The 70,618-nt window shown below is 44.3% G+C and overlaps 2 protein-coding genes, 1 non-coding gene and 1 pseudogene across 9 annotated transcripts in view; 1 reads left to right on the forward strand and 3 right to left on the reverse strand.

Moving 5' to 3' along the window:
* The first annotated feature begins 4,969 nt into the window (after positions 1 to 4,969).
* On the forward strand, positions 4,970 to 35,946 carry GABBR1 (gamma-aminobutyric acid type B receptor subunit 1). Of its 6 annotated transcripts, XM_053601588.1 has the most exons (23): positions 4,970 to 5,293; positions 5,749 to 5,842; positions 6,509 to 6,712; positions 7,472 to 7,657; positions 8,980 to 9,000; positions 10,440 to 10,600; positions 14,213 to 14,347; positions 14,989 to 15,159; positions 16,241 to 16,342; positions 16,631 to 16,696; positions 17,175 to 17,366; positions 24,404 to 24,646; positions 25,278 to 25,341; positions 27,507 to 27,584; positions 28,983 to 29,133; positions 29,586 to 29,718; positions 31,037 to 31,153; positions 31,250 to 31,357; positions 31,778 to 31,871; positions 32,605 to 32,732; positions 33,303 to 33,431; positions 33,617 to 33,760; positions 34,453 to 35,946. In XM_053601588.1, exons 2-23 carry the CDS (start codon positions 5,749 to 5,751, stop codon positions 34,624 to 34,626), a joined length of 2,895 nt encoding a protein of 964 aa, XP_053457563.1. In that variant the 5' UTR covers positions 4,970 to 5,293; the 3' UTR covers positions 34,627 to 35,946. The 6 variants fall into 6 exon arrangements, with proteins under 6 accessions (XP_053457563.1, XP_053457567.1, XP_053457566.1 ...); XM_053601592.1 differs by lacking the exon at positions 7,472 to 7,657; XM_053601591.1 differs by lacking the exon at positions 31,037 to 31,153 and having other exon boundaries at positions 5,030 to 5,293.
* An 18,057-nt stretch (positions 35,947 to 54,003) lies between these two features.
* On the reverse strand, positions 54,004 to 54,075 carry LOC128595202 (small nucleolar RNA SNORD45). Its single transcript, XR_008382851.1, has one exon. It is a non-coding gene; the product is annotated as a small nucleolar RNA SNORD45 (small nucleolar RNA).
* Positions 54,076 to 62,828: 8,753 nt separating this feature from the next.
* On the reverse strand, positions 62,829 to 63,879 carry LOC128594192 (olfactory receptor 2H2). The gene has a single exon (XM_053602777.1). It carries the CDS (start codon positions 63,842 to 63,844, stop codon positions 62,894 to 62,896), a length of 951 nt encoding a protein of 316 aa, XP_053458752.1. The 5' UTR covers positions 63,845 to 63,879; the 3' UTR covers positions 62,829 to 62,893.
* Positions 63,880 to 69,059: 5,180 nt separating this feature from the next.
* LOC128594529 (cyclin-G1-like) overlaps positions 69,060 to 70,618 on the reverse strand; it is a 3,067-nt pseudogene continuing 1,508 nt past the window's right edge. Inside the window, exon 1 of the transcript XR_008382587.1 lies at positions 69,060 to 70,618. This exon is cut by the window's right edge and continues 1,508 nt beyond it. The product of XR_008382587.1 is annotated as a cyclin-G1-like (transcript).

The following is a 70,618-nucleotide window of genomic DNA, read 5'->3' on the forward strand; positions in this document are numbered from 1 at the left end:
TTCTTTTTTTTTTTTTTTTTTGAGATTCACTTTATCACCCTTGGTAGAGTGCGGTGGCATCTTGGCTTACAGCAACCTCAAACTCATGGATTCAAGGGATCCTCTTGCCTAACACCTGGCTATTTTTTTTAAGAGATGGAGTCTCGTTCTTGCTCAGGCTGCTCTTGAACTCATGAGCTGAGGCAATTTGTACCTGCCTCAGCCTCCCAAGTACTGGGATTACAGGTTATGAGCCACTGTGCCTGGCCCATGAACAAAATTTCTAATCTGCTGCCTCAGATTTGTTTATTTGACTCCTAAAACATCTATTTATAAACATCTTATATTTGTTTATTTTTTATCTGTTTGTTTATTTTATTTTATTTTTTTTAGAGACAGAGTTTCACTTTATTGCCCTCAGGAGAGTTCCATGGCGTCACAGCTCACAGCAACCTCCAACTCCTGGGCTTAGGGGATTCTGTTGCCTCAGCCTCCCGAGTAGCTGGGACTACAGGTGCCTGCCACAATGCCCGGCTATTTTTTTTGTTGCAGTTTGGCTGGAGCCAGGTTCGAACCTACCACCCTTAATATATGGGGCTGGCACCCTACCCACTGAGCCACAGGCACCACCCTATTTGTTTGTTTTTTGAGATAGATTCTCACTTTGTCACCCTGCGGTAGCGTGCTGTAGCACTGTAGCTCACAGCAACCTCAAACTCTTGGGCCCAAGGGATTATCTTGCCTCATGTTTGTTTGTTTTGAGACAGAGTTTCACTCTTGCCCCAAGCTAGAGTGCCATGAGGTCATAGCTCATAGCAACTTCAAATTCCTGGACTCATGGCTCAGCTCCTATAGTACAGTGGTTATAGCGCTGGCCACGTACACAGAGGCTGGCAAGTTTGAACCCAGCCTGAGTCAGCTAAACAACAATGACAACTGCAACAAAAATATAGTTGGGAATTGTATTAGGCTCCTGTAGTCCCAGTGACTTGGGGGGCTGAGACAAGAAAATCACTTAAGCCCAAGAGTTTGAGGTTGCTGTGAGCTATGATGATGACACTGCTCTCTACCCAGGGTGACATAGTGAGGCTCTCTCAAAAATAAAAAATAAAAAAAATAAAAAAAATGAAAAAAAGGAATAGAGGCCCAGGGAGCTTGTTTGCTCCATCAACCATGTGAGGACATAGCTAGATATAGCTAGAAGGCATCATCTACGAGGAAGTGGGCCCTTAGGAGACACTGCATCTGTTGGTATCTTAATCTTGGATTTTCTCTCTTCCAGAATGGTCAGCAATAAATTTTCTGTTGCTGGTGAGTTATCCAGTTGAGACATTTGTTATAGCAGCTGAAGAAAAAAAAGAAAGAAAAGAAAAATTAAGACAACAACCAAACTAGAATTGTGTATAAGGCGCAACTGAGGTGATTTGTTAAAGAAAGACTTTCTCTCACCCCCTTACTTTCTTCTGACCCAATGATTCTGAGTACCTACATCTCTCAAGAAAGGAATAAAGAGAACACACACATGAAAAATGAGGATAGGATCAAACAAGAATGTTTAAGTCTGGGGCCAGGCACAGTGGCTCATGCCTGTAATCCTAGCACTCTGGGAGGTCTAGTTTGGTGGATTGCTTGAGCTCAGGAGTTTGAGACCAGTTTGAGCAAAAGCCAAGACCCTATCTCCAAAAATAGCTGGGCACTGTGCTGGGTGCCTGTAGTCCCAGTACTTGGAAGATTGAGGCAAGAGTTTGAGGTTGCTGTGAGCTATGATGCCACAGCATTCTACCAGGGTGACAAAGTGAGACTGTCTCAAGAAACCAACCAACCAACCAACCAACAAGAACAACAACAACAACAACAACAAAAAGAGGTAATGTTTTAGTGATATTAAAGTATGGCAAACCCTCGTTAAAAAGTCAGAGTAAAGCCTAAAGTGTAAATAACTTCACATTTGAATTTTAAGCCATTTCCTCGTACATATTTCTAAACAGCAAGAACTGTGTAGGTTAAAAAACCTTTCTAAAGACAAGTCTTTCACCCTAACATAAGACGACGAGGATATGCTCTGTTCACTTGCCAACTACTACTACTTCAGGTGACCTGAAGGTGACTTCAGGTGGGAGAGAATGCCTTGGGTTGGAGTTGGGTAAGAGGAGTGCCACAAAACTAGTCTCTGAATGCAATGTAAAGAATTTGGCAACAGGCTAACGGACTTAAGTACACATATCAGCTCAGTCAATTTTATAGTTGTGTGACCTCTGATTTGCTTTCTACTTTCTCTAAATCACAGTTTATTCACCTCTAGTCTAAGGACTTGAGTATCTATATCTAATTTTGCAAGGCTAAAATTAGATACCCCTGAAGAGCACCTAGTACCTAGCAGATCATCTACAATTCGAGTTACTTTGGTTTATGTGTTTCCAGGGCTTTCGCAGTGTTATCTTTTGGGCTATATGTTCTCAGGGGTGGGCAGAAGATGAGGTAAAAGAGAGGAAAGAGAGTGGAAAGAAAGTATGAGAAATAAAGTGAATAGGAAGCTGGGTCATTGTTAGGTAATCAGAGCAAGAGTGCCACCATCGCCAAGAAAAACAGTCAAAAATTACATCAGCAGTGCGGCAATGAAAATCACTGAGAAAACTTCCTCTTTTCCAGGGGGATTCCTTTCTTCCATACCTCTCATTTAGAGGACTTTAGGGAAGTCGGAGACAAGTTGCTGGAATGAAAGACTAGATAAGGTTCTTTTTAATATATTTTTATTTTAGAGACAGGGTCTCACTGTGTTGCCCAGGAGTGCGGCAGTACAATCATGGCTTACTGCAACCTGGAACTCCTGACCTCAAGCAATCCTCCTGCTTTGGCCTTCTAAGTAGCACATGCCTATAGTCCCTGGCTAATTTTTTATTTTTATTTGTTGTGGAGATGGGGTCTTGCTATGTTGCCCAGGCTGGTCTCAAACATCAAGTGATCCTCCTGCCTTGGCCTCCCACAGTGCTGGATTATAGGCACGAGCCACCAGGCTCAGCCTAGATATGGTTCTTGAGAGTGTACCTGCTCTCATATATCCCCCTACAAAAGGATCCTGCTTGGTTTGGGACCTCTGTTCTCTGAGCACACAGCTTTGCCAGGGCTATACAGGAGCACAGAGAGGTGTCTTACAGAACAGCTACACCAGCCTATAGATCTGTCACAGAGTCAGCAAACTTCTTTCTCATGCACTTTGGGAAACTCATTCTCATGACATTCTTCCTGGTGTTAATAACTCTATTTTAGGTGATACCCACATTTCTGAGAGGACAGGCCACTAGAAGAGGAGTGGGTGTCATTTTGAGTGGTTAGAAATCCTGCCCTACTCTCTTCTCTCTCTCTTCTGTTCACTGTCCAGCCCTGTAGTTCTCTATCACTCTCTAGGGAACGTTTTGAAAATTTGTGGGTTTTCTTTCTGTAATTACAAGGATGGAAGGGGGCACTACTAGCACTTATGGATAGGGCAGGGGTTTCAGATATTCTTCAAAGCACAGCCAGCACACTGAAGAATTGTTCCTCATCCAGATTCTCAAAAGTCCCCTAGGATATTCATGTACGTAAAACCTGTGTTTAATTATCTGAGCCAAGAACTTAATACAGTTCAAAAAAATGGTTTTAATATACAATGAACTTTCTAAGAATACAATTACAGTTCTGTGTAAATTTAGGGAAGATAGACTTTGCTACCAAAAATTGGTTAGCATTTTGTTAAATCATTTCATTGATGGCAATGTGCTGCAAGTAGTTGAGTCACTAACTCAGCACCTGGATAAGGCTGTGTTGGTAGTAGTTCCATCCTCGAGATTTTCTTGATAGGTGTAAAAAGCATCTGTCTACCTCATTAAGACTTCTAGTGTAGTTGGGCCTGGAAGTCACACATTAAAATTTTGTTTATGTTATTTTATCACAAATTTTCTTCTATTTTCTTTTGTATTACAGAGAAGTGTTATGATTTCTTTTAAAGTTATGTATGTAGGTTATATCATTGATGAATTTTAATTCAGGATAGTAGAGGAGTCATCACAAAATATTTCTTAAACAAGGGTGAAGGTTGAGAACCTCAGCTCTAGTCAGTCTCACAGTATTTTCCTACCTTTTATCCAGGAACACCCAGAAAGCTGCTTTTTCTTTTTTTCTCCCCAAGAAGGAGCCCCTTGTTTCCTCTCCAGCCCAAGCTCAGTCCCAGAAACAACATCAAACAACACACAGACCCCATCGATGTCAGACATGTCCATGAGCGTCTGAAGCTCTCAAAAGACCTACATTTCCCTGTCCTTAGAGCTTCCAGTTCGTCCTCAGTCAAAAAACATTGTTTTCTAAGGCCTGCTGAAGTACACAAGATAAAGCTGGCTGTTCTTTTCTTTCTCTTGCTATTTCCCACCCTTCCTACCTCCGTTTCTCTCCTTGATGACCCTCTCCTGGTCTTTTGCTTCCAGTCCACTGTGCACGTTCCCTGGCGAGTACCAACGCTACTGGACCATGGAACCACTCTGACCTCCCAGCTCTCTTCACCCAAGTCTTCTCGCATTTAGGCACCTCTCAGCATCCCCGCCTCCACCCCCGCGACTCTCCGCTCTCCTCCTGACCCTGGATTCCTCTTTCCCACCGTTCTCAGTTCTCATGGCCCCTGGCCTCTGTCTCTCCTCTCACCCGATTCCAGGGCTGCCTTCTCTTTGTGCAACCGGCTTACTCCACCTTCATCCCGGATTCCCTGTCTTAGAGCCAGTTTTTGCCTTAGGCTCAGGTCCCCTCACCCCCACCCCAGTTTCCAGTTGTCTCGGTCGTAGGTCCCTCTGCGGTGATCGGTCTCCGCCCGTGTGTGCGTGGGTCTCACCTCTGCCCAGCTCCTCTCCGCCGCCCGCCCGCCCGCCCCCCCACCCCAGCGCTGTGGGCGGTCCAGGGCGGGGCCGGGATCCGGGGCGGCTCCCGGGGCTCGGGTTGTGGGAGGCGCCCTCTCCCTGGTCTCCCCCTCTCTTCCCCCCCGCCCTATCTTCCCCTGCACCCTCCTTCTTCCCTCCGCCCCGGAGCTTTCCCCGGTCCCGGCGCCGCCTCCTTCCCTGCCGGCTCTTCGCTCCCGTGGCAGCCGCTGCCCCGGGGAAGGAGAGACAGGGGTGGGGTTTGGGGGAAGCGAGAGAGGAGGGGAGAGACCCTGGCCGGGTTGGAGCCCGGATTCGAGGGGAGGAGGGACCGGAGGGGAAAGGTGGAGGAGAAAGGAGGGGGGAGCGGGGAGGAGCGGCCGGGCCTGGGGCCTTGAGGCCCGGGGAGAGCCGGGGAGCTGGGCCGGCGCGCCGAGGTAAGAGCCAGGGCCCCGGGAAGCAGGGCTTGGAGAAGGGCACGCGGGGGAGGGCTGGCGGGCGCAGGGCCAAGCCGGGGGGACCGGGGCTGGGGGAAAGGAGGAACGGCGGGGATGGAGTTGGGGAGCCTTGAGGCGGCCGATCCCGGGAGCGTGGGTAAGCCGAGCTCCGGCGAGCCGCGGGGGCCGGGGGAGAGGAGGTGGTGAGAGGTGGAGTCCCGGGAGGGTGGGGGGCCGAGGGAGGCTGGAGGAGGGTGGGGACAGGCTTTCTCTCCTCCTTTCCCCCTCCACCCCGCGTGGGGCTCCGCCCCCGCCTCCTCCGCTGGGCGCTCTCCTGGTCCCCAAGCTCAGCTGGGTCGGAGTCTGCGAGGCGACAGGAGCTCGGCCGGGCCGCCTCCGGGTCCGGGCCGTGCCGGCGGAGCTCGGTCGGGTCCTCACGGCCGCCTCTCACTCAGATGCTGCTGCTGCCGCCGCTGCTGTTGCTGGCGCCACTCTTCCTCCGCCTCCCGGGCGCGGGCGGGGCGCAGACCCCCAACGCCACTTCAGAAGGTGCACCCTTCTCCGACGACTCCTGTCCCTTCTCCACTCCTCTCCCCGCATCTCCTCATTTCTGGTCCTCATCACTATCTCTTCAGCCCTACATGGCATCCCCGTCTGGGAACCCCTTGTGCTCGGCTTCACTTTACTACTCCTGACCTCCTTCTGTCACCCCACATTACTAGCCATTTTTCTGCTCACGTTACACTAATACTAAGCAACCTTTCTGTGCATTATTTTCTCGGGCCCAATCTCCTTTCCTGGTTCCACATTACTACCTCAATTCCTCCCTTTTCTTGGTCCCACTTTGTTGTGCAGATGGTCTTAAAGCTCTCCCCCCATCCAGATACAACTCCAATATCCTCATTTAGCCCTCCACTGTTGGACCAAGCTCCGCCCACATATTATACTCGTCACAATTTTTTGATTACTTTTCTTTGCACCCTTCCCTCCCCATTTGTGAGTTCTCTCATCAGCTTTAGCCCTGGCCCTTTACTCTCTGTCCCTTAGCTCTAGGTTCTGTACCTGTCCCCATTTCCACTGGCTAGCGGCCCATCCCTTCTCCTCTCTCCCCAGCCTGCCCATTGACCACGCCCTATTCTCTTCAGACTCCTACAGCGGATTCTTTTTCCTCTTTTCCACCATGCTTGTATGTTTTCCTCTCTGCTCACCCCTCAGGTTGCCAGATCATACACCCGCCCTGGGAAGGGGGCATCAGGTACCGGGGCCTGACTCGGGACCAGGTGAAGGCTATCAACTTCCTGCCTGTGGACTATGAAATTGAGTATGTGTGCCGGGGGGAGCGAGAGGTGGTGGGGCCCAAGGTCCGCAAGTGCCTGGCCAACGGCTCCTGGACAGATATGGACACGCCCAGCCGTTGTGGTGAGTAGCCTCGGGAAGCCCCTCCCCTCCACAGGACCATTCCTTTTCCTGCCTCAAACTTAACATTACTGCTTGCAGAGTCAGCACTTTAAATCCAGTGTAATGAAATTCACCAATACATTTGTTGAATGACTACTATGTAAGAGGGATTTTGTGTGTGCAGTTAGAGGTAATAGAACTAGCAGCCTGCATGTTTCATTTTATCCTCCTTTCATTAGACCATTCATCATTGGATAAAATAACTTTGATTATTCATCTTGTGAGCTGTTCTCTTTGAGGATCATTAATGGCAGATTATGTCAAAAAAATTCTAAAATTATTTCATTACATTTTTGAATACTTCTGTCTCTAACCCAGAGACGGTATGCCCAAGAAACAAAACCAATTTAATATTGATATAAGCCAAATATAATAAGAAAAGCAAATTTGATCGTGCCTACAAAGTTATATACATCTACACATTTCAAAGCCAGAGAACCGCCCACTGTAGCTGGCTTTGATGAGATCACATTTTGTGTGCTTATAGCCCCATCTTGGGTTCCTACAATGGAAATGTTTTTTCTTTTTTCCTTTTGGGAATATGTGGATGCTTGCAGAGATAAGGGAGGAGTGGAAGGTAGGGAGACAAATCCTTTTTACACAAGATTTTCTGTAGCGCAGGATGCTTATGGTTCCACACCCAGCTTGATCCCCTTGCTCTATAAGGAGAAGGTGCCTTCTCCAACTTGCCTCTCTTCTTATTGTCCTATCTTTCCACAGTCCGAATCTGCTCCAAGTCTTATTTGACCCTGGAAAATGGGAAGGTTTTCCTGACGGGTGGGGACCTCCCAGCTCTGGACGGAGCCCGGGTGGATTTCCGGTGTGACCCTGACTTCCATCTGGTGGGCAGCTCCCGGAGCGTCTGTAGTCAGGGCCAGTGGAGCACCCCCAAGCCCCACTGCCAGGGTGAGGGGAACAGCTGCCTGCATGCAGCTGATGAGGATGCTTGTGTGAGGATGGGAGTGGGATGGGCAGGGATGGTGGGAAAAGATGGGGTGCTATAAAAATGGGGGAGGGCCTTGAAAAGGTGGAGGTGATAGCCCAATCCTTCCTTCCATCTATGTGTCTCAAACTTCTTCATGCAGTTCTCAGTATCCACTTTGTGCACATTGGGGGTTTCCTTCTTTTACCTTTTTTTTCATATCTTCTCCTTGTCCCCAATTCTTAGGCCTTACATTTTCTCTTTTCTTTTATGAAACTGCTTATGGTTTAGGTACTCCAATTTTCTGTAGATTCATTCCCTTTCTTTAAACTTAGAACTTTCAAGAATCGATCCCTTACCATTTGTTACATAAGTGATTTATTATAAAGCCTCACAAATAAATCATATATTGTATTTAGAAAAACTGATAAAGAGGAGATCTGAGAGTGGAACCATATCAGGGCAAAAAGACTTAAAATTGGGGGTAGAATTATCAGAACATCAAGGACAACCCAGAGTGGGGTGGGAGAACTGTCCTTTTCGACAATCTTTATCATTCCCTAAGGGAATTGGTGTTGTGTCTGTCTACCATTTTTTTTGCTATCTAGTTCTGCAAAATTTCCCCTTTTCTGGTCACCCAAACTCTCCCTCTACAGTCTTCTCTCCTGGGATGCAGGCATCCCATTCCCGTGCCTCACAATTCCTCTACCCTTGCAGCCTCTTTCAAGATCTTTTGGCCTGAATTTCCTCATGTAACTCAATTATTTTACTTCTAGTTTAATATACCATTTAGTATACCATTCTGGGAATTGGGAGTCCAATACAGGGCAGGATTTACTATGAAGCTGATGAAACTAAAGCTTCAAGGTTCCTTACCTATACGGCCCTCTTCCTGTGCTCTAATAACGTATAGGGCTCTAATGATTTGTTCATACAGTAATAGATTTTGGTAATAATTGCAAAAGTAAGATTTTTCAACAGCAATTGCATGTGTAATTTTTTTCTTAAAGAAGGACTCCTCCCAATTTTATAATATTTAGGCACCACAAAATTAGGTTTGACCCTGACTTTGCTGTTGGCACTCCTGCCTCAAATTCTGTTGTTCTATAAAAAATGAAAAAAGAAAATCAAGTCCTGCCCCCCAACCCTACCTTGGTCTTATCCTCAGAACCCTGCCCTCAGAAACGCAGTTTTCTGCTCTCCCCGTCTTCAGCATGGACAGGTGTGGGAGGGGGCTGGGGATCAGGCCAGGGAAGCTGGGCGCCAGTGGTAACTCTTCTCTGATCCCCGTCTTTCCTGCTGCCAGTGAATCGAACGCCACACTCAGGTGAGATGAGACACCCTTATCGCGTGTGCACTGCAATCTCCTTCCCCTTCACTCTGCACCCTCCACCCTCAGAAATTCTGCCCTTAGGTTATAAGATGTTGTCCTTTACCCACTTTCCACCACTCACCCCGGTTTGCGACCGTCCCCTTTTCTCCCTATTTTCCTGCCTCCAGTCTCGGTTTTCTGCGGGGCTGCGGTCCCTCCCTTGTCCCTGCTTGGCTGCACTACCCTGGTTGCCACCTCCTCTCGGACTTGGCCTCGCGTCTAAAAAGGCAGAGCCCCAGCAGGGGGCGGCAGCGTGCTGGGAGACCCTGAGTCTCTATCGCGTCTTGCCCTGCTGGGTTCCTTCCGACCTTCTCTGGAACCTTTGCCAGCCTGCCCCCTCCTAGGATTTCACCTAGCTGGCTCCGTCAGCTCATCCCACTCATCTCAGCCCTGGCAAGCCTCTCTTCAGCTCTTCCGCACATCCTTTCTTTCCTTATATCCCCTCCCATCTGTCTCAGTTCCTCCCATCTCCCTCTCCCAAGACTTGTCTACCCAGCCGCACGTTCCCTTCCACCTCTCCTTCACTTCCCTGTACACCAATCTCACCTTCCATCTATACCTAGCTCTCTCTCCAAAACGGTTTCCACACCTCCGTCTTACCCTCAGTCCTCCTCTCCGTTTATTCATACTCCTATTTCAGACCGCAGGCGCCAGCCCCTTTCTGTCGCGCCCCACTCTCATCCGCCCCTTCTCGGTCCCTCTCTCTTCAGACCTTCAGCCTCCCGCGGCTCCCTCCGCCCACCTGCTCTCCAGGCACGCCCCATCCTCTCTTTTCGCCTCTCTTCGTTTCCCCTTAAGTGGGACCCCTCCCTTTCTCCTTCCTCCCCTCCACTAGGTTGCGTCTTCTTTCCCCCGCCCCTCCCTTCTGACTGAGGTTCCCACCTCGGCTCGCGCTTCCATCCCCGCCCCCTTCCTCCCTCCCCCATCTCCTGCCCGCCCCCCGCCCCCCACTGCCGCTCGCCGCCCGTGACGTCAGAGCCCCCTCCCAGCCCAGCATCTCCCTCCTCCTCCCCTCAGTCGGTCAGTCAGTCCGCGAGGAGAGTCCGCGGTGGCGGTGGCGGTGGCGGGAGCGAGCCGCGGGGGCCGTAGGAAGCCAACCTTCCCTGCTTCTCCGGGGCCCTAGCCCCCTCCTCCCCACAGAACCAGGGATGGAGGCGCCTCCCCGACGCCCCCTCAGCAGCCCTCCCCAGGAAAAGTGTCCCCCCTGAGCTCCTTCCCCTCCCCGAGCAACTACCCCTGCCCCCACGCCATGGGTCCGGGGGCCCCCTCTCCCCGGGTGGGGTGGCCACTGCCGTTTTTGGTGGTGATGGCGGCAGGGGTGGCTCCGATGTGGGCCTCTCACTCCCCTCATCTCCCGCGGCCTCACCCGCGGGTCCCCCCGCACCCCTCCTCAGAACGGCGCGCAGTGTACATCGGGGCGCTGTTTCCCATGAGTGGGGGCTGGCCAGGGGGCCAGGCCTGCCAGCCCGCGGTGGAGATGGCGCTGGAGGACGTGAATAGCCGCAGGGACATCCTGCCGGACTATGAGCTCAAGCTCATCCACCACGACAGCAAGGTAGTCCTGGACTTGGGAGTGGGTGGGAGATGGAGGTTTTGCCGGGGAAAGGGGCCAGCTAGCTATGTGCGCCTCAGTCTGAGTCGCCTCTGGGATTGCAAAGTAGACCCCTCTCACGTGTGGTCTAGTAGGAGAGAGGCTGGGGTGCCGGAGCTTGGGGAGAGTCGCCAGACTGGAGGTTCAAGATGAGGGTCTATAGATTCAAGATGGTTTAATCACACTGCTAGGCAGACCCTTCTGCCCCACTGCAGGAGACTCACGGAAGTGCCTGGGGGTTGGGGAAACCAGTGGATCCTGATTCTCCATCCTCGGGGGGAGTAAACTAACCCTGGGATGGGTTGGGGGTGGTGGTGGAGGGATTGTCAGAAATGGGGAACTAGATCTAGATCAGGGTTTACATTTACCGTGGAAACAAGGTAAATCTTGGTGTAGGTTGGGGCTGGAAGGAATAGGGAAAGAATGAGGAAAATTTTGAGGGACTTGAGAACTGTAGTTTATTTATCACAACAAACACCAAGGTAGCTGTGAGCCCTTCCCAACAACTCTTTCTCATGCCTCAATTCCCAGCCCTGCTGAGGATTCCTGGACTGTGGGGATATATGGCATGTGGTGTTTGATGTCCAAGAGGTAGGCAGAAGCACTGGAACAGGAGTTCGATTAGGAGTCCACACCAGAGCTCCCACAATAGCATGGGATGGAGAAGAGTCAGGATATAGGGAGAAGAAAGAACAGAACAGAATGGCAGTGGCGGGGACAAGGAGGAAGGGTGGGGATAGTGAGAGATGCTGGTGCATCCTGGGGAACTTGGGTCCTGACTTTACATTCCCTCACAGCACTATGGCCTCTAGGATGTGAGAAGGGAATGGGATGTAGGGTTAGGGAAGGGAGGAGGTGGGAAGGTAAAAAAAACTTAGGTCAAGGGGTATTAGGGAACATTTATAATGAGATTCCTTTCCTACCCCTTTCCTCTACAGAATAATTGGGGCCATGGGGAAGAATGTGACACAGGAGGGAAAAAAAGGACATTTGGGACCTCAAATTTATCTTTTCTGACATGTGGCTCTAGAGGTTTAATCAATTGGGCTAGGGTGAAATAAGAGTTCAGAAGGTTCAGTACAGATCTGGTGATCTTGTACCCCAGTTTAGAATTTAGATTCTTTAGAACATTAATATATACTTCGAAAGTATGTTATGGAGGGGGCAGAAGTGGGCCTGAAGGCAGGGTGCTTGGAGAGGACAGCTCAAAAATGTCAGGAGTTTGGAGCAGAGAACCTCAAATCCCTTCTGACTGTTATCATCTCAGTGGTTCTCAGACTTCAGTGTACATAAGAATCACCAGAGAGAATTTGTTTAAAATAGATTCTAACTCCTTGCTCAGGGATGAATCTTAAGTATTTGCATTTTTACCAACAGGAATCTTGTCCTGGTAGATGCCTGAGCTGTAGCTAACCCTAGGATACCTATGGGAAGAGCAACAGGATACAGGAAAATAATTAGGTGTTAGGGTAGAGAAGGCAGGAAGAGGAATAGAGGGTCAGATCTGGTGGAGGGATTAAGCTTGGGACAGCAAGAGAGACCATTGGCTATGTGGGGTGGGAATGGGGGAGAGAGGGAGGAATGGGTGTAGGCTTTATGATAGGGGATCACAGCGAGAGAGGGGAGGCCTGGCTGTGAGCTCAAACTCATCACAAGTTGATTCCCTCAGGTTTGGGGGAACAGATGGGGGTCCTAGGAGAAGGGAGCTGGAGAAGATAGCAGAGGCAGCAAGAGGGTGGGGCGGGAGGGCAGAGGAACTGGGATGTGTCAACTGGAACTGTCAGTTTCCTGCCTGTGAATCCAGATCCTTGTAAAAGCAAAGGAGAGGGAGGAGAACAGAGGAAGTTCACTGGGAGGGGGTGAGAATCACATGGTGGAGGGAACCGCAGTGGAGAACAGGGTGTGGAAGATGGAAAGGATTGTAAGAAAAGGTGGAGAAGAAATGAGGAAATAAAAGAAGAGATGTTGGGTGGCATACTTTGTGCTGTTTTTATATGTCCTTATTGTTCCTGTTAACCTTTTCTGTAGATGAGAAGTGGAGAGGGTCTTGGGGGGCCTTTAGAAGTTGGGAGCAGGATCTGGAGTAATTGATGCTGGGAGAGTGCAGGAAGGTGGGACCTGAGAAGGGTAAAGATGTACAAAGAGGTACAAGTGGGAGGGATAAAGAGAAAACCTTCAGAATGTTGTTGAGCACTGCCCTTGGCAGGGGGTGAGGGTAGGGTGGGCAGCAGAGTTCAGAGTGAGTGTTGGTTCTGCTAGCTTCCCTGCTCTCCCTTCTCCAACTTCCCACAGTGTCCCAAATGTCAGGCCTCAGTGGGAGGTAAGCAAGCTCTGGGGGTTTTCTTTATTTCCTTTCTATCTGCTCCCGCCCCTATGTTATGCTCCCCAGTCCCCTGTGCCTCCTGTGTGTCCCCTCTGCCCTGACTCCCCACTGGCTGCCATTTCTTCTTCACTTGCTTTGGGGCTCCAGCAGCTTCTGAAATGTCACATATCAGCAGGAGGGGAACAGGCAGTGGGAGACCCATGGCTGGCTCTTGCCCCATTTCCCTCCTCCTCTCTTTCCTTCCTCGTTAGCTTTTTTCATTGTTTACTTTCCCCAGCTCAAGCCTCTTTTTCAGGCATCCCTAAAATCATCTGGTTTCTTGGGAGTTCCATTTTATTCATTCTCCTTTTTCATTCCTCTTCCTACATTCTCCCCACTTAAGCCTGAGAGTCTTTTTTTCTAATGGACCTGTCAAATGTCAGCACCCAGCAGGCGGGAATGGATCACTAAGCAGGGACCCCCTAGTGGTCTTGTACCTGTTCTCTCTTGTTTACTTATCCATAGCCCAGAAAAGAGAAGAGGAAACAAATGGAAGGTGGAGAGAGGGAGTTAGCAGAGGTGTGGGAGGAATTTTCATAATATGGCTTTGAGCAAGCTGTCTGGGGATAGGGGGAGAGTTTACTCATATTCTTATAGACTCTTTTCTACCCACAGATGCATAGACACATGGGTAAAGGGTTGGGGACAGAGTAAGGGGGGGCTTGGGACTGTCTGAGGATGAGCAGTTAGTACCTAAGGAGGGGTGTGCAGAAGAGGATATGAATAAAGTGCCAGATGGAAGACAGAGAAGGGAGTTTAATGAAAGAGAAGAAAAAAAAGTCACTTGACAGGAAGAGATGTCAGGAAGGAGAAGAAAATGGTAATAATAATTAAAGTGAGTAATTGGCTTGGAGCCTGTAGCTCAGAGCCTAGGGTGCCAGCCACATACACCGAACCTGGCGGGTTTGAATCTAGCCTGGGCCTGCCAAACAACAATGACAACTACAACCAAAAAATAGCCGGGCCTTGTGGTCCCAGCTACTGAGGCAAGAGAATCGCTTAAGCCCAAGAGTTTGAGGTTGCTGTGAACTGTGATGTCATGGCACTCTACCTAGGGTGACATAGTGTGACTCTGTCTCAAAAAAAAAAAAAAGAAGAAGAAAGTGGGTAACTGAGAAAGGAAGTAGTTTGTCTGAGAAAGATAAAAGAATGAGAATTGCAGGCAGGGGAGGGGCCCTAGGAGAGCCAACCCTCATCCTTTTTCTCCCATTCAGTGTGATCCAGGTCAAGCCACCAAGTACCTGTATGAGTTGCTCTACAATGACCCTATCAAGATCATCCTCATGCCTGGCTGCAGCTCTGTCTCTACGCTGGTGGCTGAAGCTGCAAGGATGTGGAACCTCATTGTGGTAAGCAGGGCTGTGGGGGTCAGAAGATGGGGTCATTTCCTTTAGGGTTCTGTAGAAGAAAGGGAGATTGGGATTAAGACGACTGTGAAAGATCTGTTTCCAAGATTCAGAGTCCTCTGCAGTCCTGAGCTGGTTGGCATCCTAGCTACAGTGGTCTGAGCAGCTGACCTGGTTCTTTAGAAGGAGTTGGAATTAGATCAGTGAAAGAATGTCCTGGTTGCAAGGAGTGTGTGGGCTTTTTTTTTTTTTTTGACAGTCTCACTCTGTCACCCAGGCTAGAGTGCCATGGCCTCAGCCTACCTGACAGCAATCTCAAATTCCTTGCCTCAAGAGATCCTACTTGCCTTCCAAGTAACTGGGACTACAGGCACCCACCAGAACAACTGGCTATTTTTTTCTGTTTTTAGTAGAGATGGGGTCTCACTGTGCTCAGGCTGTCTCAAGTTCCTGAGTTCAAGTGGACCGTCCACCTTGGCCTCTTAGAGGTGTGTGGACCTTTGAGAATCACTTTTCCTGGGGCAGATGAAAGATGGGGAAATTTGGAGGAGTAGCAGAGAGAAACCCAGAGGCACAGAGAGGGATAAAGGATCAGTGGAGTCCACGATGAACAGATCCTGTTGTGCTGTCCCTACCCCTCCCAGCTTTCCTATGGCTCGAGCTCACCAGCACTGTCAAACCGGCAGCGTTTTCCCACATTCTTCCGAACGCATCCATCAGCCACACTCCATAACCCTACCCGTGTGAAACTCTTTGAAAAGTGGGGCTGGAAGAAGATTGCCACCATCCAGCAGACCACTGAAGTCTTCACTTCGGTGAGGAGGGACTGGGCAAAGGGCAGTGGGGGGCATCTGCTCAAACTCCTGTGGAGGAAGATGTGACATGGATTCATTTTGGGGAGAAGATCTTGGTTCTTTATCAAAAGAGAACACATTGCAAGGAGGTTAAATGCATGTTATTTCTGTAGCTAGGAGAATGAATTAGTTGAGTTTTTGAGATCTTCTTTTTGAGTTTGTGATTTTTCCATTTGATTCTCTGTTCCTTAGATGAATAACCCCCCAAATGACTCAGTTCTGGTAAAGTAGGTTCAATCTGAAGTTGACGCAGGAGAAGGGAGGGAATATGAGATAGGAATCCAGGAAGGCAGCAGATTCCAGAGGCACTCAGGTGGGGCGGTGGGTGGGTGTGAATGGGAATAGAGGGCATGGAACTAGTGGCTATGGGGGCAGAGACAGAAAGGAGGGAGAGAGGGGGTGTTAAGGGAAGAGAGGGACAGACAGATAAACTACAGGGATCTGGTAGTTGACACTGAGAGAGATATGGCAACAGATAAGGAGAGGTTGAAGGAGGGGAGGGAGATTTGTATTGGTGGAGGAAATCTGGCAGAGGAAACCCATGGCTCTCTATCTGAAGAAGGCAATCTGTTCCCTGCCTTTTATTCTGTTCTGTAGGTCCTCTATCGACTGTTATGTTCAGTGGCCCTTTAATCCTCCCCTATTTTCTCTCAGTAATTCAGACCATTTTCTCTGATCCTTTTGTCTCTTGGGGTTGATATTGATATTATCCTCTTGGGGTTCGTATTCTGTCTACACCAGTCTCTGTCTTGTCTTTTCCTGGTCCCTCTATGTTTTCCTTTCTCCCGTTTTTGCTGTCAGCGATAGGAATGGGGTGAATGGGACACAGACCCACAGGAGGGGCTCACCATGTACCTTTCCACTTGTAAGCCATGTCCTCAGATTCAATATTCTTTCCTTCCAATTCTCCTCATGGGGAGAAGCTGTTAAAGGAAGGTTCAGAATGGATAATCCTATGTTCTGAGTATTGCTGTATAATCTCTGATCTTTACTCCATCATGCACTCTATGTTTTTCCTATTAATTTTTCATTCCTACACAAGACTCTGGACGACCTGGAGGAACGAGTGAAGGAGGCTGGAATTGAGATTACTTTCCGCCAGAGTTTCTTCTCAGATCCAGCTGTACCTGTCAAAAACCTTAAGGTGGGTTATCTGGGCATGATGGGCTATTTGCAGAGGGACTAGGTAGAAGGACTGTGGGTGGCTGGAGAGGAGAGCCAGGTGGGAGGAAGTTTTGATTCTGTGAAGCAGTAGCATATCTGGGGCAAGTTTTCCTCCATCTTCTGGTTGACATTTATCCATTATGCATTGAACACTATCTTTCACTAAGCACTTTGGGATGGGTAATCAAAGCTGTGACCATACCTGGCTGAGCCCCTCATGAATTCTCAGGTGTCCCTCAGGAGCTCTGTTTCTCTCTCTATTCTGTAGCGCCAGGATGCTCGAATCATCGTGGGACTTTTTTATGAGACTGAAGCCCGGAAAGTCTTTTGTGAGGTGGGATTGAAATCTGAACAGGGAGGGGAACTGGGTAGGCACTATACCTTGGTTTCCTCCTTGGATCTCCTCTCTCCATCTCTGTTCTAGCTGATAACAAATCATCTGAGGTGATGATTAATATGATGTCCCTGTCTGTTGGCTCTGATTCCATCCTCTGTCTGCACACACGCACATGCAGACACACACACACACAATACTTTCTCAGATTTTATTTTCCTACTGCTTGGTGTTTCCTGAAGAGCCTTTGAATTCTGTCTTTCCTGACTGGCTGGAAAAGCCACTCAGAAATAGAGGGGCTGGGGAGGAGCATAGAAGGAGGAATTGTTGAGCTTTTCCTATTTCTCCTAAGACTTGTAGATTTCTCTTTTTAGTTCTGCTGCTCTTTCCTGATTCCCAAGATGCTGAATAGTGTCAAGTGAGATAAGACAAAAAAACAAAACAGAACAAAAACTCAGGCTTCCTTCTCTGTATTTAGGTGTACAAGGAGCGTCTCTTTGGGAAGAAGTATGTCTGGTTCCTCATCGGGTGGTATGCTGACAATTGGTTCAAGATCTATGACCCATCTATCAACTGCACAGTGGATGAGATGACCCAGGCAGTGGAGGGACACATTACCACTGAGATTGTCATGCTGAACCCTGCCAACACCCGCAGCATTTCCAACATGGTGAGAGTATGGAGGCTTAGAGGCTGGCATCTGGGAGAGTGGAAGGGTTCCAAAGAACCTCTTAGGAGCGGGGAGGGGAGAAAGTATAGAGTTTGGATATATAGGAGGGGAAGGGGCTGTGCCCACCCTGAACTTGTTTGCATCATGTTTCCTGTGGATTCTACCTCTGCTCTGACTTATTGGGAGAGGGAGAGATGATAGAGTGATATGTTCAGTAGGTTCCTGATGAGTGGAAGGGCTGTTACCATGGAGACAAGGAGCAGTTGATGAGAAGTCAAATGAGGAAGAAGTGTTAATGATAACACGGATGCTGTGTATACAAGCATACCTTTACAGGGGCACCAATCCTGGATAGAAATATATTTTATTTTTTTAGTGACTTATGTTAGCAGTTCAGAGTTGCTTAATATTCACTCATGACTGATATGTAATTAGTTTGGATCCTGATGCTTTTTTTACTGATTCCTTTTTTAGAATTTTAGATGTGGAAGGGACTTTGAAATCATTTAGCCCTAGAGAACTGGTTAATAACAGACTCAGAGCTAGAAGGTGCATTCTGATTTGGGAGGGCTGGGGTGGCCTTGCAGATGAGGGACACAAGTAAATATGGGTGTGAATGTGGAGGAAGAGGTTCCTTTCTTGCTTAGCACTGCACCTTAAAGAGTTCAGAGATTTTGACTGAACTTGATAGGGGAACCTATGTGTCTGCTTATTACATCAAGAGTATACCTGTTTTGGTCTCGGTGCCTGTGGCTCAAGCGGCTAAGGTGCCAGCCACATACACCTGAGCTGGTGGGTTTGAATCCAGCCCGGGCCTGCCAAACAATGATGGCTGCAACCAAAAAAAAAAAAAAAATTAGCTGGGCGTTGTGGCGGGCGCCTGTAATCCCAGCTATTTGGGAGGCAGGAGAATCACTTGAGCCCAGGAGTTGGAGGTTGTTGTGAGCTGTGATGCCACGGTACTCTACCCAGGGTGACAGCTTGAGGCTCTGTCTCAAAAAAAAAAAAGAGTATACCTGTTTTGGAGAGCATGCTAGTGGTGAGTTGATGGTTGTAAAGCCTCCAAATAGCTTATTGAAAAATGTCTTAAAGATATGATTTTAGTAATCCTAATAGGAATACTTTGTTGTTTTTAATTTTTTTTTTCTTTTTCAGATTAATTTGAGGGTGCAAGTATTAGGTTATAATGTTTGCGTTTATTAGGTTTAGTCCTTGTTGTAGTTGTGTCCCACCCTTAATAGGAATACTTTGATGTAGATTTATCATTTATATTTTATTTTATTTTTTATTTATTTATTTTTTTTTTTGTAGAGACAGAGTCTCACTTTATCGCCCTCGGTAGAGTGCCTTGGTGTCACACAGCTCATGGCAACCTCCAGCTCTGGGCTTAGGTGATTCTCTTGCCTCAGCCTCCTGAGTAGCTGGGAGTACAGGCACCCACCACAACGCCTGGCTATTTTTTGTTGCTATTTGGCCGGGGCTGAGTTTTGAACCTGCCACCTTTGGTATATGGGACCAGAGCCCTACCCACTGAGCCACAGGCACTGCCCATCATTTATATTTTATAGACTCAGAGAAGTTTCATGTCTCAGATCATGCAGCTACGAGTGGTCCAGCTGGAACTGAATCCTGGCTAAATATAATTCCAGACCACTCTGTCTCATCACTTTTCAGGGAAAACTGTGAAGCCTGACTAAAAAGTTTATACTTTTATCTAATACAGTGGTTCTCAACCTTCCTAATGCTGCGACCCTTTAATATAGTTCCTCATGTTGTGGTGACCCCCAACGATTAAATTATTTTCCTTGCTACTTCATAACTGTAATTTTGCTACTGTTATGAATTGTAATGTAAATATCTGATATGCAGGAAACCTCCAAAGAGGTTGTGACCCACAGGTTGAGACCGCTGAAATACTATGTAGCCGATAGCAGTTTCTGAGCAAAGGAGAACTCAGATTCAGTAAGTTGGTTCTGGTGGTGGATTGTGATGAAGATCAGTTGCCATGTGGACTCTAATTATAGATGCTATCCTGGGACATTCTGAGGAGAGTCTATGTTTAAGGTCTCTTAGCTGAGCAATATAAAGAAAAACTTCTGGAAAGTCACTTCCTTGTAGAATACCTGTGACATGAGTCATTCTTAATTGGGAAAGTAATGGAGTGGGCTGCTGAAGCCAGAAAGGCTTATTAATGTCCTGAGTGGGGAGCTGCCAGTTGTGGCTTTTGTCCCATAGCAATGAATTGGAGGAGCCCAAAAGAAATCAGGGAGTTTGTTAGGAATATAGAAGGACACCTGAGTTCTGGAGCAGGGTAACTTGATTTGGATGGTTTCTGTTTGGCTCTTGGTCTCTACAGAAAGATAGTGTCTGCCATCAAGGCCATAGGGCTTCTAGTGACACCAGCCTAAAGTGCCAGGTGGAGAAGCTAAGATTTTCCAATAGAGGATAGCGCAGCCTTAACAATTATCTAGGAAAGACATTATAAATGAATCAAGCAGCACCAAGAGAAGTGGATCAAAGCAGGCGTTGGATCTAGAGTGCCAGAGCCACGGAGACTTAGAAAAGAAGCAAAGTTGCTTTCACTCTCTGAGGCCTTATGTTTAGATCAATAGTTCTGAAACTTTAGCTGTCATCAGAACTATCTGGAAAGTTAGTATCAGTCCTTCTTTTGGAAGTTCTGATTCAGTAGGTCTGGGCTGGGACCTGAGAATTTATATTTCTAGCAAGTTCCTGGGGGTGCTGATACTATTGGTCTAGGGAATCACACTTTGGGAACTATTAGGGCAGTGGTTTTCAACCAGAGGCCGCAATGTCTGGAGACATTTTTGGTTGTCACAACTGGGAGTGGGAGTATGGGGAGAGATGGAAGCTCCTGATATCTAATGGGTAGAGACTAGTGATGCTTGTAAATATCCTACAATACACAGGATAGCCCCTGATAGCAAAGAGCTATTCTGCCCAAAATGTCAATAATGCAGAGGTTGAGAAACTCTGGTTTGGAGAAAAAAATCGTTAGGGGCTGTATGTGGAGATCAAGAGTGAGCAAGAGTGGTTTTGGAGAACAATAGTGTGGGCTAGAGGGGGAGGTGAGAGGTGGCATATCTGAAGATACCGTTGTGTATAACTCCTGATTGGACTGGACCTGGGCCCAGTACAAACTGAAAAGCTCAGGATGTACATTTTGGATCACAGTTCAACCCAGTTTTACATATTAGCCAGACAGGGATGTTGAAATATTAGGATCATACGTTTGCAGTTGGTTAATTCTCTAATTTTTGTGGGTTATGGGATTTTTGTTGTTGTTCAGTTTTCCTTAACTTGCATAATCAAATTTCTCTTTGAAAATTTGTTTTTTTCATAATTTTGGCCCCAGGGTAGCAGTGGTGTCCCTAGTGGCTTGGTGTTTTAGTGGTAGTGACCTGGAGTGAGCAGAGAGTTTAAGGATCTGGGCAGGGGATGGCAGCAGCATGCCGAGCAGATGAATCCTTTCCCTTCTGGGTGATTTTTTTTTTTTTTTTTTGAGACAGAGTCTCACTATGTCACCCTGGGTAGAGTGCCGTGGCATCACAGCTCACAGCAACCTCCAACTCTTGGGCTTAAGCGATTTTCTTGACTCAGCCTTCCAAGTAGCTGGGACTACAGGCACCTGCCACAATGCCCAGCTATCTGGGTGATTTTTTTATGCACTGTTTACTTTGTACTGAAGATTGGAAAAACCTAGAAGCCAAAGAAATACTCAGAAAGTCTTAGTCTGGCTGCTGGTTGTGCGGGTGCTCTTGTTTGAAGAGCTGTTTGAATCCCAGCTCTGCTACTCACTAGAAGTATAACTTTATGCAGTTATGTAACTCTTCTGTGCCTCAATTTCCTTAGCTCTAAAGTGAGAATAATAATATGTAGCAATACCTCGTTGGATTGTCTGAGGATTAAATAAGTTGATGTACATACCTTTAAAAGTACCTGATGTATAGTAAGCAATATAAATGTTAGCCCTTATCATCATCATCATCATCATTATTCTGATAGGGAAGGGTGGTATTAATGAAACATTTCTTTCTTCTTTTTTTTTTTTAGAGACAGAGTCTCACTTTGTCACCCTTGGTAGAGTGCTGTGGTGTCACGGCTCACAGCAACCTCCAGCTCTTGGGCTTAGGCGATTCTCTTGCCTCAATCTCCCAAATAGCTGGGACTACAGGCGCCTGCCACAATGCCCGGCTATTTTTGTTGCAGTTGCCACTGCTGTTTTAGCTGGCTGGGGCCGGGTTCGACCCCACCACCCTCGGTATATGAGCCTGGCACCCTACCCCCTGAGCCACAGGTGCTCCCCTCCCCCCCACTTTTTAGACGAAGTCTTACTTTGTTGCCCTCGATAGAGTGCTGTGGGATCAGTTCACAGCAACCTCAAACTCTTGGACTTAAGTGATTCTCTTGCCTTAGCCTCCCAAGTAGCTGGGACTACAGGCACCCACCACACTGCCTGGCTATTTTTTTGAGATGCGGGTCTCACTCTTGCTCAGGCTGGTCTCGAAAGAGTGAACTCAGGCAATCTACCTATCTCGGCTTCAAGTCCTGGGATTATAGGTGTGAACCGTGCCTGGCCATAATGAAATATTTAAATAAAAGAATTAAGAGGATTTGGTGAATTGAAAAAGTCGAATGTTATGATCACAGAGTTTTAATCTCATGTACCAGGAAGTATTGAGGAGTGAGGAAAAATTGAAGTTTGTCTTGGATATTTCAGTTTGAGATTATTGATCATATAGTTACGAATACCTTAGAATCAGTCAGAGATGCAGATTTGGAATATTGGGCTAAAAGTATAGATCTGAACATCAGATAACAGAGATGAAGTTGGGATAAGGAAATTTACAAAGAGAAAATTACTTACTTTATACCCAGCATGTTATGCATGTTCTTATTTCATCCTTATACTAACTCTTTCAGGCAGTAGTATTCCTATTTTTGTTTGAGATTTCATAGCAGGTAAATGGATTTATTAAAATTGGAATTTATCCATCTATCTGTTTATGCATCTATCTGTTTACGTTTTATTAAAAAGACCATTTTTTTAGAGCAATTTTAGGTTCATAGCAAAATTGAGATGAAGGTACAGAGATACCCTATATACCTCACATGAACAGCCTTCCCCATTAACAATATCCCCCCAGGAGTGGTATATTGGTTACAATTGATGAGCCTACACTGGATACCTCAGAATCACTGAAAGTCTATAGTTTACCTTAGAGTTCAGTCTTTGTATTGTATATTCTATAGGTTTGGACAAAGATATACTGACATGTATCTACCATCATACAGAGTATTTTCATTGCCCTATGCAATGGATATGTATTGTTTGTTCATTGTGAGCTGGGCATAGTACTAGATGCTAACAATTAAAGGAGGAGTGGAACTTATTCCTGCCCTCAAGGGTAGTAGAGCCCAGCTCTGTGTATCTTCACAGCCCATGCTGTTTCTACCATGCCATACCACCTATGCTTTTTACATATCCCACTCCCCCATCTCTATAGAAGCTTGAATAGAGAGAAAAGTGAACAAGGGGCTCAGCGCCTATAGCTCAGCAGCTAGGGCGCCAGCCACATATACCAGAGCTGGAGGGTTCAAATCCAGCCTGGGCCTGCCAAACAACAATGACAACTACAACAACAAAATAGCCAGGCATTGTGGTGGGCACCTGTAGTCCCAGTTACTTGGGAGACTGAGGCGAGAGAATCACTTAAGTCTAAGAGTTGGAGGTTGCTATGAGCTGTGATGCCAAGGCACTCTACCCAGGGCGACATAGTGAGACTCTGTCTCAAAAAAAAAAAAAAAAAAAAAAAAGTGGACAGGGCATGGGGAACAAAGATAATTACTCAGTCTTTATTCATCTACTTTCATGAGAGTGTGTGTATTAATACATCCCAAACTGAAACCATTATTTGCGTAGTGCCCCTGTGTATTATTTGTGCTTTGCCAGGTAGTTGCTGAGTCTTGTATGATTTCTGGGAGGTGAGGGAGGAAAGATATGATTTTCTCCATTATGTAGAAGGAAGTTCCAAGAGGTTAAGTAATTTACTTACAGTTAATTAGCCAACAAAGGTTACTGCAAGGTATATAAAGTTAAGTCTTTTGACGCATTTCATGAAGGAGGTAAAGGAACCATCTTTTTTTTTTTTAGTAGAGTGCCGTGGTGTCATCATAGCTAACAGTAACCTTAAACTCTGGGGCTCGGGAGATCCTTTTGCCTCAGTTTTTCTATTTTTAGTAAAGATGGGATCTTGCTCTCGCTGCTGAGCTCAAGCAATCTGCTTGCCTTGATTTCCCAGAGTGCTAGGATTATAGGCATGAACCATTATGCCAGGCTGGAAGCATCATTTCTTTTTCACTTTCTTGGAAAAAGAAGGTTGAGTGTTAGGAGGGGTGTGAGCAGGATTAAATAATGGACTTCAAAAATACAAAGACTATTTTCGTAGTTCTCAGTCTTCTGAAAACCCTCCAAGAGGCAGTGAAGTAAAAACACAAGAGAATGACAGGAAATTAGCACACATATGAAGAACCTTTCCAGTTGACAAGCAGAACGAGAAAAGGCTGTGCTGTCACCTTTTCTAGGATCTTTCAGAATTGCAGGAGCTGTTAGATCCTAGATCAACTCTATTGAGGAAATCTGAAGGATGAGAGAAAATCAGCATTGCAGCTCTTCCCTGGAATATCCATGTCTCTTCTTACTCTGTCTCTACTTTCTGTTCTTTGCCATTCATTATCTGGAGTGTTTATTCATCAAACTTCTCTGTAGTTCTGAGTTAGCAGTTGTACTCACTAAGACCATTGGACCCAGTTAATCCCTGCTATTGTCGAGTAGCTTCTGATCTAAGGCAGACGCATGGGTATAATTAAAGATTTTGAATGTACATATGTTCAATCTGACGATACGAACACATAACCATCCATTCAAGTTGAAGTGTTTGAGCCAGAATTGGATTGCAACCCCCCACCCCCGCACCCACGCACATTACAATTCTTTCTTCATGTTCTTCCCTTTCAAGACATCCCAGGAATTTGTGGAGAAACTAACCAAGCGACTGAAAAGACACCCCGAGGAGACAGGAGGCTTCCAGGAGGCACCGCTGGCCTACGATGCCATCTGGGCCTTAGCGCTGGCCCTGAACAAGACATCTGGAGGTGGTGGCCGTTCTGGTGTGCGCCTGGAGGACTTCAACTACAACAACCAGACCATTACCGACCAAATCTACCGGGCAATGAACTCCTCGTCCTTTGAGGGTGTCTCTGTGAGTTACAGCAACTTCCTTCACACTCTCCCATCTTGCCATCAAGGAAACCCCCCTCAGAGCTGCCTTCTCCTACAACATGCATTCTGTCTTTCTGTGTTACTTCTCTGCAGTAATCACTGTCAGACCAGGGGAGTAAAGATGCCTAAACCAGAAAAACCCATTAAAGACTACAAGGAAAAAAATTGATGTATTCTATTTCTTTCAACCCCTCCTCTCATTTCTTTTCAAACCAGTTTAGGTATTTATAAATCAGGTGAGAATCATAAGATTTTAAAAGATGAAGCAGCCTGAAAGGTTATCTCCTTATTCCTTTAAAAGTGGGAAAATTAGTGCCCAGAGGGATTTGGTGACTTGCTCAGGCCACACAGCAGAAGCCAGGTCTGCTGGTGCTTTATCTGGGAATTTTTCCCATTCAAATCTCATGGTGAAGGTTCTCCAAAGAATATTATTTCTAAAATCTAGGGTATGGGCATCTGGGGTATGTCCTATATGCAGGCAAATGCCATAAATAGCATTCATTCAGAGGCTCAATTACATCAAGCACAGAAGGATTCAAAGAGTCCCTGATGTTCTCTTTCACTTTTGCTTTTGTCCCCTTTGCCTTCCTCCACATGTTTTTCTCCCTCAGGGCCATGTGGTGTTTGATGCCAGCGGCTCTCGGATGGCATGGACGCTTATTGAACAGCTGCAGGGTGAGTAAAGTGGCAAGAGGGGATGAGAGGTTGGGGGGCAGGCTGGGGGTAGTAGGCTAGGACATCACCTGAGGGAGGACACTCAAGACAGCACAAATTGCCTTGGTACCTCCCCAACCCTTCCTCTTTTAACTGTGTTCATTATGCTTTTAAAGAATAATAATAAAAAGCTTAGACATAGGTGGGTCTCTTTGAGTCACACTGTTATATTCTTGAAAAGGGGAATGCAGATTAGAAACAGCCACTTTCTCAGTGGCTTCTATTTCCATTTCAGAAATTTCTCTTTGATGGCTTGGTTGAGGAGTTGATGACCTGTCAGACTCAAGGAAAGCTAAATCTAGGAAACTTGCAATTTTTTTTTTTTTTTTGAGACAGAGTCTCATTTGGTCACCCTTGGTAGAGTGCCATGGTGTTTTAGCTCTCAGCAACCTCAAACTCTTGGGTTCAAGTGATCCTCTTGCCTCAGCCTCCCAAGTAGCTGGGATTATAGGCGCCTGCCACAATGCCTGGCTATTTTTTAGAGATGGGGTCTTGCTCTTGCTCAGGCTTGTCTCAAATCTGTGAGCTCAGGCAATCAACCTGTCTTGGCCTCCCAAGTGCTGGTGTTACAGGCCTGAGCCCCCATGCCTGGCGAAACTTGAAAAAAAATGTTTTTTCTAGTTTGTCTTTTTTTTTTTTTATTGTTGGGGATTCATTGAGGGTACAAGAAACCAGGTTACACTGATTGCATTTGTTAGATAAAGTCTGTCTTACAATCGTCTTGACCCCAAAAGGTGTGAAACACACAAAGGCCCCACCTCCTCCCTCCTTCTCTCTCTCTGTTCTTCCTTTCCCTACCCCTCTCTCTGCTCTTGAAACTTGAAATTTTTTAAAGGGACTCCATTGAATTTCCTTGGCATGTAAACTATTATTTCTAATTTATTTGTAATATGTAGAGTTTGGCTTTTCTAGATTGTATATATTTTTAAACATTTCTTTTTTCTTTTTAAGAGACAGAGTTTCACTTTGTTGCCCTCGGTAGAGTGCAATGGCGTCACAGCTCACAGCAGCCTCCAGCTCCTGGGCTTAGGCGATTCTCTTGCCTCAGCCTCCTGAGTAGCTGGGACTATAGGCTAAACATTTTTTGAGACAGGGTTTTGCTCTGTTACCCAGGTTAAGGTGCAGGGTGCAATCATAGCTCATTGCAGCTTTGAATTCTTGGGCTCAAGTGATCCTCCTGCCTTAGCCTCCTAAGTAGCTGGGACTACAGCTGTGCACTACCACACCCAGCAATTTTTTTAATTTTTTGTTAATATAGACTCTTGCTATGTTGCCCATATTGGTCTTGAACTCCTTGGCTCAAACAGTCTTCCTACCTTGGCCTCCCGAAGTGCTGGGATTATAGGTATAGCCTACCATTTGTGGTCTAGATTGTATTTTTTTTTTTTTTTATAATTTTGCACACTTATGCATTTGCCAAATTTCCATGAGTTAATTTTTCAACTCTACCCCACTTAGCATTTTCTGGCATGTTGGCCACCTGTGAAAAGTTTCTTTCTTTCCCTCTCCCCACCTCCCACATCCTCTCAGCTCTTCTTTGTTTCCAGGACAAGAGGAAATGGACTTCAGCCATGGTGAAAGGGGTGTGAGTTGGCTTTTGAAGGAAAAGTTAGGGTAACTGGGACAGTTCTAGAACAGAAAAGTTAGAAGTGACTGAATTTTACTAGAGGTTCTTTAAGAGGCAGATGTAACTTATCCAAGGAATTAGAACCCAAGCCAATGGAAGAGACATTTCTAAAATTAAAATGAAAGCCGCTGGGAAAACAGATCTTGTCCATCATGAGAGGGAGAATAAGCAGAAACATGTAAAGCTTAAGAAGCCAGAATCAAAGTGAGAGACATCTTGCTGAAAGAGGTGCGAGGAAGTGGAATAAGGTGGCAGACATACTGTGCAGCTTCTCACTGAAGAGTTTTAAACATATATTCTTATTTACTTGAGTTGTCTTGGGAACTGCCTTATATGGCTTTTGAGTCAGTTCACTGATTCAAGAGACCCCTATGCCCTTCCAAGCATCCCTTTGGGGCTCAAGTGAAGATGAAATCAGATACAACTATGGAAAGCAACTCTAGAGAAGTGAAAAGTTGAAAATGGCTACCCGAGGTCACTCCTATTGTCATGTGTCCAGGTGGCAGCTACAAGAAGATTGGCTACTATGACAGCACCAAGGATGATCTTTCCTGGTCCAAAACGGACAAGTGGATTGGTAAGTGGATCTTGTTTGTATTTGCCTTCAGCCTCTCTCAACAATAAAGGAAAGGAGTCGTGTATTTGAAAGAGGGTGCAGTGGTGGGGGCCCTGAGGTTGGAGTTTGGCCAGGAGCTGGGCCAGGGGAAAGATTTAAGAGAGAGTGAATACAATTCCAAGATGTGGGTAGGGGAGACGGTATGTTTGGAGAGGGAATAGGTGGTGGGCAGTACTATTTTTAATAGTACATTGCTGCAATAACTGGGGATTAGAGGCAGGGGGTGGGCAGAGGCGGGAAGTGGAAACTCCTTTCGGGTTTCCCAGATGTCCTGGTGCCTTGCTATATCTGAACCAGCTACTTCAAGCCTAGAGCTACGTCTTTGTCTGTCACTGTCAGGCAACATTTGCTTAAACTATAGAGGAGGGTGTAAAACCTCGTATAATTGTCATTTGCTAAAACGTACCTTATAAAGAGGAAACATAAGCAATTATTCTTTGTGTACTTGGTGGCCTGAATGATAAGAAATGGGAGAGAATTTGAAGGTGGGCAAAAGGAAGGACCTACTGATAAAAGAAAGGATCGGCTCCTTTGAGGGTGGAGGGGAGGCCCAGCCGTTGAAGACAGCTGCCATCTGCCCTGCCCAACGGATATCTAGTCATTCCCAGCACTGCTGGAGTTTTGCAATTTTTTTTTATAATTTGAATTTAGGACAGTGTTCTGTACTGCTATAAATGCTGCCGCATGGCCTAAATTACCCTTTTTTTTTTAACTAAGCAAATTGAAATTAGGTTTTTTTGTGAACTTGGACAAATTTGAACTTCTGCTTAATAATAACTGAAAAACACCTTTAGGAATATCATCCTGCCAGAGTTAAAATCTCAGAATAGTTTTTTTTTTTTTCAGAGTAGTGCTTTTTATTTTTTGGGTTTTCTTGCCTAAAGTTAGGAGGCCATACAGGTATTTTGAGGCCCTCTTTAACTTTATGATTCTATAATTTTTTTTTTAAGCTTCTGGTTTGAGTTGTAAGAGACCTCATAAAATTTTTTTCTCAGCTGTCTCTTTCTTTCCCCTGCCCATTTTCCTTTTCCATAAGAAAGATAGAAAAACAAAAACCAAACAATTAAAATAAAGTAAATTAAACTTTGGGGGTATGCCTAATCATTTCTCAATCTCTGGAGAGAACCTTCAATACATCTTCTCATCTCATTTCTGATCACCTCCTAAGGGCCCCACTGTCAACAGAGCTTTCTACCCATAGCAACCCCTGTTGGGTATAGTTAGGGCCACCTTGTCCTGAGCCAGACTGAATGCCTATCAGCAACCTAGTCCTTCACCCTTTTCTCCCATCCCACTTTCATTCCTTTGTCCTCCTTCCTTTCCCTTGTCCCCTCCCTCTTCCTCCCCTATGCCATACAGGAGGGTCCCCCCCAGCTGACCAGACCCTGGTCATCAAGACATTCCGCTTCCTGTCACAGAAACTCTTTATCTCCGTTTCGGTTCTCTCCAGCCTGGGCATTGTCCTAGCTGTTGTCTGTCTGTCCTTTAACATCTACAACTCACATGTCCGGTAAGTTTCTCTTCTGACATTTTCCTTGTTCTCTCTCGCCTGTCTAAAATAATGATTACCGTCTTTGAGGGGAGCAAGAATAAAACCTATGTGACTCCTCAGACCATGTTTCATGGAGGTTTTCATTCTGACTTAGTGGGAATGAAAAAGGGGAAACTAGACATAACCCCCATCCCTACTCCAAAGCAGTAACTAGCAGAAAAGAGAAATCAACTTTCAACAGTCCAGTTGGTGCCCTGTGCCGGGGGAAGTCTCTGCCACTCTAGCTCCAGCTTCCTGATGGAGGTGCTTTGCTGCCAAGGTTCTGCTGCCTGCTTCAACCCTGTCTTCCTTTCGTCCTAGGTCCCCAAAGGAGGGGTCATGCCATTGCATAGCATTTAGAAAACTAAACCTCCCTGGAGAAGAGGGGTAATTCTCTCTCTCCCTCTCCCACCCTTCTGCCTCTGCCCTAGTTATATCCAGAACTCACAGCCCAACCTGAACAACCTGACTGCCGTGGGCTGCTCACTGGCACTTGCTGCTGTTTTCCCCCTCGGCCTGGATGGTTACCACATTGGGAGAAACCAGTTCCCTTTCGTCTGCCAGGTGAGGAGGTGGTGGGCAAATACCTTGCAGGATGTGGCTCTCCCACCCTCCCCCTTGGAGCCCCTTCCACAATGTGTGATTCTCACCTTTTCCTGCCTCTTGTCCCTGTTACTTCCTCCTCGCATCACCCTTATGCTTTCTGGCTCTGTCCCTTTTTTCTGTGCCCCTAGATCTTTTTTCATTCTGTGTTTACTTGTCAGTTCCAGCGTTGCCATGGCATGCCTTGCTGGGAAGAGAAGGGAGGCAATGAAGACAAAGGAAGGGGTCTCCCCAAAGAACCCGGAACAATGGGGGGCTTGTCTGTGGTGTGGGAGCTGAGAACCAGAACTGTAGGCTTCCCATGGGAGCCTCAGTGGGGGTTTGGAAGGATGAAGGCAGAGATCTAAACAGGCAGCAGAGTGAATTGGGGGAAGAGACACTGCCACAGAGGGAGGAGGGCCTCCAAGGCTCTTGGTACATGGAAAGTTCTGGGGCTGTGGGGGAAAAGCTGGCTTCAGCAGTGATATTTGAGAGGTTCTTTATTAAGCTAATGGGAAACGTCCTCTTCTTTTCCTGATTCTGCCTATCCGTACTCTCTCTTTCTCTGCCCTGTGCTGTCCTGATCATGTATCTATGCATGTGGCATTTGCACACACATGGCATTTGCACACACACACACACACACACACACACACACACACATACAGTTCTTCAGGAATTATGGGGGTGAGGGGGCTGGTGGGAGAAGCCAACAATTAGCTGTAGTGCACTAGAAGAGGAACCTGAGTAGGGGTCTGCACAAAGTGCTGTGGGAGCAAAGAAGGGAACAGCATGGTTGGGCAGACCTCATAGAAGAGGTAGCATTTGAATGTTGAAGGATGCATGGGAGAAATAGAGGAAGGCTACTCCAGGAGTATGGGGAGCAATCATGGAGCTAGAGAGAAAGTGAATAGTTCAGTGTGGCTGGAGCATAGGGTGAATGAGGGCCTGGGAGATGAGCCTGGACAGATGGCTGGGACCATATTGTGAGGGTTCTGTGTCACACTGGAGGTGTTCGACTCATAGGCACTGGGTAGTGATCAGAGGTTTTTGGCCACTAAAACCAGGCAATTTTAGCAAGTTGAACCTGGTGTTATAGAAGTAGAGGATGGATAGAAAGAATTGTTGAAGGTGGGGAGATCATCTCTTCCCTGTCCTCCCCAACCCACTCACTTTACCCTCCATTGGCTGTGTCCTGCTTTGTCACCTGCCCCCTGCCCACACTCTCTCCTAGGTCTCTGCCCATCCAGTTCCACCCACTGTCCTACCTATTCTGCCTATGCTCTCTCTCCTCTTCTAGGCCCGCCTCTGGCTTCTGGGCCTGGGCTTTAGTCTGGGTTATGGCTCCATGTTCACCAAGATCTGGTGGGTCCACACGGTCTTCACAAAGAAGGAGGAAAAGAAGGAGTGGAGGAAGGTCAGCTGTTTCCTAGTCCTTATGGCTTAGCTCCTTGGCTCTTGGGGCTTAGAAGATTTTTCTCTGACATGCCTGTGTCCCCTATGTGCTTGCTAGACCCTTGAGCCCTGGAAGCTGTATGCCACGGTGGGCCTACTGGTGGGCATGGATGTCCTCACTCTTGCTATCTGGCAGATTGTGGATCCTTTGCACCGGACCATTGAGGTACTCCTTATAGGAGGCTCTGGGGTCAGGCTGAGTGGGGCTCACTGGCCATGAAGGCCCTGGAGAATGTGTGTGGTCTTGAGGGATACAACTGTTTGGTGAAAGAGTGTCTCTGGCCTTCTGCATATTGGAAATGTGTTCTTCCTAGAGGGAGCCCCACCAGAGGCCTCTGGATTCATCTGAAGAAGGGAAGTGGTGGGGATCTGAGAAGAGTGTATAGAATTTTCAGGCATTGGGAAAGTGGGGAACAAGCACTTCTGAGGTGTTCAGGAAAATATTTCCAGGCCTAGAGTGAGATTTGTCATTGAGGGTTTCCTAGGGAAGAGGTGGCAGGGTAGGTGGGAGTCAGGGACTGAGCAGAGTTGGGGAGGGAAAGGGTGGTTGGCAACCATCTGTCCTGTGGCCCCATTTCTCACTTAGACGTTTGCCAAGGAGGAACCAAAGGAAGATATTGACGTCTCTATCCTGCCCCAGCTGGAGCACTGCAGCTCCAAGAAGATGAACACATGGCTTGGTGTGTGGGACATGGAAAAAGGAGGACATTGGTGTGGCAAAGGCAGGAGGGGTGGGCAAGGGCAGTAGTTCTGGGGGAAGAAGCATCATTGGGAGAGGAGGCAGAGAGTTCCCAATGTCCCAGTTGGAACGTTTCCCTCTTTATTTTTGCAGTAATATGCTTTTAGACTGGAGGTGAGTTGGTCTTTCACTATGAGGAGCTTAGGGTTGAAAGTTGAGATGAAGAAGAATTTGTGATTAGCAAAGGGACAAGTGGGGATGGCCCCATCTCTAGACTTGATGGCATTTGTGTCTGATCAGCTCCCTAGATTAAAATAGGGGCTGTAAGGTCATGGGTTTAGGTCCCTCTTGGCCTTATTAGCATTTCTCTGATTTGTGGTCACAAATGGTACACCTTCCCACCTAGGGAGTAAGAGATGAGGCACTGTGTGGCCCAGATGGCCCATTTCCAGCTGTTCAACAGGCTGTAGCCTGACTGATAGCTGCTCATGATTGTCATCTTCCTGTGTGACTCCTAGGAGGAAGCAGTAGTGTTTGGGCAAATTGTGTAGACATAGCGGGTAGGGGACAAAGGGCTAGGTGTGGTAGATCAGAGGGGCAGGCTTTGAGAAATCTTTCTCCATTATGCAGCTAGGATATGGAGGAGCAGTAGATGAAGGGCAGAGAGAGGATGAGGATTGTGTGGGGAGCATGGAGGTCCTTGTTGCCCAGGTGACCCTTTCCTGCCATCCTAGGAATTTTCTATGGTTACAAGGGGCTGCTGCTGCTGCTAGGAATCTTTCTTGCTTACGAGACCAAGAGTGTGTCCACCGAGAAGATCAATGACCACCGAGCTGTGGGCATGGCCATCTACAATGTGGCGGTGAGCACCAACCCCATGGCATTGATCCGTGGGCTGACCACTGCAATCCAGATGTGGTAGACAGGGAAAGCTCAGGCCCTAGATCTGAGATCAGTCACATGGAAGTCTTAGTTTGTTAAATGCCTCATATTTATAAAGTACTTTATAAAGTAAGTATAAACATCATGTTATTCATCTTCTTACAACTAATGAAGTAGGTATTGGTACCCACACTTTATAGTGAGGAAACAAAACAAAGAAGTCAAATTACTGGTTTATGGGCTAGACTCTGACTTGTGATTTTCTGCCATTTCTTCCCTTTTGATTTTTGAAAACCTGGAATGTATGCATAAGATATCCTGGGCATCCCTGCCCTGAGGGAGAGTTGACCTAGAGCTGGGATCTGGGATCTGCTGAGCAGTTTTGGGATTTTTCTCAATCTGGATTTCAGGACAATCCTGAATTTGGATTCTTTTCAAATGGATAGTTCACCAGGACTCTGTCCTCATAAGCTCTCTCTGGGAGAAGAAAACCCTGGATCTTGTCTGAGCCTATAGATCTGAGGCTCCCTAACCTGTTCCATCCCTCTAGGTCCTGTGCCTCATCACCGCCCCGGTCACCATGATTCTGTCCAGCCAGCAGGATGCAGCCTTCGCCTTTGCCTCTCTTGCTATAGTTTTCTCCTCCTACATTACTCTGGTTGTGCTCTTTGTGCCCAAGGTGAGGTCCCAGGGCCCTACCATGCCATCCTCCCAGGACTCTGTTCCCTTGCCCTTCCCCACCCACCTCCTTTCACTCCTTCCTTTGTTTTGGGTTCAGCTTGTCCTTCCAACTCCAACCCTCCATCAGCTAAGCTCTGGCATAGTCCCTGCTTGACCACTGCATGCCTATGCCTTTGCCCCCAGATGCGCAGACTGATCACCCGAGGGGAATGGCAGTCTGAGGCGCAGGACACCATGAAGACAGGGTCATCCACCAACAACAATGAGGAGGAGAAGTCCCGGCTGCTGGAGAAGGAGAACCGTGAACTGGAGAAGATCATTGCTGAGGTGTGGGCTGATGGAGAGGTGATGGGGTAGAGGGGCCCGTGTCTAGGTCAGGTTATCTGAAGTTAGTTGCTTTTGATTTATGGAAGGAGGGTCTCAGGATTGTGAAGGGAAATGGGGTTGAGCATGATTCAGTCTCAGGCAAATTCTAGTGTTTGCCTGGACAGGTGGAAGGGGCTCTGGAGTGGGAGCTGCAAAGTTGACTTGACCTCCTGGAAGTAAGTGGGTGGTCATTGACTGTGGGTGGCATTTGGGGAGGCAGCCAACACTCACAGCAGCTAGATGTCACGTGTACCCCCAGCAAAGGGGATCTGGGCAGCCACGCACAGTGTCCACTGTGCCCCAGGCTGTAGTTAGGGGCTGGTACAATGCCAGAGAGGGGCCATGTTCCAAATGGGTTGGCATAAATTTCTGTGTGATTCACTCGGAGATGTGTGTGTACTGATTTTTCTCTCCTTCCTCATTTTCTCCTTTTGTTTTAAAATTCCCTCTTATTTCCCTGATTTCTTTTCTTCTTTTGATGCTCTCATTATGTTCCTTGGCTTTCCTTGTTGTGTCCTGATTCCTCATTTAAATTCCTTGTCACTTACCCTTGTGTCCCTCTCCATTTTTATGTGCCCTTTCTCTATTTCCCTCCTCCCTACCCTTTTACAACCTATCCTTCTCCTGCTCTGCAATTGTGTTTCTTCCTCCAGAAAGAGGAGCGTGTCTCTGAACTGCGCCATCAGCTCCAGTCTCGGCAGCAGCTCCGCTCTCGGCGACACCCTCCAACACCCCCAGAGCCCTCTGGGGGCCTGCCCAGGGGGCCCCCCGAGCCCCCCGACCGGCTTAGCTGTGATGGGAGTCGAGTCCACTTGCTTTATAAGTGAGGGGAGTGTGAGGGAGGAGAGGCCCGTCTAGTGGGGTGGGGAAAGGGAGATGATGAATGGGGGACTCAGGGGAAGCAGGGGCCCATATCCCCATTTGGGAATAACATGCTGTCCAATCTCATCTCTTGTAAATACATGTCCCTCTGTGAGTCCTGGGCTCATTTGGGTCTCTAATACCTCTGGAAAACAGACCTTTTTCTCTCTACCCATTCATGTAATTTTATATCACTACTTCCTAATTTAGTTTGTCCCTGCTTGGAGCAGCTCACTCACTGCCTCCTCAGCTGCGCTCTGCATCTTCCTCCTCTCCTGTCTAGTTCTAACGCCTCTGTCTGGTTCCCACGGCAACCCCTGCAGCTCCTCTGCCTTTGCAGCTCAGCTTTCCCCCCCAGCAGGGGTCTCCCTATAAGTGCTCTTCCCACCCAGCAGGGGCCTTTCCTTTTCTCTCTGCCATAATCTCTTTTCTTCTCACTTGCCTTTCCACACAGTCCCATGTTTTGTGTTTTGTTCCCCTTGAATTTGGTTTCTTCTGGGGACTCATTCTTCTCCCCAAGGCTCACTTGCTCCTTGCCTCTGCTCTGTGTGTGCCCACACTTCTCAACACACGTGCATCCTCCCCTCCCTGGCTTGTCTCCACTACACATGCTCATGTGCACACATGCTTTTCCTATGTGCTTTCTTCTTGCTTTGGTCACATGTGCTCTGGTGCACAGCCTGCTCTCATAGCTACATGTGCTCCTCTCATGGTCATGGGTTGGTCCTTATGTGTGTTTGGGTAGGCGTGTGCAATTTGTCTAGCCTGCTGAGTCATATCTTTCCTACCTGCACACATCCATGTTTATCCGTGTATTTTCCCTGTGGTACCCTCAATGTACTTTGCGTACCTTCTTCACCTTGCACCTTAAAATCATTGTATTCCTCCAGTAGAGCCACATGCACTCATCCTGCACATTGTTATGCACTTTTCCCCAATTCATGCTTGGTGGACACAGCCACGCCCTCCCCTCCTCACAGAATCTCAGTTTCTGCTCAAACTCCCTGTTCTCCATTGCACTCATGTATCACCCTTAGTCTACACTCATATCATCTTCTCCCAAGATTGCTCCCCTTCATTTTGTGTTTTTTTCAGGGGAATTAAGGGAAAAGAAATGGGGGCAGGTTTGGAGAGCTGCTTCCAGTGGATAGTTGGTGACCAAAGGAAGGCACCCCTAACTCTTGGGATGGACAGATGGACCTATGGGGCGGAAGGTGGCGTCCCTTTCACACTGTGGTGTCTTTTGGGGAAGGATCTCCCCATTCTCAATAAACCAGTAAACAGTGTGACTCAGCACCTCGCCCTCCTTACTGTGAACAGAGGGGGCTTCAATCCAAGGAGGGAGGCTGGGGTGGGCAGAGGAGGGGATGGCTCCAGGTTAATGAAAAGGTATTATAGCAGAGAAGTGGAAAGAGGTGTTTTATGGATCCATTGAAGGCTCAGCGGGACAGCATTAAGGCTTAGATTAGTGAGTGATAACAGTGGTTAAAAGTATGAGCATCAGATCCTACCACATGCAAAAAAGTTCCTTAATCTCTCTTCTTTATGGCCTCATCTGTGAAGATGGAAATAATAATAGTAGTAGTAATAACAATTGCAATGCATTTCTCCATAGGGTGGGTGCAAGGACTAGATGGATTATGCATTCGGGCACTTAAAATGGTGCTCAGCCTGTGGTATGCTAATATGTTAGGTGAAATGTTAGCCTGGTCACTGTTGTTTAATGAGTTCCGTGACAGTGGTGGGCATTTACTGGGAGCCTGGAGCAAATGGCTGAACAGATGTGAGGACTCTTCCTCTCTAGAAGTAAGAACAATAAAAAAATGAGGCCTTCTAGAAGACAGTACGTGAGGTGGCCCCCTAGTGCTTCCAACCTTAAAAATCTTTACCTAAGGAACTCTGAGCATCTTGGAAAGAATTTGCTATTAAAATGGAAGAAAGTTTTGAATGGCCAAGGGCAAAAAAACTTGCCTGGAACTTTTATATTTTTTCATGTTGTCTTAAAGAAGTGCTTTGTTGGCTCTGCGCCTGTGGCTCAAGTGGCTAAGGTGCCAGCCACATACACCTGAGCTGGTGGGTTCAAATCCAGTCCAGGCCCGCCAAACAACAATCACGGCTGCAACCAAAAAATAGCTGGGCATTGTGGCAGGCGCGTGTAGTCCCAGCTACTTGGGAAGCGGAGGCAGGAGACTCGCTTGAGCCCAGGAGTTGGAGGTTGCTGTGAGCTGTGATGCCATGGCACTCTACCCAGGGTGACAGCTTGAGGCTCTGTCTCAAAAAAAAAAAAAAAAAAAAAAAGAAGTGTTTTCACTTTTGCACTGATTTTTTTTTTGAGATAGAGTCTTACTTTGTATAGAGATGATAGAGTGTAGCTCACAGCAACCTCCAGCTCTTGGGCTCAAGCAATTCTCTTGCCTCAGCCTTCCAAGTAGCTGGGATGACAGGCATCTGCCCCAATGCCTGGCTATGTTTAGAGGCAGAGGTCTTGCTCTTGCTCAGAGCTGGTCTTGAACCTGTGAGCTCAGGGCAATCCACCTGCCTCAGCCTCCCAGAGTACTAGGATTACAGGTGTGAGCCACTATGCCCAGCCTTTGGCACTGATTTCTAAAGTGATTTTCACATTTTTGCAGAAGAGCTGCAAGGATTGGGTGGGCTCTATTATTCATTGCTCTATTTAAGAGCCAATTTCTGGCTCAGCCCCCATAGCTCAGTGGCTAGGGTGCCAGCCACATGTACTGGAGCTGGCAGGTTTGAACTCAGCCCAGGCCTGGCAAACAACAATGACAACTACAACCAAAAAAAAAAGCTGGGCATTGTGGTGGGCACCTGTAGTTCCAGCTACTTGGGAGGCTGTGGCAGGAGAATGGCTTAAGTCCAAGAGTTAAAGAGGTTCATGTGAGCTGTGATGCCACGGTACACTACTGAGGGCAACATAGTGAGCCTCTGTCTCAAAAAAAAAAGCCACTTTCTGAACTACTGGAGTGTGGGTAGGCTAAATCTTAGACCAGCCCTTGAAAAACATTCCACAGTGATTATCTACCTTTGACCAATTAGATTTAATTCAAGTTTCCCTTCTTCCCACAGTGGAATATTCTGAAGGAGAAGGGAAGAAACCTATGGAGTACGTAAGCCTGCAATGTGGAAAATGAACAGTTGGCTCCAGAAACAGCAGCTGGAGCTATATTCCAGCACCTAGTAGAGATCCAAGTTAGCACCTCAAACTTGGGTTGCCCTTAGGTGGGATGTAAATTATAAACAAAGGGTCGGAAGTTCCGCTGTGGCCCAGGGTGAGCCAGACACTCTTTGATAGTAAGAGTGAGGAAAGCAAGCAATGGTAGGGCTAGCTGGGGTGTGCCATACAAAGGGTGCCAAGGGCATGTGTTTCTGGGCAGTGAGGCCACCACTCAGCTGTTCTGGGAGGACTTGCTCCCTCCACACCTGTAGGCAGGCTTTGCATCTCCATCTTTGCCTTAGTCAGGGTGGCATTCACCCTCAGGCTTGACTTTGGAACATCAGGCCTCAGTGTCTTCTGCTTTTCCCTGAATTGGGAAACTCAAACTCTTGGGCATAAGTGATTCCCTTGCTTTAGCCTCCCCAGTAGCTGGGACTACAGGTGCCCACCCCAATGCCTGGCTATTTTTTTTTTTGTCATTGTTTAGCAGGCCCAGGCTGGGTTCAAACTTGTCAGCCCCGGTGTATGTGGCCAGCACCCTAACCACTGAGCTACAGGCACTGAGCCAGTGGTAGGCACTTTTGATGGATTTTATGAGATGTGCCTTCTTTAGATGGGAAGATATCCAGTAAGCAACTGACCAAATGAATAAAGGAGATAATTTTAAGAGATCAATCAGGAGAGCTGGGCATCTCACAGGCATTAGCTCTGGTACTTAGCATAGTCCTGAAAGGGAGGGGGTTGTGTGCTCATTGTCTAGCAGGGAGGCTGCTGCTCAGGAAGAGGAAGAGTCCTGTCCAATGTCACAGTACTAAGGAGTAAAGTAGCATTCAAACTGTGTGGGGGGCTCAACAGCCATAGCTCAGCAGCTAGGGCACCAGCCACATACACTCAAGCTGGCAGGTTCAAACCCAGCTCAGGCCTGCCAAACAACAATCACAACTGCAACCCCCCCCCAAAAAAAAAAATAAAACAAAAACTTAGCTGGGCGTTGTGACAGGCACCTGTAGTCCCAGCTACTTGGGAGGCTGAGGCAAGAGAATTGCTTGAGCTCAAGAGTTGGAGGTTGCTGTGAGCTATGACACCATGGCACTCTACTAAGGGTGACAAAGTGAGACTGTCTCAAAACAAAGAAACAAAGAAACAAACTGTGTGTGGTATCTATTGCCAAATAATCTACCACCATAAAAGGCTTAAAGCAATAATAATTATCTCTCGCAGTTTCTGTGAGTCAGTAATTCAGACAGAGTATAGTGTGGGGAATTTGTTTCTTTTTTTTTTTTTTTGTAGAGACAGAGTCTCACTTTATGGCCCTCGGTAGAGTGCCGTGGCCTCACACAGCTCACAGCAACCTCCAACTCCTGGGCTTAAGCGATTCTCTTGCCTCAGCCTCCCGAGTAGCTGGGACTACAGGTGCCTGCCGCAACACCCGGCTATTTTTTGGTTGCAGTTTGGCTGGGGCCGGGTTTGAACCCGCCACCCTCCGTATATGGGGCCGGCGCCTTACTGACTGAGCCACAGGCACCGCCCGGGAATTTGTTTCTATTCCTCAGCATCTGGAAGATTTGAAGGCTAAAGGTTGGAGTCATCCAAAATCTCCTTCACCCAGCCTCCAAATTTGGGTGTCTGCCGTTAGCGAAGACTTCAGCTGGGCCTCTTGACTGGAATCCTACCATGACCTTTGCAGATGACCTGAGATTCCTCATCATGTAGTGACCAAACTCCAAAGGCAAGTGGAGAGAGAGACAGATAGAATGCAGGTTGGGGGGAGTTGTGGAGAGCCAGCTAGGTTTAGGCTGTATCTTTTTTTCTGACAAAGCCTTGGAAGTTGCATAGCATCACTTCTGTCATGTTCTGTTTTCTGGGCAGTCAGAGACTGCCAGAAAACAGATTCAGAGGAGGAAACGTAGACCCTGCTTCTTGATAGGATGAGTGTAAATCACATTGTAAAGAGAGCACATGGAGTGGAATAAATATGTTGCAGCAGCCTTCTTTGGAAAAAAACATCCACTGCATCTGGTCTGCCTATTGCACAACCTGTGTTCACTCCACTTTGCCATGCTCCTTGTTGACCCTCTTGAGTTGATCACCCTGGTCTTGTCTGTCTGCTGTGATTTAGTCTCTTATCGAGCCCTTGATTCCTTTTGGGTGCTTCATGGCCAGCTGTAGTCTCACCCTTAACCCTATCTGCCAGATGTGTTGAAGATGGTTTTGCCACTTGTGGTTCCTCCCATAATCCTTTGTAATTTTAGGCTATTTTTTGCTTATTCACTCAGGCTTTTGAAGGAGGAAATCCTGTTATGTTGCCCTTCACGGTCCATTAACCTTAGAGGAATATTAAGGTGGGCTTCATGTCAAGTACCATACTCCTATCAAGTGAGGTGATATTCAAAATACTTAATGAAAAAAAAAATCAAAATACTTAATGAGCAACATGGCATCCACTTAAGTAGCCCACAGCTGGATGGAAGAACATGCTAGAGATCGTTGCATGGCAAGTGAATCCCAGCACTAGTGGCAGCTGTGATGTGACATGTATGAAGGCCTATGTGGTCCCAACACTACTGGGGGCTGTGATGTAGCAAAGCAAGGGAGACTGGCAGGTGGGGAAGTAATACACAGCACATGCCGTGCACCCTCCTCCGTGTGTGGAGGGGTAAAGGGAGGAAGAAAATCTTTTCCTTAGCCTATCTTACGTTCTCCAGCTGAGGCCCTGTAAATCAGACTGAAACAGACAGATTAGCAAGAGAAAAACATAAGTTGGCACCTGTAGCTCAAGTGGCTAAGGCGCCAGCCACATACACCAGAGCTGGCACATTCGAATCCAGCCCCGGCCTGCCAAACAACAACTGCAACCAAAAAATAGCCAAGCATTGTGGCGGGGCCTGTAGTCCCAGCTACTTGGGAGGCTGAGGCAAAAGAATCGCTTAAGCTCAGGAGTTGGAGGTTCCTGTGAGCTGTGATGCCATGACACTCTACCCAGGGTGACAGCTTGACACTCTGTCTCAAAAAAAAAAAAAAAAATAGAAGTTTGTTAACATGTACATCATGCATGTACGCATGGGAGTAACTGGTGATGGGTACTCCAAAGGGGTGGTGAGAATTTAGGACAATACAGTTGGGCCTTGAACAACTCAGGGCTCGGAGGTGCTGACCTCTTGTGTAGTTGAAAATATGTATATAACTTTTGACTCCCCCAGAACTTAACTACTAATAGCCTGCTGTTGACCAGAAGCCTTACCGATAACATAAACAATTAACACATATTTTATATGTTGTATGTTTTATATATTGTAATCTTGCAGTAAAGTAAGCTAGAAAAAATATATCAAGAAAATCATATGGAAGAGAAAATACATTTATAGCACTGTGGTGTTTTTATTGATAAGTTTATGTTGCCTGTTTATGAGATGAATCATCTGTCTGAATGTCAGGCATCTGCAGTAGCGACCTCAATCTCTGGTACATATCAAACAAGGCAATTTTTTCTTGTAATGTCATGACTTTTCTCTGCTTCTTGAGAGCACTTCCAACATCACTAGTAGCATTTTAAATGGGTCCCATGGTGTTACTCAGGGTTTACAATATTGCACTAAAAATGATGAAAAATATGCAAGAACCACAAAAGAACATTTTTTACTGTGATAGACAATTTACTGGATAGATGAGCTGCTCACACAGAGATGATTAGAGTCATAGAGAGTTTTACGCAGATAACTGCAACACTTGAGCTCACCAGAATAGCAACAGGAGGTGGCTATGAAATTATTATCACAGTACTGAGACAAGGCAGGGGCTCCCAAGCATGGAAATAACGGAAAATCTGGAGTGCCTTCTTGGGAAGTTCTGGGCACCGAGTTAGCCTCCCCTCAAGTGAGCCACTTATGGGGTGGTTTGGTTCTCTGTGGAAAGTCAAAGATGGTATCGTAACATGTTCTTGAATTGTTTTTCAGAAATCCCCACTAGATGGAAAATTTAGATTATGGAAATTGAGGAATTGAATCCTGATGCTCATTCTTTGTGCTGTACTTCTCTGAGGGGCCTGTGACTCTCATCTTAACATTCCTTTTCACTAATCCAAGAATATCTAAATTCACTTATGCCTTCCCCTCCCACTTTAGGATATCCTGCTATTTGGGGCAGGCCATGATACAACCTGCATGTATCAATTTAAAATTTTGCCTGCCTGAAAAGTATCCCACCTTTAAAAAGCCCGGCCCCTAAGCCATAGGAGAATTGGCTTTTAAGTGTTAGTTGTCTGCTGTCCTTGCATGGCACCAAGCAATAAAGCCTCTTTCTCCTGCTGCAACTCTCAGCTTCAGTGCCTGGCTCTATTGCACTGAGTGAGCGGACCTCAGTTTGGTTCAGTAACAGTGCAGTAGGTATTAATATTACAGATAATTTTATGCAATTATGATTTAACACTGCATCTTTGCTTTTGTTTGCTTTTCTCTGGATTGTGAATGGTATCCTGTACAGTGTGTAAGTGTTGGTGAGCATAAGTTGTGATAAATTTCAACTCTTTATAATAGATATTATTGGTAGTATATTTAATGGTAGTAAGTAATAACACAGATTAGTATCTATATAGATTTTATGCATTCATGACATACCTAACTTTTCTTAATTTTAAAATATTTCTAGGCTACATAGTTTGAGTTTTTTCAAATTGTAGCAGATCTCCAAAAATATTACAATAGATTTATTGTAAAAAATCATGTTTAAGTGAACCCATGCAGTTCAAAAGCCTATTATTCAAGGGTCCACCGTATACCATCTTTTTTTTTTTTGTGGTTTTTGGCCGGGGCTGGGTTTTGAACCCGCCACCTCCAGCATATGGGACTGGCGCCCTACTCCTTGAGCCACAGGCGCCGCCCCGTATACCATCTTTTTTTTTTTTTTTTGAGAGAGTTTCAAGCTGTTGCCCTAGGTAGAGTGCTGGGGCATCATAGCTCACAGCAACCTCCAACTCTTGGGCTCAAGTGATCCTCTTGCCTCAGTTTTTTTTTCTATTTTTATTTATTTATTTATTTATTTTTTTATTAAATCATAGCTGCGTACATTGATATGATCATGGGGCATCATTCACTAGCTTCACAGACCGTTTGACACACTTCATCACACTGGTTAACATAGCCTTCCTGGCATTCTCTCAGTTACTGTGCCAAGACACTTACATTCCACATTTATCAAGTTTCACATACACCCTTGTAAGATGCACCACTGGTGTAATCCCACCAATCCCCTTCCCTCTACCCACCTCATCCCTCCCTCCCGTCCCTTTCCCCCTTCCCCCTATTCTTAGGTTGTAACTGGGTTATAGCTTTCATGTGAAAACCCTAAATTAGTTTCGTAGTAGGGCTGAGTACATTGGGTACTTTTTCTTCCATTCTTGAGATACTTTGCTAAGAAGAATATGTTCCGGCTCCATTCATGTAAACATGAAAGAGGTGAAGTCTCCATCTTTCTTTAAGGCTGCATAATATTCCATGGTGTACATATACCACAATTTATTGATCCATTTGTGGATCGATGGGCACTTGGGCTTCTTCCATGACTTAGCAATTATGAATTGGGCTGCAATAAACATTCTGGTACAAATATCTTTGTTATGATGTGATTTTTGGTCTTCTGGGTATATGCCCAGTAGAGGGATTACAGGATTGAATGGCAGATCTATTTTTAGATCTCTTACGTGTTCTCCATATCTCTTTCCAAAAGGAATGTATTAATTTGCATTCCCACCAGCAGTGCAAAAGTGTTCCCTTTTCTCCACATCCGCGCCAACATCTCTGGTCTTGGGATTTAGTGATATAGGCTAGTCTTACTGGAGTTAGATGATATCTCAAAGTAGTTTTGATTTGCATTTCTCTGATGATTAAAGATGATGAGCATTTTTCATATGTCTGAAGGCCGCACGCCTGTCTTCTTCAGAGAAGTTTCTCTTCAAATCCCTTGCCCAGCCTGCAATGGGATCCCTTGTTCTTTTCTTGCTAACGCGTTTGAGTTATCTGTGGATTCTGTTTATTAAACCTTTGTTGGAGACATAACCTGCAAATATCTTCTCCCATTCTGATGGCTGTTTGCTTGCTTTACTTACTGTGTTCTTGGCTGTGCAGAAGCTTTTTAGTTTGATCAAGTCCCAGTAGTGTATTTTTGAAGCTGCTTCAATTGCCCGGGGGGGGTCCTCCTCATAAAATACTCGCCCAGACCCATTTCTTCAAGGGTTTTCCCTGCACTCTCCTCTAGTATTTTTATAGTTTCACGTGTTAAGTTTAAATCTTAAATCCAGTGAGAGTCTATCTTAGTTAATAGTGAAAGGTGTGGGTCCAGTTTCAGTCTTCTGCAGGTTGCCAGTCAGTTCACCCAGCACCATTTGTTAAATACGGAATCTTTTCCCCACTGAATGTTTTTAATTGGCTTGTCAAAGATTAAATAATGGTAAGTAGCTGGATTCATCTCTTGGTTCTCTATTTTGTTCAAGGCATCTACTTCTCTGTTTTTGTGCCAATACCATGCTGTTTTGATCACTATCAATTTGTAGTATAGTGTGAGGTCTGGTAGCGTAATTCCTCCTGCTTTGTTTTTATTTCTGAGTAATGTCTTGGCTATTCGAGTTTTTTTCTGATTCCATATAAAAGGAAGTATTGTTTTTTCAAGATCTTTAAAGTATGACAGTGGAGCTTTAACAGGGATTGCGTTGAAATTATATGTTGCTTTGGGTAGTATGGACATTTTAACAATGTTGATTCTTCCCAGCCATGAGCATGGTATGTTTTTTCATTTGTTAACATTTTCAGCTATTTCTTTTCTTAGAGTTTCATAGTTCTCTTTATAGAGATCTTTCACGTCCTTTGTTAGATAAATTCCCAAATATATCATCTTCTTTGGCACTACTGTGAATGGGATAGAGTCCTTAATTGTTTTTTCAACTTGACTATTGTTGGTATATATAAAGGCTACCGATTTATGAATGTTGATTTTGTAACCTGAGGTGCTGCTGTATTCCTGTTGACTTCTAAGAGTTTTGTAGTAGAGTCCCTAGTGTTTACCAATATACAATAATATCATCTGCAAAGAGTGAAAGTTTGATCTCTTCTGACCCTATATGGATACCCTTGATCGCCTTTTCTTCCCTAATTGTGGTGGCTAAAACTTCCATTACAATGTTAAAAAGCAGTGGAGACAATGGGCAGCCTTGTCTGGTTCCTGATCTGAGTGGAAATGATTCCAATTTAACTCCATTCAATATGATATTGGCTGTGGGTTTGCTGTAGATGGTCTCTATCAGTTTAAGAAATGTCCCTTCTATACCAATTTTCTTAAGTGTTCTGATCATGAAGGGATGCTGGATATTATCAAAAGCTTTTTCTGCATCGATTGAGAGAATCATATGGTCTTTGTTTTTTAATTTGTTTATGTGCTGGATTACATTTATAGATTTATGTATATTGAACCAGCCTTGAGACCCTGGGATAAAACCAACTTGGTCATGACGTATAATTTGTTTGATGTGTTGCTGGATTCTGTTTGTTAGGATCTTGTTGAATATTTTTGCATCTATATTCATTAGTGATATTGGGCTATAATTTTCTTTTCTTGTTGGGTCTTTTCCTGGTTTGGGGATCAGGGTGATGTTTGCTTCATAGAACGTGTTGGGTAGTCTTCCTTCTTTTTCTACCTTTTGGAACAGATTGAGTAATATAGGTACTAATTCCTCTTTAAAAGTTTGGTAGAATTCTGACGTGAAACCATCTGGTCCCGGGCTTTTCTTTTTAGGGAGGTTTTGTATGGTTGATGCTATTTCTGAACTTGATATGGGCCTGTTCAACATTTCCACTTGATTCTGGCTAAGTCTTGGAAAGTGATGTGCTTCCAAGTATCAGTCAATTTCCTTCAGATTTTCATATTTCTGAGAATAAAGTTTCTTATAATATTCATTAAGGATTTTTTGGATTTCTGAGGAGTCTGTTGTTATTTCGTCTTTGTCGTTTCTGATTGATGAGATTAGAGATTTTACTCTCTTTTTCCTGATTAGGTTGGCCAAAGGTTTATCTATTTTATTGACCTTTTTGAAAAACCAGCTTTTTGATTTATTGATCTGTTGTATTATTCTTTTGTTTTCAATTTCATTTAATTCTGCTCTAATTTTGGTTATTTCTTTTCTTCTACTGGGTTTGGGGTTGGAATGTTCTTCCTTTTCCAGTTGCTTGAGATGTCCCATTAAATTGTTCACTTCCTCTCTTTCCTTTCTCTTGAGGAAGGCTTGCAGTGCTATAAATTTCCCTCTTAGAACTGCCTTTGCAGTGTCCCAGAGGTTCTGATAGTTCGTGTCTTCATTGTTGTTTTGTTCCAAAAAATTGGCAGTTTCTTTTTTAATCTCATCTCTGACCCAGCTATCATTCAGCATAAGGTTATTTAACTTCCATGTTTTTGTATGAGTATGCAGATTCCTGTTGTTACTCAGTTCAAGTTTTGTTCCATGGTGGTTTAAGAAGATGCATGGTATAATTTCTGTTCCTTTAAATTTACTGAGGTTAGACTTGTGACCTAAGATGTGATCGATTTTGGAGTACGTTCCATGGGCTGATGAGAAGTATGTGTATTCAGTTTTGTTGGAATGAAATGTTCTGTAGATGTCTGCTAAATCCAAATGTTGGATGGTTAGGTTTAAATCTAAGATTTCTTTGCTCAGCTTCTTGTTGGAGGATCGATCCAACACTGCCAAAGGAGTGTTAAAATCTCCAACTATTATGGAGCTGGAGGAAATCAAGTTGCTCATGTCTGTTAGAGTTTCTCTTATAAATTGAGGTGCATTCTGGTTGGGTGCATAGATATTAATAATTGAAATCTCATCATATTGAGTATTACCCTTAACAAATATGAAGTGACCATTCTTGTCCTTCCTTACTTTTGTTGGTTTAAAGCCTATTGTATCTGCAAATAAAATTGCAACACCTGCTTTTTTCTGATTACCATTTGCCTGAAATATGGATGACCATCCTTTCACCCTGAGTCTGTATTTGTCTTTTAAGTTAAGATGTGACTGTTGTATACAGCAAATATCTGGCCTGAGTTTTTGTATCCAGTCAGCTAACCTATGCCTCTTTAGAGGACAGTTGAAGCCATTCACATTAATGGAGAATATTGATAAGTCTGGTGAAATTTTGGGTATTGAGTTTTTCAAAAGTCCAGTGGACATTTTTAATCCTTTCGCCAGTGTGGAAATTGGAATTTGATCTGAAGTTTCTGAGTGAGTTTACTTTTGTGGTATAGGATTGGGTTGGTCATTATGGAGGATAGGTCTGAGAATATCCTGAAGAGCTGGTTTGGTAATGGCAAATTTCTTCAACATATGAATGTCATTAAAGTATTTAATTTCTCCATCATAAATGAAATTCAGTTTAGCTGGATACAGGATCCTGGGTTGAAAGTTATTTTGCTTTAGGAGATTAAAAGTCGATGACCACCCTCTTCTGGCTTGAAAAGTTTCAGCAGAGAGATCTGCAGTCATTCTAATATTCTTCCCTTTGAAGGTAATGGTTTTCTTTCTCCTGGCAGCTTTGAGAATTTTCTCCTTCATATTAACTTTAGTGAAGTTAATTATGATATGCCTGGGGGATGTCTTATTGGGGTTGAGTTGTGCTGGGGTTCTGAAGCTGTCTGCTATCTGAATTTCAGAATCTCTAGGCATGCCTGGAAAATTCTTTTTCATAATTTCATGCAGAAGGGCCTCTGTGCCCAGCGAGGCCACTTCATCTGTTTCAGGAACTCCAATGATTCGGATATTGACCTCCTTCAAATTATCCCAGAGCTCTCTGAGAGAATGATCCGTTTTTGCTCTCCATTTCTCTTCCTCTTTGAGAGTTTGGGAGCGTTCAAAGGCTTTATCTTCAATGTCAGAAATCCTTTCTTTTGCTTGCTCCATTCTGTTGCTGAGGGATTCTACTGTATTTTTCATATCCTTGAGGGCTGCTAATTCTTGCTTCAGTGTGTCTAAGTCTTTGGTGGTTTTGTCTTTAAATTCATTAAATTCTTGAGACAACTTTTGAATTTCTCCTCAAATTCCTAATTCCACTTTATTAATCTTGTCTGCAATCCAAATTCTGAATTCGATTTCTGACATCTCAGCCAGTTGTTTATGAATAGGATCTTCAATTACATGTGCCATATCTTTCCTTGGGGGGGTTGATCTATTCTGGTTATTCATGTTACCAGAGCTTTTCTGCTGATTCCACCCCATGGGTGTTTTACTTCCTTTGATTTTTTTCCCCCTGGGGCTTTGTCGAGGGCCTGTACAGTGTTGTGGCCTGAGAAACTGGGACCCTGTCTGGTGTGGTGTGGATAAGTGGTTCTGTCTTGTTTTCAGCTGGTTTCTGTTCCACCCTAGTGAAACAGATACTCTGGATTGAAGTCTCAGCTGTGGAGAAATATCAGCAATTAAGTCACCCGCCCCCCACAGGCAAACAATTGGAACAGGAAAATCAAACCTTCCTACCACCGTGCACCCAGGGCACCACCTGATTTGTTCTCAGGCGATTGGTTCAGTTCAAAAGGTCCAAATCAATTGTCTCAGTCTGCACCTGTCTTGGGTGAGAGAGTTTAAGAGGTCTCTGGGAACTGGATCACAGGGGTCTGGTGACTACTCTGTTGTGGCTTGCTCCAGTGCTGTGTGGAGTCAGGAGGAGCCACCCAGCCAATAGATCAGACTGGGAAGGGTGATGCCTCCTTCCCCACCTTGCAGCACTGTCACACCCAGTCACTGATAGCCCTGCAGTTGGCTGACCCAGTTGCCTGTAGTGAACCAGTACTCCAGGAGTTTGCACCTGCCTGAATCACAAGGAAGTCTGCCAGGCTGCTGACTCTGCCTCTCTCTAGCAGGAGGAGGTGAGGCCTGACAATCTTGGGTGCTTCATTTAGGTTGGGGGGTTTTCACTCAGGTCCAGTCTCGCCCCTGATTAATGTTACTGACAGAACAGAACAGAACAGAACAACTTTCGGTTCCCCTGCAGAAGAGAAGCTGAATTGAGTTCCAAATGAGCTTGTCTTTGCTCTTGTATTGTCTATAGGCTGATGATCCCCTGAGGGCCAGGTGCATCTTAGGTTCAGTTAAGCGGACCTCTGGGTAAGCCCCACCCTGGGAGTTTCCTGGTTTGCAAGTTGGTGTTGCCTCAGGCAAATTCTATACTCACAGTCTCTGGTTGCTCAGGGAGACAGGGGGTGTGGCTTCAGAATATTCGGTAGTGAGACATATTGCCAGCAAAAGAGGGCTGCTGTTTTATACCTCAGGGAACCGCTGCTCTGGTGCAGCTCCCTTCCGGCCAACTGTCCTCTCTCTGCTCCCGCACCCCACAGTCTGCACTGACTGGCTGCAGCTCCGGCACTGTCCACACCCCTCGAGCAATCGCCCAAGAGTCTGGACTCCTGGGGGACAGGCCTCCAGACCTTGGAGAGAGAGCAGAGGGGAGCGCTGGGAGCCCAGGGTTGCAGGCAGAGAACACACACAGTTTTACACAGTTTTATGCCTGGCCGTATTGTCGCCAAAAGATAGCTGTTGCATTGTGCCTCAGGGAACCGCCGCTCTGGTGTGGTCCCCTCTCCGCTGACCGTCCTCTCCTCACTTCTGTGCCCCAGAGCTGCACTGACCAGCTGCAGTCCAAGCACCATCCACACCCCTTGAGAAATCACCCAAGACTCTGAACTCCTGGGGGACTGGCCTCCAGACCTCAGTGTGAGTGGAGGGGAGCACTGGGGGCTCAGAATTCCAGGTAGAGACTATATTCAGTTTTATATAGTTTTATGCCTGGCAGGAGGATGCCTTGGCACCCTACTAGGGGAGGTAGGTCCAGTTTTTAGAGGGTCTCTCCCGTGGAGTGTAGTGGGAGGACCTTTGAACTCTGCCCGATTGTTTGTGGGGTGCTCTGAGCCATTCTCCTGGGGGACGGGACTCCCGTCTGCTTGGTGATGGATTTTGTACCTTTTGTTAGTATCCTTGTGGTCACAGCTTGCCTTAGCGGGGTTGATGTGCGTTCTTCAACCTTTTCTCTTAGTGCAGCTCAAATCCACCAGGTTACTTGCTGAATTTTTGTCCTTTAACTCTCCTTCTGGATGGGAGCCTCTGTGGAAAGCTGGCTTCAGTCAGCCATCTTGTCTCCTCCCCTTTTTTTCTATTTTTAGTAGAGATGGGGTCTCACTCTTGCTCAGGCTGGTCTTGAGGCCAAGCAATCCTCATGAGGTCAAGCAGTCCACCGCCTCAGCCTTCCAGAGTGCTAGGATTACAAGTGTGAGCCACCATGCCTGGCTTACTGTATACCATCTTAGGCTAAATAAAGGCAAAAGGGTTTTGGGCTTCTGGGTGGGTGGGTGGTGGGGAGGCAAATTAAGGGGAAATGACTAGGAAAATATGGTAAAAAGGTGGTTTAGTAAGATTTGTGATGCAGACTTAAGCTAGTACTTTTTCTATTGATAAGAGTTGTTCCTTTCCAAATGGAAATTTCCTTTATAAAAAGGAGAACAAGTGTCCTGTTTTTAGAACATTCCCTGGTCTGACTGATGGTCTTTAGCTTGCTCAAAATAACCCATATTCTAAAGAGGTGTATTTTGAGGTGGCATATTCTGGTACCCTTCAAGCATGAGTGATTAATTCTGCATAGGGAAACCAGGAAGCCTGGCTGCATGGTGGATGGCAGGATACAACAGGAGCTGGGCCAGCATGTGTCAGCGTCTCTTCATGATTCAGTGAGCCCTTCAGAGTGAACTGGCGACCATACTTGAGTAGGCAACCAAGACACTGATGTTCTTGAATAATGTCCCTTTGATGCTGCCAACTCAAGTACTCTGTTAGGTAGATGGGTGTCTGCCCTCGGAATGTTACCAGACGAAGAGGGTTCAGCCGCCTGTTACTGTCAGCCAATATACAGACAGGGACAGGTCTACCAAACTTTGTCAGAAGGCCAGCAATTCAGTGAGAACAGTGAGACTAGCCTCTCCAAGACTGTTCTGCTCTTTCATTTCCAAAATTTCAGTTTGATTTTATACATAATGGTTCACAGTAAAGAACCATTTAAATTTTATTTATTTATTTATTTATTTTTTTTTTTTTAAAAAGAGCCTCAAGCTGTCACCCTGGGTAGAGTGCTGTGGCATCACAGCTCACAGCAACCTCCAACTCCTGGGCTCAAGTAATTCTCCTGTCTTTGCCTCCCAAGTAGCTGGGACTACAGGCACCTGCCACAATGCCTGGCTATTTTTTGGTTGCAGCCATCATTGTTGCTTGGTGGGCCCAGGCTGGATTCGAATCTGCCATCTCAGGTGTATGTGGCTGGCGCCTTAGCCACTTGAGCCACAGGCGCTGAGCCTATTTTATTATTTTAAATAATAATCCCAACTCAGTGACAATTTAGTACAACATTTCAAATTCAAAAGTAATTCCCAAATCAATCCTCCTAAAGCAAAGACCACAATAACCCTTATTTTAAATAATCATCAGCACAACTCAGTGACAATCTACTACAGCATTTCCAATTCTTTTTTCTTTTTTTTTTGAGACAGAGTCTCACTATGTTGCCCTAGGTAGAGTGCTATGGCGTCACTGCTCACAGCAACTTTAACCTCCCAGGCTTAAGAGATTCTCTTGCCTGAGCCTTCCAAGTAGCTGGAACTATAGGCCTCTGTCACGACACCCAGCTATTTTTTTTTTTTAGTTGTCATTGTTGTTTAGCAGGCCCTGGTTCGGTTCGAACCCACTTGCCTCAGTGTGTGTGGTCAGCGCCTTAACCACTGAGCTACGGGCGCCAAGCCATAATTTTTTTTTTTTTTTTTGGGGACAGTATCACTTTGTTGCTCTTGGTAGAGTGCTATGGTGTCATAACTCACAGCAACTTCAGACTTCTGGTCTCAAGTGATTCTCTTGCTCAGCCTAGTGAGTAGCTAGGATTACAGGCTCCCACCACAACACCTGGCTATTTTTAGAGGCAAGGTCTCCATCTAGCTCAGGCTGTATTAAACTCCTGAGCTCAGGTGATCTGCCTGCCTTGGCCTCCCAGAGTGCTGGGATTACAGGCCTTAGCCACTGTGTTGCCTAACATTTTCCAATTCAAAAGTTAATTCCTAATTATTCAAGATGAGTATCTTTAGGGTAGAAGTTAAATTTACAAAACAGTAAGAATGAGAGACAGGAAGTGAAGGACCTGTGATCAGACCAGCTGTCTCATGTCTGACTTAGCCTGACAGATTCCATCTTATTCTTTCCCCCACTTCTATTCCTACACTTCATATCTATGAAATAGATTTTATTTTATTATTATTTTTTTAGAGACAGAGTCTCACTTTGTCGCCCTCCGTAGAGTGCTATAATGTCACAGCTCACAGCAACCTCCAACTGTTGGGCTTAAGCGATTCTCTTGCCTCAGCCTCCCGAATAGCTGGGACTACTGGGCCTGCCACGATGCCCGGCTATTTTTTTGTTGTAGTTTGGCCTGGGGCTGGGTTTGAACCCGCCACCCTCCGTATATGGGGCCGGTGCCCTACTCACTGCCACCCAAATGAAATAGATTTTAAATGAAAATAATTACTACAATTTACTGCATTTGTCTAGGGATCAAACTTACTCTGGCAAAAGATAGGTTTAAAGTTACACTGGGAACAACGTGCAACACAGTTGCCAAAAGATAACAAGGGGCACACTAAATACAACAAACAAAGGTGTCTGAGAATAACACACTTCCTATTTCCAAAACTGAAGCTCTTAATCTTAGTTTCCACACAGTTCTGCAGTCCACTGGTTGGGCTCAAATTCCTTGGTTTTCTCAGTGGGATAAGACTAGATGTGGGAATGATGTAATCCAAACAACTTGGCTGCTGTTGGAATTGCAAGCAAGACATGCCAGGACCTAGTTCATTTTGCCTTGAATTGTTTGTCAGGTCTTTCCTTCCAAGTTCTGAGAATAACTGGTCATTGATTGGAATGTATGCAGGTTTTACGAAGCAGAGCAAGGGGCCTCTTCTTAAGTAATTCAGAGTGTGGTATAATGTAGCTCAGGAGCTGTTTGCGTGTGCCATGATAGAGATTGAGGGTCGTTTGCTGGAGGCTTTGAAAAGGCAGGAAGGCCATCTTGGTGGAGGTTCTAAGGCCCATTGAGTAAGTTCCTTGGTCTGAGTAGGTTACTGGATTGTAGGACCTGGAAAATATCTGAAAAACTACTCCAGGGTAAAGAAGTAAATAGAAGCCCAATCTGGCTTCTTCAAGCCAACTTGGATGAAGTCAGAAGTGTGAAACCGTTTAGTAGTCACTTGGGCTTGTGACTCAGTGATCCTTGTTGAGACTTATGGCTTTTGCAGGTTTTATCTATCAGTCTTAGAATTAGAGACAAATCAAATCTCTAATCACATTTCTTTTGTCATATAGTTTATAGATTGGGACAAATATTTTAGCATGCTTTTATAATGTTACTTCTGGGGCATTCATTTCAAAATATGTTAGATACCTGTTCTTTGGGGTAGATATTTTAACTTTTTTTTTCAGCACCCACTTTGAAATTAAAAGATTTTATGTTATCTCAGGGCTAATACGTTATCTCAGGGCCAAGAAGTGGGACGGAAAAATAAATTGGAGCAAATCTGACTATAGTATATAACTTAATATGCTTTGGCCAGTCTCTTAGCCTTATTAATAGTTTAGTTCAGGTTTGGCGCCCATGGTACAGTGGTTATGCGCCAACCATATGCACTGGAGATGGCATGTTTGAACCCAGACTGAGCCTGCTAAACAATGACAACTGCAACCACACACACAAAAAAAAAAAAATAGCCGGGCGTTGTGGCGGGTGCCTGTAGTCCCAGCCACTTGGGCAGCTGAGACGAGAGAATCGCTTAAGCCCAAGAGTTGAGGCACTCTACCGAGGATGACAGCTTGAGACTGTCTAAAAAAACCAACAAAACAAACAAACAAAAACCAGTATCTTTTATTGTGTCCTATAGAAGAAACAGATTCTTATTAAACTTAGGCAAATAGATATATTGTCATAAATTAAGAATACTTACAAATAGTTTTCAAATTCTGGGAAAATCTAGTTGAGAGAAAAATAAATGGTTCAAATTTTGCTTATAAGTACATACATTGCTGAAAGCTATGTATGAATAGCTCAAAAGACAAAGAAGAGGTTCCCCCCCCAAGATCTCAGTATAATATTAGAGCTCACATCAATTGTGCAGTCAGCTAATACATGCCAATATATCACCAACTCTTTTTTTTTTTTTTTTTGAGACAGAGTTTCACTTTGTCACCTTCAGTAGAGTGCTGTGAAGTCACAGCTCACACCAACCTCCAACTCTTGGGCTTAAGCGATTCTATCCCAAGTAGCTGGGACTACAGGCGCCTGCCACAATGCCTGGGTATTTTTTTGTTGCAGTTGTCATTGTCGTTTTAGCTGGCCCAGGCTGGGTTCGAACTTGCCAGCCTCAGTATATGTGGCTGGTGCCCTACCCAACTGACCTATAGGCGCCGGCAGAAAAGGGTTTTATTCTGGAAAACGTAACAGAAAGAATCAGCAATGTTTTAAACAAAAATTAATTTAAAAAATTAGTTTGGTCCTGTGTAATTCATTTCTGTTCTGTTTTAGCTTTGTAATTAAAGTCCTGGAAGTTTGCTTTTAGTCCAGTGGTATATGATCTCCAAAGTTTTCAGAAATTTGTATTCAAGAGAAGCTATTAACCTTTCCATTATTTTCCTTGAAGGACAAACTTTGGACTTAGTTATAAAAACACCTTCTGAGATGAATCAAAAATGTATTACTGATGATGTACACCAAGACAGACTAATATTAGAACATGTGTACAACAGAAAACTAACCACCATTTCATATCTGACAATATTTCCTATGCAGTTTTAAAACATTGAATAAGTCTAATGTCTTTCTCAGACTTTCAGTGATCTTAATATTTTAAAAAGCCCGATTTAGAGTTGTGATTTTAGAAGGTTTGTCACATATCAAAGGCTTAAAATATTTCTTTAAATAGGATCACAAATCAAAAGATTCTAAATACAATATAGGAGGTTATATGGGTATAAACTTTAACCCTTCTAAAATGTAGTCTTCTCTAGTTAGCCAAAATCCTAATAACAGACAACACAGGGATTGTTTCTTTTCTTTTCTTTTTTATTACATCATAGCTGTGTACATTAATGCATTTATGGGGTACAATGTGCTGGTTTTATATACAAATTGAAATGCTTTCATCAAACCAGTTAACATAGCCTTCACTGTACTTTCTTAATTATTGTGTTAAGACATTTAATACTCTACACTTAGTAGATTTGACATGTACCCCACTGCTTTTTAACATTGTAATGGAAGTCTTAGCCATCCCAGTTAGGCAAGAGATGGCGATCAAGGGTATCCAAATAGGATCAGAAGAGGTCAAAGTTTCACTCTTCACAGATGATATGATTGTATATCTGGAAAAACCCAGGGACTCAACTACAAAACTCTAAGGAGTGATCAAGGAATACAGCAGTGTCTCAGGTTACAAAATCAGTACTCACAAATCTGTAGCCTTTATATATACCAACAATAGTCAAGCTGAAGAAGCAGTCAGGGACTCTACTCCTTTTACAGTAGTGCCAAAGAAGATGAATTATTTGGGAGTTTACCTAACAAAGGACATGAAAGATCCCTATAAAGAGAACTATGAAACTCTGAGAAAAGAAATAGCTGAAGATGTTAACAGGGATTGTTTCTTTCAGGTTGTTTACTGAAAAGGTAAAAAAACAAACAAAAAGAACAATAATCCCCGCCCCCCAACTTTCTGTAATGCTAAATTAAAGGGAAACAGGCTAACTAAATTTTATAAGTCATAGTGAACTGGATCACATGTAAATTCCTTTTATGAATTCTATTGAACCTATGCAAACAATCTACAAATATGCTAAACTTTATGTTTTTCCCTGCTTTCCACTTTTCTTGAATAACTAGTTATTCTGTTTCAGGACAAAATTTACTACACAAGATCCTTTCTTACACAATGCTACTTTTCTATCTGTTTAATCTTTCTTACTTCCCAAAGAAACCACTTTTCACAAAACAGGATCATGGTTTATTATAAATTTAGTCATTCACTTAGCCAAACTGATAATTAGAAGATTTTTAAAAGCAAAAAAATAAACAAAACTTATCCTCTGACAGAGGAAAGACTCAGTTTTTCCAATCTACTTGAGAGAGGAGGCCCAGGTCCCATACTGGGGAGTTATTTACAATGCCAGAGACTTCTGGGAATATACATTAAAAGCTAAGAACTCAAAGGGTCAATCTACCATTATAAAGTTAATGCAAGGTTTGTTAAACTATCTCTTTGCCTGCTAAAAACTGTGGTTGCTGTGTTATGGGTAACCATGAGATAAGGTACCAGCATTCAGCAGAAGACTCAAGGTCAGTTACTCACTTGAGAACTTTGGGGAAAAAAAGGGGGTCCTCTTTACTTTTTAAAACAGCATTTTTCTTTCTTATTTGGCATTACTCTATCTGGCTAAATTCCCTGGAACTGATGCTTACTTCCACTTCTGTAAACTTGCACATGCTTTGACCCCTCCAGTGAGGAGCAATATGGTAGGTAATTCCTTTGTCTGTCTACTGTAGTCCAATAAAATGACAGGGACAGAGCTGATCAAGGAGCTCGGCCATTTTGGATTCTAGTCTGCTGCAGCCCTTCCTCTCCTATCTCTGGTGTTTGTGTGATTCTTTTTCTCCACCAGGCCTAGATTCCTGCTATATAATCAACCAACGTATTACATTTTAGAAATGACTCTGACATTTTATGAAACATAACATGATTTTAAGGTTTTAAGTTACTTACAAGTGTTCTGAAACTTCAACATAGGAACCATCTTTTAAGTCTTTCCTGGTCCTTTTAAGTCTCACATGGCCATGTGGCATCAAATATGGCTGCAAATTCATTTACCAGGTGCAGAGTTCAAGACAGAAAGCAGGAAGACAGGGTTCAATTTCTCCCAGAATAGCCAAAGGGCAGAGTTGGAGCAGGGAAGAAGGGGCCTTGTGGGCTAGACTGTGTCCTGTAGCTGCTGGCCTAAGTACAGAGAACATGTCCTTTAGACTTCACCATAGCTACCTATGTAGACCTCAGAGTTCAGAGGCTCAGAAATTAAGAACATAAGCTCACAGTCAAATCCAGCAGATTTAGAAATATCACAGAGGTGGCGTTCATATAATCTTTGGACATCTGAACTTAGTACTAAAACTAGTTTTATATATCAAAGAATACCAAAGTCACAATTGAGTTCTTTTATGTTTTTCTCATAAAATAGTTGATGTGTTTACTTTTTCTTTTTTTTAAAGCCAATTAGAGCTCTTTTGCATATTTTTATAGTGAAATATAATAGGCACATGACATATATAGACACAGACATAGAGATGGAAGCAGAGTTAGTATTTGCTGGCTTTAAACATATTTTTATTCTGACTATTAATTTTTTTTTTTGAGACAGAGTCTCACTTTATCACCGTTGGTAGAGTGCCGTGGCGTCACAGCTCACAGCAACCTCCAATTCATGGGCTTAGGTGATTCTCTTGCCTCCCAAGTAGCTGGGACCACAGGCACTGGTCACAACACCTGGCTATTTTTGGTTGCAGTTTGGCTGGGGCTGGGTTCAACCCCGCCACCCTTGGTATATAGGGCCAGCACCCTACCCACTGAGCCACAGGAGCTGCTCCTATTAATCTTTTAATTACCTATTTATCTTATCAGTTTACCTAGGTTTTAGTTATTTTTCAGTTAATCATTTTTACATCTTGTAAATTAGATATATAAATATAGTTTTATTTATTTATTTATTTATTTATTTTTTTGTAGAGACAGAGTCTCACTGTACCGCCCTCGGGTAGAGTGCCATGGCGTCACACGGCTCACAGCAACCTCTTAACTCTTGGGCTTACGCGATTCTCCTGCCTCAGCCTCCCGAGCAGCTGGGACTACAGGCGCCCGCCACAACGCCCGGCTATTTCTTGGTTGCAGTTTGGCCGGGGCTGGGTTTGAACCCGCCACCTTCGGCATATGGGGCCGGCGCCCTACTCACTGAGCCACAGGCCCATAAATATAGTTTTAATTGCAGCATTTTGTACTCATAAATTCTACCAAGAAGAAACAAACCTAAGTATTTTAACCAGACTTGTTATTTTAAACAATGTAACATCATTATAATAATACAAGGATCCATTCCAAGGATCCATTCCATTTTTCTCCAAGTCAAGATGATACATAGGCTAGGCTGTGTTATAGTAAAATTTCATTGGCTTTTAGTTATAGGCAGGTACCCACAGAGACCAATCAAACAGAATACACCACAATGGGCTATCATTTGGGATGGAGGCCTGAGTTCCCATAATACAGACTGGCTATAGAAACACCAGATTTCTTGAGAACAAAACCAGAATTGACAAGAACTAAAGTTTTCTGCACACAACGAGAATAAAGCAGGTGGACCTTAGTGAGTGATGGTGATAGGAGGTGCGTAAGAGCAGAGCCCTAAGACTCCCAGGAGAAATCTGACAGTGCTGCCAGGAGCACTGGAGCACTACACCCCTGGGCTCACCTGTCTAGGTGACCATGAGGCTTCCCCAGTACAGCACTTACACAGTACTTTTGGCAATTGTGGAGAACAGTAAGAGTAGCTTCTCCAAGATTGTTATGTTCTTCCATTTCCAAAATCTCAGTCTTATGCATAATGGTTCACAGTAAAGACAACAATAACCCTTATTTTAAATAATCATCAGCACTAAAGAAAGCTGATAAGCAAAAAAAAAAAAAAAAAGGTGTACGCCTTTTTGTGATATCCATCACCATAGTTAAGCTAAAAAGTCCTCACAAAATCTGCATGTGGCTGGCATATAGAGGATCTTGTTTTTCTGCTTGTATCCAATTCTGTAGCTTCTATATCTTTCTGAAACATTTTATACCTTCCTCTTTAATAATTTTGCTCCCTCGTGTAACTCCTTCCCCATCTTAATGCATAATATTCCTACCTTTAGTGTTTTCTTCACAGTAAATCAGCAAATATTTCATATTAGTTTTCTTCCTTCTGCTGTGATTTAAAACTCTAGAAAGACTTCTCTGATATCCCTCACCTCCGATACTTGTACACTTGATTCTTTTATTCTGTATTTCTTTTTCTTTTCTTTTTAGACAGAGTCTCACTGTGTTGCCCTTGGTAGAGTGCTGTAGCATCACAGCTCACAGCAACCTCAAACTCTTGGGCTTAAGCGATTCTCTTGCCTCAGCCTCCCAAGTAGCTGGGACTATAAGCACTTACCACTACACCCGGCTATTTTTTTGTTGCAGTTGTCATTGTTGTTCGAACCCGCCAGCCTTGATGTATGTGGCTGGTGCCATAACCACTGTGCTGTGGGCGCCGAGCATAGTCTGTATTTCTCTGATCCTTTGGATCTCCTCCCCTGTTCTTTAACACTGCCTTTTGGTGCACATAATTCTCTCCCCAGCCCAGGTAAGAAGCCTTAACTTCTCAACAAACTTTAAGGAACTTGATTCTCAGCTGAAGTGTTTTTTGTTGTTGTTGTTGTTGTTGCAGTTTGGCCAGGTCTGGGTTAGAACCGCCACCCTCAGGATATGGGGCCAGTGCCCTACTCGCTGAGCCACAGGCGCTGCCCTCAGCTGTAGTTTTTCTTCCCTGGAATAAGTTTTTTCAAGCATTTCATGGAAATAAGAAACAATAGAACAAGAAACCTCTTAGGAAAAGTTTTGTTACAATTTATTGTGTATGTTTCTGGTTTAGTTCCCCCACTAGAACCCCAGGCCCCCAGGAGACAAGAACCAGAATTTTGCAGAAAATTAGCACACTATTTTATATATGAGTGAATGAATGAATGACTCTTATTCATGGATAAAGGGTCCTTCATGATTTCTTCTGTAAAATTTGGATTCAAGGTTGGGCACAGTGGCTTATCCTGTAATCCTAGCTTTCTGGGGGAATAAGGCTGGAAGATCACTAGAGCTGAGGAGTTTGAGACCAGTCTGAACAAGAAAAAGACCAGACCCTGTCTGTACAAAAAATAAAAAACTTAAGTGGGGGTGTGATGGCTCCTGACTATAGTACCTGTTACCTGGGAGGCTGAGGCTGTAGGATAACTTGCCGTAAGTTATGTCACCACTGAACTCTAGCCAAGGTGACAGAACAAGACTCAAAACAAAAACAAAAACAAAAATAACTGGGCTTGGTGCCTGTAGCTCAGCGGTTAAGGTGCCGGCCACATACACTGGGGCTAGCGGGGTTCAGCCTAGCCTGGATCTGCCAAACAACCATGACAACTACAAACAAAAAATAGCCCGGTGTTGTGGCAGGCACCTGTAGTCCCAGCTATTTGGGAGGCTGAGGCCAGAGAATCGCTTAAGCCCAAGAGTTTGAGGTTGCTGTGAGCTGTGACATCACAGAACTCTACTAAGGGTGATATAGTGAGACTCAGAACAAACAAAACAACTGGATTCAGTCAAAAGGTCACATTTAAGGATCTAGAAGGCCACATGTGGCCTGAAGGCTGCAAGTTCCCCACCTCTGGTTGGGAACATAGGTCCTGAAGCCAGTTCTCCTGGTTTCAAATCTTGGCTTGCACATTTCTGAGTTTCTAATTAAACTGTGTGTCTTAGTTTCTGGATTTGAAAAAGGATAATAGTATTATTTGTTTCACAGTGTTGTAAGTATTAATTGAGTCATTATGTGTAAATTGCATTCAGTCTCTGACTTCGATTGAGCATTTTTGGACTTTACAATGGTGCAAAAGTGATATTGCATTCAGAAAAAACATACCTCGAGTACCCACACAGCCACTCTGTTTTTCACTTTCAGTTGTTTATTCAATAAATTACATAAGCCATTCAAGACTTCATTATAAAATTGGATTTATGTCTGGTGATTTTGCTCAACTATAGGCCAATGTAAATGTTCTGAGCATGTTGAAGGTAGGCTGGGCTAAGCTACGGTGTTTGGTAGTTAGGTGTATTAAATGCCAGGCACTTTTGATGACAGGCACAGTGGCTAACACTTACAGTCCCAGCACTTTGGGAGGCAAAGTCAAGAGGATTTCTTGAGCTCAGGAGTGGCTGGGCTGCAGTGAGCTATGATCTCGTCACTATACACCAGCCTGGGTGACACAGAAGGCCTTCTCTTTTTAAAAAAACAAAATGCATGGCTGGGTGCGGTGGCTCAAGCTGCCTATAACCCCAGCACTCTGAGAGGCTGAGGCAGGTGGATCACCTGAGCTCACGAATTGGAGACCACCTTGAGCCAGAGTGAGACCTCATCTCTAAAACTAGCCAGATATTGTGGTGACGCCTGTTGTCCCAGCAACTTAGGAAGCTGAGGCAAGAGAATCACTTGAGCCCAAGAGTTTGAGGTTGCTGTGAGCTATGACTCTACAGCGCTCTACCGAAGGCGACAAAGTGAGACTCTGTCTCAATGTATACCCTGGAATACTATTCAGCCATTAAAAAAAATGGAGACTTTACATCCTTCATGTTAACCTGGATGGAAGTGGAAGACATTATTCTTAGTAAAGCATCACAGAAGAAGCATGAATCCTATGTACTCAATTTTGATATGAGGACAATTAATGACAATTAAGGTTATGGGGGGGGAAGCAGAAAGAGGGACGGAGGGAGGGGAGTGGGGTCTTGGTGTGTGTCACACTTTATGGGGGCAAGACATGATTGCAAGAGGGACTTTACCTAACAATTGCAATCAGTGTAACCTGGCTTATTGTACCCTCGATGAATCCCCAACAATAAAAAAAAAAAAAACAAACCCCCCCCCCAAAAAACAAAATGCAGTTTTTGACTTTCTTTTCTTTTTTTATTAAATCATAACTGTACATTAATGCATTTATGGGGTACAATGTGCTGATTTTATATACAATTTGGAATGCTTACATCAAACTGGTTAACATAGCCTTCACCTCTCTTATTTATTTCTTTTTTTGAGACAGAGCCTCAAGCTGTCACCCTGGGTAGAGTGCCATGGCATCACAGCTCACAGCAACCTCCAACTCCTGGGCTTAGGAGATTCTCCTGCCTCCGCCTCCCAAGTAGCTGGGACTACAGGCGCCCACCACAATGCCTGGCTATTTTTTGGTTGCAGCCATCATTGTTGTTTGGCAGGCCTGGGCTGGATTCGAACCCTCCAGCTCAGGCGTATGTGGCTGGTGTCTTAGTCACTTGAGCCACAGCTGCGGAGCTACCTCTCTTACTTAGTTGCATTAAGACATTTATACTCTACTCTTACTAGATTTGACATGTACCCTTGCATTTACAAAGGGTTTATTGCAGGCAACTCTAGTCTGGGATGCCACACGCAATACCATATTTAGCCAGTAGATGGCATTAAAGTCCTCGATGTCAAAATTGTCCTGGCAGTCTCTCGTTCTGAGCTGCAATTGGTAGGCTTTGTAAGAGAGTAAACACCAGGACTGAAGAAGTTAATCTTTCTCCCCAAGGCTCTGTTCAGACCTAAAGACAATGACTGGGGTATGTGGTTATGGTGTAAAAACAACAGCATGTATTCATGTATTTGAGCATTGCCTGACCGGAAAGCCAGCAGACCTGGCTTTTAGTTCTAATACTGTGTGTCCTTGGGTGAATTTCTGAACTTATCTGGGTTTCAGCTTCTCCCTCTCCCTGGCTGTTATTTGGGAAATGAAATAAAAGGACAATGCAAAACGGACATATAGGAAAGTGGAAAAAACGTAAGAGAGAAGCAAAGAAGATAACTGTAGGAATTAGAATTGGAGGTGAATAGTGATGGAGTGACAAGGGAGGGGAACTATTAAAAAATAGAGAAAAGAAGAGATATTAAATTTGATTCATCTTTTCTTACAAAGGTACTTCGCTCCATTTACTATATTCTCAGTCTCTACCTCTCTCACACACACATACAGAGCTGGCGATCATCTATTGCTGTGCTATGATGGATTTGAGGAAGACAGAGGGTGGGTAATTTAAACTTCCTCATAAAAGCATGTAGAATCTCTTCTCAATTTTAAAGCACATTAAGCCGCTCTCCCTAAGTTTTCCTGGGAGTGCCTGTCTTTCCCCAGCAACCTCCTGAAGGCACTCTTTACCTCTTTGTTCCTCAGAGTGTATATGAGAGGGTTAAGTGAAGGCGTCCCCACTGCATAGAAGAGACCAAAGAACTTGCCCCTCTCTTGGGCATAGGGGTTTTTGGGCTGGAGGTAGACAGCAATGACTGAGCTGTAGAAGAGGATGACAACCATGAGATGGGAGGAGCAGGTTCCAAAAGCTTTCCTCCTTCCTTTTGCAGAGTTAATCCTTAGCACTGCCTGGGCAATGGCACCATAAGAGGCAAGGATGAGGCTGAGGGGCACAATCAAGATTAGGACACTGGCAACAGCCATTTGGATCTCATTGTAGAAGGTGTCTGCACAGGAGAGTCGAATTAGAGCTGGGACTTCGCAGACAAAATCATCCACTTGCCGGTGGGGGCAGAAGGGCAGGCGGAGGGTGGATGGTGTCTGAACTACTGACTCCACCAGCCCAATAGCCCAGGAGACAGATGCCAGCTGCCAGCACAGGCGGGGATGGATGATGGTGGCATAGTGCAGGGGTTGGCAGACAGCCACATAGCGGTCAAAGGCCATCACTGAAAGGAGGATGCACTCAGTGGTCCCCAGGGACAGGAAGATGAAGAGCTGCACAGAGCAGCCCAGGAAGCTGATGGTCTTTGGGCCCCAGAGGTTGACCAGCATCTGGGGGACACAACTTGTGGTGAAGCAGAGGTCCAAGAAGGAGAGGTTGGAGAGGAAAAAGTACATTGGAGAGTGGAGCTTGGGGTCTAGCACAGACAGCAGGATGATGAGTGTGTTGCCCAGCAGGGTCAGGAGGTAGGCAGTTAAGACAACCAGGAAGAGAATCTTTTCCATCCCTGGATGTTCAGAGAAGCCCAGAAGGAGGAAGCCCTCTGGGGAGCTTTGATTGCCCATGGCCTGTTTTTGTCTGGACCTGGAGGGATGAGGCTGTTAGACTAGTGTGGTTCAACCTGTCCTATCAAGACTCACCTGGGTGCTGTGAGGTCACAGCAAGAGGACGTTTCTCTTCTCCTCTCTCAGCCTCTTTCCCCAGTCACTCCTTTTCTTCCCCTGTTCCTCCTGGTCGAACATTGTCTAGTGGGAGTGAGGAGTAGTCTAGGGCTGTGAATAAGCTGGACAATGGACGGAGCCTCACATTACTGGTACCTCTGCCTTCCTGGGTGAGGGCAAAGGAGGCTCACATAAAACATGAATTAGCTAATTAGTTTTTGTTAATTCAGCAAACATTTATGGAGCACCTTTTATATGTTCTGAGCACTGTGCTACTATTGAATTTTCCACTTACTATGTTGAAGGAATTATAAAAAATTTGTGTTGAGTGAATTTCCTGATTGTAAATATTACTGTGGAATTGGTCTTGTTTTCTAGTGGTCAGCATGAATCTTTCACATCCTATCTACTTAACACTGTTGCAAGGGATTTGACCAGTGATAGAAAATGTGGGCTGTGGAGATTTTTCCCCTCAGTGAAATGAATCAATCCCCAGAGAGATCAATTAGGTAATGCAGGTCTTTAAAAGAATATTCTGATTTATTAAGCAAAAACCAAATGTTTTCTGTGCAAATGAAAATTTTCAACTTTCCGTTGGGTGTAATGTGGAAAAATAAGAAAAAGTATAGTGTCAGTCACAGAATGATTATTGTCTGGTTTAAGAACTGCCAAAATTATTGAAGAATTGAGGCTTCGAAATGGAAAGCAGAAATAGATTTATGTTTCCTTTTTCATATGTGATGAAATTTAGTAGTAAAAGTATATCATGTTGAGTCTGGGACCTTAAGTTTTGATTTTGTGTAATGCTTGGTTAATTTCATTCAGATGAAATTAAAAACCTTTTATTTTGAAGTACGTTCAAGCTTGCAGAAAAATTGCAAGAGTAGTTCCAAGGACTTATAACCTATATAACCCTTATCAAGATTCCTTGATTGTTAGTATTTTTGCTCCTTTGCATGATCATTCTCTATGTATTGAGAGGACTACATATTCATTTTCATTCTGAGTCATTTGGGACTAAGTTGTGTACATTATACCCCTTTACTCCTGAGTATTTCAGTATGCATTTGCTGCAACAAAATGGTCACTTAAATTAACACTGTAAAAGAATCAAAATAAAGAAACTTAAAATTGATACAATACTGTTATTTAATGCATAGTTCATATTCCTATTTTGTCAATTTTCCCAATAATTTTTTTTTTTTTTTTTTTGAGATAGAGTCTCACTTTGTTGCCCTTGGTAGAGTGCCATGGGGTCATGGCTCACATCACAGCAACCTCAAACTCTTGGCCTCAGCCTTCCGTGTAGCTGGGACTATAGGCGCCCAACACAATGTCCAGCTGTTTTTAGAGATGAGGTCTCACTTTGGCTTAAGCTGGTCTTGAACTTGTAAGCTCAGGTGGATACCTGGCTTGGCCTCTCAGAGTGCTAGGATTACAGGTGTGAGCCATCGTCCCTGGCCCCAATAATGTTATTTGTTGAAATATTTTTTGTCATGCAGGATCCAGCCAAAGTTCACATATTGTACTTAGGTATTAGGTCTGGCTCTGTTCTTTATAGCAGCCTATTTCAGAACTAAGGGATTTACTTCAAAATATTGGACAATGTGGTTAGTCCATACAGAGGAGTTACCAGCTAGAAGAAAGAGTGGTCTCATGCTTTTGAAAAACCCCAGGGAGCACATTGAACATCATCAAAAGGCCCTAAGAATTGAAGGCAAATAAGGAAAAAATATTTGGTAAGTGAGAGATAGATCTATAGAGAAAAGGAGCAGTGAGGCTGGGTGAATTAGGAATGCTTCCTGGAGGAGGTGACCATATTGTTGTGAAAGACAGGAGAGCTGGGGTGTAGGGGGCCCACTTAGAGGTGAGTGGGAGGTGGCAGCTACTTCCATAATCGAAAGGCAGGAACTGGGCGAATTGGTGGGGCAATGTCGTCAGAGGTTACAGGTTGGCAGTAACATCCCCCATTACAGTATCTCTTTAAGTGTTTAAATCCACATCTCATCCCTTTGTTTGTATCTTTCTTCCCCTTTCCTTTCTTTGTTCTTGCCACTTTGAAAATGAAGATTTTTCTCTTTTAAAAAATATTATGTTTATTGCAGCCCAATTCAGAATAGCTAAGTCATGGAAAAAGCCCAAGTGCCCATCGATCCACGGATGGATTAATAAATTGTGGTATATGTACACCATGGAATACTATGCAGCCTTAAAGAAAGATGGAGACTTTACCTCTTTCATGTTTACATGAATGGAGCTGGAACATATTCTTCTTAGTAAAGTATCTCAAGAATGGAAGAAAAAGTACCCAATGTACTCAGCCCTATTATGAAACTAATTTGGGGCTCTCACATGAAAGCTATAACCCAGTTACAACTTAACAATAGGGGGAAGTGGGAAAGGGGGTGCGTGGGTAAAGGGAGGGGGATCGGTGGGATCACACCTGTGGTGCATCTTACAGGGGTATTTGCGAAACTTGGTAGATGTAGAATGTAAAGGTTTTGGCACAGTAACTGAGATAACGCCGGAAAGGCTATGTTAACCACTGTGATAAAAATGTGTCAAATGGTCTATAAAGCGAGTGTATGATGCCCCATGATCATATCAATGTATACAGTTATGATTTAATAAAAAAAAGAGAAAAAATATTATTAAATATTTCAACAACAGACTATTTAAATATTAAAAGTCTTCTGTGTGTCCCCTGTAATCATACCTACTTCCTACCCTTGAAGAGACAATCACTGTTATTATTTTTTTAAGATTATTTATTTTTATTCCTTGTTTTATTTACTTATTTACTTATTTAATTTATTTCAATAGATTTAGGGGGTGTGAGTATAGTGTACATTGTACCTGAAAGTTAATTTTTGATCCCTCACCCTCCTCCTAACCTCTCCCCTTTAGAGTCTATGCAGTCCATTATACCACTCATATGACCATGTATACCCATCATTTAGCTCCCACTTATAAGTGAGTACATGTGGTATTTGTTTTTCCATTCCTGAGATACTTTACTTAGGATAATGGCTTCCAGTTCCATCCAAGTGTGGCAAAAGACATTATTTCATTCATTTTTCTGGCTGAATAGTATCCTATGGCACACAGCACATTTTCTTTATTTGCTCATTTGTATATGGGCACTTAGGTTGATTCCATATCTTTGCAACAGTGAGTTGTGCTGCAATCAGCACATGTGTGCATGTTGTCTTTTTGATATAATGACTACTTTTGTTATTATTATTAATAAGTAATTCCAATATTGTCTTACAGCATCACATCCTTAGTGCTGCTAAAAGTAGTCAACTTCTTCTTGCTCATCCATCAGCTATTATTCCAGTGCTCTTTCTGCATCTCTCTTACTTATACTCCTGGTAACTTACTGTCTCACTCGGTTACTTCTCAATCTCTTTAATTTTCATCATTTTTGACTCTCTTTCTGTTCTCTCTTGTTCTAGGTCTCAGAATATTTCTTTTTCTTCACATTTTCCTGTTTTTTTTTTTAAATTTTTTATTGGACACCAACAGAGGTCAAGTACCACTTTACCCTCCTCCCTTAAATCCATATTCATGGATGTATTTGTTTCTTTATTGACCACCAATGACCTGGTTATATACTAGGTACTAGAAGGGAATGAAATATCAATTATGCTCTTCTATCCAGTAGTGATAAGCATGGTATTAAATTAGAAATTACCATCTGTTGGGTGCTTCCTAGACACCAGACACTGGGTGAAACATTTCCTGAATACCTGGTTCTCACAACAACTCTTTAAGTTAGTTAGTATTGCTTCCTTACAGAAGAAACACTCTCAGAGAAGTTAAATAACTTAACAAGTCACCGAGCCAATAAAGGCCTGGACCTGGATTCCAAATCTGGTGTCCCTGGTGGCCTCACTACTGAGGACATGTGGACATTGATGGGCTGGTAGGAGAAGAATAAACTTATAACTTACCAGCAATCAAGTTAGAAGGTCCTCATTGCCTTGGTGATAGAGCTTTTCTATGACAAGGAGCTTCTAGACGGGATGGAGCCTCTATTTGATTCTCACAATGAGAACTAAAAGCAAACTGAGGACAGTTGGGTGCTTTTGAAAAAAAACTGGAGGTTAGAGATCAAGTAATAATACTGATTGCTAATGTCACTGCCACACTTTTCAAAGCACTTCACAGCACCTATATGAACTGGATACTATTACTATATTCTATCTCTGTTTTCAGATGAATAAACTGAAATATAGACATGTTAAATAGTTTGCTTGGAATTGCTTAGCCAGAGCTGAGACTTCAGCTGAGCTGAAGAGTGAGCTGGCTCTAGAGTTATGCACTCACCATATCCCACTATCCTCTTTCTGATGGACATGGGAGGCCGGAGGTTGCTGTTAGCCAACAACCTTTCTTCCTGAGTCCAATTGAGTTGACTTCTCTTTTAGGGGTACTGGAGGTAAAAAGGGAAGTGTGGTGAAGTGATGCAAGGAGGGATCCCAGGACTCACATCCCATGGAGAGAAATGACTCATTAATTCTGCCTAGACTCTGGGGCCTTACAGTTCACAGACAATTAGTCCCAGGTGCTAATGATGGTTAAGAAGAGAGAAGAGGATCCAGGGGAAACTTGCCAGCAGGGCTCTCCCTGTGCTAAAGTAAAAGGGTCACCCTCTGCTCTCAGTGTCATTGGGGAGTACAGGGCATTGTTTTGTCATTGGTGGCAGTGAGTGTCATCCTTTCTCTCGACTCATTTAAACCCTTTTAATAATTTATTATAATTTCTTTCTTCATGAAATGAGGATATAATTTATATATGATAAAATGCAGAGATTTTAAGCATACAGTTTGATGAAATTTGATAACCTCAATACAGAATATTTTCCCCACCTACAACCTTCCCCTTGCTCTTTCCTCGAAACCCACCTTGCCATTCCTTCCCAGAGCCCACTGCTGTTATAATTTTTTTATCACCATAGTATAGTTTTGCCCCTTCTAGGACACTATACAAACTCCTTTGAGTCAGGACTCTTTCATTAGGAATAATTCATCTGTGTTGTTTCATATATCAGTAGCTCATTTCTGTTTTATTTATTTATTTATTTATTTATTTTTTATTTATTTTTTTTTTTTGCATTTTAATAGTTTTATTGAAAGGTAAGTTGGTTAAGTTGCCTCTGCCAACTCAAAATTAACACTGACATATTCAAAATATTGAAATAGCTCAGCCTTTGGGGAAAAATGAAAAGTTATCTATAAAACATGGTTTATAGAAGTTAAGGATCAGATATACTATGGTTCTTTGGCTTATTTTTCAGTGCTTATTTATCCATAACATAATGTCAAAATTGTTTACAGCCATTCTGGATGGACTTAGGTTACACTTTGCATTGAATAACCATCTATAGCACTTCAGCACTGTAGTTCTTACAATCACTGACATGAAGAATCCTGAACACTAGCTCAGCAACCTCATGAAGATGCCTACTCATTTTTCTTAAAACTTTGTTTTGGCACAGTAAGGGTGTTACTGAAAGTATATTCTTTTTAAATGAAGTTCTAAATTAGAAACAATGGCAATTTTATAAAAACAGTTCGTGTAAAAACTTCCGGAGTGTTAAATCTAGCCTGAACTTACTTTAGTGGGATAAAGCAAGTTTTCAAAGTGATAATTTATTTTGAGTTACTCAGACAATAGAAACTAATTTTCTCAGCAGGACTAGATTGAGGCAGTAGGTTCTGTACAAAAAGTTCATCGTGGATACAAACATCTGTTTTTTAGAAAAAATGTTAAAGATAATTTAATAAATATGCCAAATTTACTAGGTTTATATTTTTGCTTTATATAAAATGCCCTAAAATTTAAATGTAATTCCCATACAGCAATAAAGTCCACATCTCTAGATTACCTATTACTTGCATTATGGGTGTCAAGAAACCATTTACACTGCCTAGAATATTAACCCTTATTAGGTCTTTAAAGTGCATTTGTGAAATGTTGGTTTTGATGTAAAACTCAAAATTTAACATTAAAATTAGGTAGATTACCATTTGCAATACCAACTAAATACAGAACATTGATCTAGTACAGAAAGTTAGATCAATGTTAGAAATGAAGATTCACAGTTTACCTTCCCAGGCTTGTCATTAGTATTTCACATTTATGCTATTTTAGCTTTGATCTGAATGCTTCACAGATGAATTCAAATCTAAACATGATTCTACTACAGCATAATATTAATTAGGCAGCTTTCCTAAGTTTGAGAACATTACGCTAATCTAGCTTAAATACATTATAACACTGTGGAACCCATAGATCTTGTAGAGAAAGGCTTCAAGGTTTTTGTTGCTTAATAAGCTTATTTAAATTAAAAAAAAGTCCCAACTTATCAGAAGTCTGCCTAAAATAACAAAATTGAGCAGTCCATACCATAATATTGATAATCATGTTAACTTTCAGTTTTTAGTAGGAAAAAATAAATCTTACTGTGAGTTAATTTAGATGGCAAGAATGTATATCATGTATTTGGCAACCAAGTTTACATGTTTATGCATATAATTACTTTCTCTTGGTCCAACTGCTACGGCAGTGACATGGTATTGAGACACACTGGCAGTTTCCAGACACCAGTCTGGAGATCATCTGCCATATGTTATTTTTTCTTTAAGTACATATTTTACATACAAGCTAATA

Source organism: Nycticebus coucang, chromosome 9 (genome assembly GCF_027406575.1).
Source record: "Nycticebus coucang isolate mNycCou1 chromosome 9, mNycCou1.pri, whole genome shotgun sequence".
Lineage (NCBI taxonomy): Eukaryota > Metazoa > Chordata > Mammalia > Primates > Lorisidae > Nycticebus > Nycticebus coucang.

Excerpts from the sequence above, each read along its gene's own strand:
- LOC128594192 (XM_053602777.1), bottom strand. The coding sequence starts at position 63,844 with ATGGGCAATCAAAGCTCCCCAGAGGGCTTCCTCCTTCTGGGCTTCTCT.
- GABBR1 (XM_053601588.1), top strand. The coding sequence starts at position 5,749 with ATGCTGCTGCTGCCGCCGCTGCTGTTGCTGGCGCCACTCTTCCTCCGC. Across the intron at positions 7,658-8,979 it reads CCCCAAGCCCCACTGCCAGG|TGAATCGAACGCCACACTCA; the intron begins GTGAGGGGAACA and ends TCCTGCTGCCAG. Across the intron at positions 9,001-10,439 it reads GAATCGAACGCCACACTCAG|AACGGCGCGCAGTGTACATC; the intron begins GTGAGATGAGAC and ends ACCCCTCCTCAG.